At 41.8% G+C, this 72,089-nt stretch overlaps 1 protein-coding gene and 1 pseudogene across 4 annotated transcripts; one reads left to right on the forward strand and one right to left on the reverse strand.

Annotated features, from left to right (window-relative positions):
• Nucleotides 1-9,984: 9,984 nt before the first annotated feature.
• Nucleotides 9,985-33,977, reverse strand: WEE1 (WEE1 G2 checkpoint kinase). Of its 4 annotated transcripts, none has more exons than XM_037050089.1 (11): nt 32,755-33,330; nt 31,174-31,379; nt 30,372-30,435; nt 30,009-30,181; nt 29,407-29,528; nt 23,784-23,930; nt 14,059-14,154; nt 13,878-13,963; nt 12,848-13,018; nt 12,612-12,757; nt 9,985-11,295 (listed from the first exon to the last, which is right to left on the reverse strand). In XM_037050089.1, the coding sequence occupies exons 1-11, from the start codon at nt 33,328-33,330 to the stop codon at nt 11,142-11,144; spliced, it is 1,941 nt and encodes a 646-aa protein (XP_036905984.1). In that variant the 3' UTR covers nt 9,985-11,141. The 4 variants fall into 4 exon arrangements, with proteins under 4 accessions (XP_036905984.1, XP_036905985.1, XP_036905986.1 ...); XM_037050091.1 differs by lacking the exon at nt 32,755-33,330 and adding an exon at nt 32,246-32,531 and having other exon boundaries at nt 11,142-11,295; XM_037050092.1 differs by lacking the exon at nt 32,755-33,330 and adding an exon at nt 32,151-32,239 and having other exon boundaries at nt 11,142-11,295.
• Nucleotides 33,799-46,168, forward strand: LOC118989802 (40S ribosomal protein S4, X isoform-like; annotated as a pseudogene).
• Nucleotides 46,169-72,089: the final 25,921 nt, after the last annotated feature.

Below are 72,089 nucleotides of genomic sequence, written 5' to 3' on the forward strand. Positions count from 1 at the left end.
TCGACTTGTTCAGCGGCTTTATTTCTCTGAATTCTCTCAGCTCTGCCCTGCTCAGTGTAGGCCTTGTCTTTAGGCTGTTCCCCCACGTGGGGCAGAAAGGGCTGCAGTTTTTTTAGAGTGTACATCCTTACGTGGCACCTTCTATACAGATTCTTGGGCTTCGATCTGTTCAAGCCAATGGCTGTCACGTGCCGACCCCAAAGCAACCTCTGTGGCCAGAGAAAAGTCGATATGCAGAGGAGGCCAGAGCTGGATCAGTCCTTTCCTTGAACCAGTCACTGGGCCAGAGTGATGGGGTTTCTCTAACTGGTTTAAGACATCGGTTAAATTGACACACGGAAATGAAGTCAAGTAAACCTAGAGCACACAGCTCGCCCATAGAGAAGAGAAGGGAGCGTGGATAGGGGGATTCAGTCACAGGATCGACCGCAAAGGCACATCCACCCAGGTCCTGCAGAGGCTCCCAAACAATGCCTCCAAATTTCTGTTGGGAACCTGGTGCAAAGCCCCAAACTGCATGCTGGACTGGAGACATAGCTTAGGGCCTGTGTCTGCTCAGCACGGAGGCCACTTCAAACACGGTCTCCTTTGTTCCTGGTCAATGAGGCCCACGGTGCCTGCTTCCTGCTCTGTCCAGTTACCTGGCTCTTCCTACAGTCTTGGGCTGATATTGCTCTTGGTTCTTCCTGCCACTGCTGCCAGCCTTCTGATCCTGTATCACCTGGACCCTTTGGTCGCCTGCAGAAAGGAGCTCCCTCCACTTCTGCCTTAACTGAAATCTGGCTGAGGACATGGCTTCCCTTGCTGATCTCTTACAAGGGAAGAGGCACCAGCTCATCCCATAGCCCAGCTATCATGGGACGAGGAGGAGGGTGGTCAACATCCGTTCACCTCTTCGCCTCTTGTGGGCCATCACTCTTCTCTGAGGCTCCCTTCCTTGGCACTTCTACCTACCCACCTCCCAACATTCACTAGGACTGGGGCTCCTGACTCACAGGCTCCCTGGGGGAAATAGCGCCATCATCCTGGATGATTCAGTGTCTCTGCAGAGAGCATGTTATACATGTTCATCTTTCCGTCTCTGACTCCCTACTCTCCAGTGATCTTTGCTCTTCTTACCACTCAGGCCTCTTGTCCCTTGGGCCACACTCTGAGCCTTTCTTTCATCACCGAGAAGTGCTACACTCTCTGACAAAATCCATTCTCCAGACATGACCAGCTGCTCCTGCAGCTCTCCCTTCCCTACCTCACCTCCTCCTTTGTCTCCTTACCCTTCCGTCTCGTCATCACTTACAGCTGAGCCCTGGTGGGGGACATTCCAGTCTCCTCGGGACTGGTTTCAGTCTCCTGACATCGAGGCTCTCTCTCCACTGCAGCACAGAAGCTGCTCTTTCCATTGTCACCAGAACGTTCTGTGTCGTGAACTACAGGGACACTCGAGTCCTTACCTTGTTAGTCTTCTGCTCTACACTGGCCACTTCTTCATTCTTGAAATTCTCTTTCCCTAGGGCTACCAAGACACAACACTCTCCTTTTTTTCCCCCTTATGTCTTGGATGCTCTTTCTCCATTTTCCTCACTAATTCCTTCCCCCTCCCCTCCACCCAAGTCTATGCCATAAACAGTGCTGTTCCCAGGGTTCTGCCCTGGGTTTATTTTTCTCATTTTACAAATTCTCTTCAGATTATCTCACTCACACTTAAGGTTTCAGTAACAACGCTCATGACAATGGTGCACAAACCTAACCCTTGGACATTGATATATAGCTGTTAACCCACTGGATATCCACCAGCGTGCCCCTCAGGGACTTAAACACAGCATACCCCAAACTGAACTCTATGCTGTAACCTGAACTCCCTTCTCTTCACCAGAACTTTATATGCCCTGTATGAAGTGGCAGAAATCATACGAAAATCAGCAGATACTGCCTCTCCTCTGGATAGGAAAGGAAACTTGAGCAGTTCTTATTATTATGAATTTAAGATGCATTAAATTGTCCCAAATATTCTTTTCATTCATCAAGTTTGTAAATGTAAAAAACATTTGTGATGCTATTTGGCCTTAAAGGCCCGAGTTGCTCCATTGTGAATTCTTCCCCTACAGATGGTTTCAGGAGGAAGTGCTGGGCCTTGGTGAGCTGCTCATCCAGGGCTGGCAGTTGACATGAGTCACAAAGTCTGGAGCTGAGTCTAGGTAAGCATGTGCAGTGCATATGTCTGCATATTCAGAAATGGTAGAATGTTCAGCTGCATGTTCAGTTGCGATCTCTGTGGTTGCCAGCCCACCAGCCTGCCAGCCCAGGAAATTTGAGAGGAGCATTGTCCTAACCAGTCAGGTTGAGGATTGGGCTGGGCTGAGAGGCACGCTTTCTGGAGAAGTCTTTACTGGAAAGTGGACTGAGGTGTTCTCCTGTGAAGGCAGCTTGACTTGCTTCTCACCCAGCCACAGGACTGGGAAGGACCAGTACCAGATCCCGTGGGACCCAGGCAGCCTGTCGGGTCGGCAGGCGCCCGCACCCCAGTCTGGTAGCCTGGCTGGTGGGCGGGTGTGTGCCTGGGCCCACAACCCAGCCCACAGAGGGGTCCTGCCAAAACCAGAAAAACCGGATTGGACACTTTGAAACCAACAAGGAAGGAGTTGTTTGGGGTTTTTTTTTTAAACTTTTTTCAGTAATCGTTTTTTTTTAAATTTTATTGNCCAGGCAGCCTGTCGGGTCGGCAGGCGCCCGCACCCCAGTCTGGTAGCCTGGCTGGTGGGCGGGTGTGTGCCTGGGCCCACAACCCAGCCCACAGAGGGGTCCTGCCAAAACCAGAAAAACCGGATTGGACACTTTGAAACCAACAAGGAAGGAGTTGTTTGGGGTTTTTTTTTTAAACTTTTTTCAGTAATCGCTTTTTTTTTAATTTTATTGTTGCTGTATCTTTCAGTACTCTGTTCCTCTCCTTTCTTTTTTCCTGTTTTAGTCCTTCTTCCTTTCACCCCAAACTTATTGCTTTTCCCTCACTTCTCTTGCCCTTTTTTTGTGTGTTTGCTTCTTTGTATGTTTGTTTGTTGCTTTCTATACCACTGTACTTCACAACACATCTCTCGGGTCTTAGCCCACTTACAAGTTCCTGAATTCTATGACTGTAGTGTTTAACTCTACTTGCTCACACGCTTACTATTCTTTACTCTCCCCTTACCTCAAAATCTGACCACCCGCCACCTCACTGCTTTCTAGATACAACTCACAAGCCTTCCCTCCCCAACATGAGACTTATCTTTGGTCTATCCTTTCTTAAAAGTGGCAAATTGGGTTGAAGATTACAGTTAACACTATGTAGAGCCTAAAGATCTTCTATCTCTTCTCTACCGGCTGTGACTGTAAATATCATAAAGTACTCTCCTGCTGTCATAAACCATTTTGCCTCCCCCTCCAGCTGATCACACACACACAAAGAAAGGAGTAGGTGGAAGCAGAGAACATCAAGATACCTGCAGGAGACTGTACCACTGAATTTCACAGGAATTCTACCACAGAAGTTCACACCATAAACCTAGGGAGTCAGAACAGATCAATTTAAGAAGCTGAAGCTAACAAGAAGAGTCTCATAAGCAATGGGAAGACAAAGAAACAATGCCCAAATGAAAGAAAAGGTGGAAGTCTCAGAAATAATGTTAGATGAAAGAGAGGCAAGTCAGCTATCAGATATTGAATTCAAAGCACTAGTTATCAGGAAATTCAAAGAGCTCACAATGAGCTACCAGAAACTAGAGGGGAGCTACCATGAGCTCTCCGCAAACTATATCAACATGAAAAAGGAAATAGAAACTATCACCAAAGGACAAGAGGAAATGAAGAATACAATTTCGGAACTGAAGAACACAGTAGAAGGAATGAAAAGCAGGATCGATGAGGCAGAAGATCGGATCAGTGAGTTGGAGGACACAGTAGAAAGAATCTCCCAGAAAGAGCAAGAAAGGGAAAAGAGGCTCAAAAAGAATGAAGATGGACTAAGAGAAATGCAAGATAATATGAAACGTAATAATATCCGAATAATAGGAATACCAGAAGGAGAAGAAGAAGAACAAGGGATAGAAAACCTATTTGAAAGAGTAATGATGGAAAATTTTCCTAATTTGATGAGAGAAAAAGTTACACGAATCCAGGAATCACAGAGAGTCCCATTCAAGAGGAACCCAAAGAGGCCCACTTCAAGACACATCATTATTAAAATGGCAAAATTCCAAGACAAAGAGAGAATCTTAAAGGCAGCAAGGGAGAAAAAGGAAGTAACATACAAGGGAGTCCCAATAAGGTTAGCTACTGACTTCTCAATGGAAACACTCCAAACAAGAAGAGAATGGCAAGACATATTCCAAGTAATGAGAACCAGAGGCCTACAACCAAGGCTACTTTACCCAGCAAGGCTCTCAATCAAGATAGAAGGCCAAATAAAGAGCTTCCAAGACAAAAGAAGTCTAAAAGAGTATGACTCCATCAAACCAGCTCTGCAAGAAATACTAAAAGGACTGCTTTAAGGAAAGGAAGGAAAAGAGAGAGATGGAGAGGAACACAGATACAAAAATGGCAATGAATAAGTACTTTTCAATAGTAACCTTAAATGTAAATGGATTAAATGCTCCAATCAAAAGACATAGAATAGCTGAATGGATAAGAAAGCATGACCCAAACATATGCTGCCTACAGGAGACCCACCTCAGGACAAAAGACCATCACAGATTAAAAGTGAAAGGCTGGGAACAAATTTTCCAAGCAAATGGTCAAGAAAAAAAAGCTGGGGTAGCAATTCTAATATCAGACAAAATAGACTTCAAAAAAAGGGCTATAGAGAGAGACCCAGAAGGTCACTTCATAATACTCAAGGGAAGAATCCATCAAGAAGACATTAACATCATAAATATATATGCACCCAACATCTACAAAGCATTTAAGGAAGAGCTAACCCCTATTCTCCACAGACTATTCCAAAAAATCCAAAATGATGGGAAACTCCCAAACTCTTTTTATGGAGCCAGCATCATCCTAATTCCAAAACCAGATAGAGACACAACAAAGAAAAAAAACTTTAGGCCAATATCACTGATGAACATAGATGCTAAAATCCTTAACAAAATATTGGCAAATCGCATCCAACAATACATCAAAAAGATCATATACCATGACCAAGTGGGATTCATCCCAGGGATGCAAGGATGGTTCAATATCCGCAAATCAGTAAATGTAATACACCACATAAACAAAAGACAAAAACCACATGGTCATATCAATAGATGCAGAAAAAGCTTTTGATAAGGTACAACACCCATTTATGACAAAGGTACTCAGCAAAGTGGGAAGAGAGGGAGCATTCCTCAATATAATAAAGGCCATAATTAAGAATTTTGAAACTTATTTTAAGACAGAGGGGAAGGGAGGGAGAAAGAGAGGGAGAGACACATCAATGTGTGGTTGCCTCTTGTGCACCACGCCCCCCCCCCCCCCACTGGGGGCTTGGCCTGCAACCCAGGCATGTGCACTGACTGGGAATCCAACTGGCGACCCTTTGGTTCACAGGCTGATGCTCAATCCACTGAGCCACTCCAGCCAGGGCTTTTTTTTTCCCCCCTGATTACAAAGTAAAGACTCATGTAAAATGTAGAAGGTTCAGAAAAGAAAAGGTAGAAAACGCCCCATAATCCAACCACTCAAATGATAGCCATCGTTAGCCTTCCTTTTTTATTTAATGCTTAAAAAAACCCCAAAACCTTTATGTACAACTTTGCTTACTGACTTTTAACATTTAACATTTTAACACGTGTATTTTTCCAAGCCATACAAGTTCCTGAAACACTGCTTTAAATAGCTATAAAGTGTGCTCTGAAAACTTTTTAACCACCTCATTCGGAAAGAAAGAAGGCAGTGGAGTGAGATGGCATTTTCAGTTCAGGGGACTAAATTCCAGCTTCAGTTGTGAGGCCATCAGACTGGAATTCTCCTCCCCCATCCCCTGCATCCCTTCACACTTCCCAACCTGCCTCACCCACACTCATTCTCCCTCTGCTCCAGGCTCAGAGGGCTTGCTATGAATTTTGGCTAGTGGTTCAGCCAAACACTTGAGGTTTGAATCCTGACACTTTGTAGCTATGTAGTGTGTAAAGTCTGTCTTACCTATCATGTGCAAAGTGGGGATTTTGTCATAGTTCTCAACAAGATTAAATTACACTATGTATGTAAAACATGTAGCACATAACAGGCAGTCAGTAAGTGACACTAAAACACACACAGATTTTCCCTCTTGCAGTACAGCCCTCTCCTCCCTCGCTCTCCTTTTCAGCTGTGTTTCTTGAAAATGATTTATCCTTGCTGTCTGTTTGCTCATCTTCCGTTTATACCCCAACTCAGTGTAATCTGGCTTTTCCTCCCCGACTAAGGTTGCTCACCAAAGGTCTCCCAGTGCCTTCATGGAGCTTTGAGTCAATTCTTAATCTTTCTTTATAGACAGTTAATTTCTCCTCCAAAAACTCTCTTGGTCTCCAAGCGGGCCAGTCTTCCCAATCTTCACTCCTTACTCTCCTTTGCTGCCTAAACTCTGTTCTTTAATTGGTCCCTGTCCTCCACTTTTGAGTGTCTGGAAAAAGTGATTCTTATCAGACTGAAGTCAGAATTCTGCCTCTTCTACTTGCCATGCTGAGTTCCTGAGTTATTTAGCTCACCTGAGTCTCTGTAGTCTTAGCTACGGAAAGGTGACTTCCCTCCTGGTTGAGCATCCTAAACAGAGTCACTGTATGCTGAACCGGGGTTTCTCATTGGTGTGATTGATTAGTAGTAGGCATAAACTGGAATTCCAGACTGGAAACCCATTTCATAGTCTAAGAATATCAAAACTCAAAACAAATAACATACATTTCAAAATATTTATTAACCATATAAAACTAAGCAATATGAATTACGATAGAAATATTCCTTTGAGGTATTTTTCTCCATGGTCTGGATTGGCTGTTTCTTAAGACTCAGTTTATTGAGGTTTGCACAGAACATGCCATCTTTTCCTGGCAAATCTTCCCAGAGTATACACACACAGATAGTTTTCCTTACTCCAAGAGACCTTCGAAATGCACTGAAAATTAGTGTCATCTGCCACAAAGGAAATAAAAGTTCAATGACGTTCAGATGAATGTCTCTCAAAGTTTTTAAGAGCTAAATGTTGGGAGAGGAACAGTTTCAATTATGTCTTACTTTTCCACTTTTATAAAAATCTACTTTACTGAGCTTCTGAGAAATTCCTAACAACACAACCAGGTTTGCAGGAGAAACTTCTAGATCCACTCACTCTGCAATGCCAATCAGTTTCAGTGATGCTTTTTACAGTCATACAAATGCCTTCAAATTACCGATGAGGCAGTTTCCTCCAAATTCCTAGTTCCAGGCTTCACTTACAATTCTCACAATAGCCAAAACACTTCCAAAATTCCTTTTTGATCCATCCTTCTTCTTGATTGCTTTGACCTTTAAAAATTTCAAAAATAAAAATACCTTAAGGATGCACCAACTTATTTGATCGGTTGGCTAAGGTCAGTGAGATGCTCTGTGGAGATAAATGGGAAGAAAAACTAATGTCAGGTTACTGCTGCTTAAGAATTAGAAGACAGCCTGAAGTACTACCCAAACCCAGTTGTTACCAGTTAAAAAATTTTTTTTCTAATCCTCACCTGAGGACCTTTTTTTATAAGAGAGGAAGAGAGAGCAAGCGAGGGAGCAAGAAACATCAATTATTGCCTCCTGTACATGCCCCGACTAGGAATCGAACCCACAACCTAGGTATGTGCCCTGACTAGGGATTGAACCTGCAACCTTTTTGGTGTACAGGATGATGCTCCAAGTAATTGAGCCACCCGTCCAGGGCTGTTTTTTAAATGTCATTATTTCTTGACCTCTGGAATAAAGCAAAGTAAAAAATCAAAGCTTAAGGATTGACATTAGTTCATTCATTAAAGAGGACTACCTTGGATTCTTGGTAAAATAAAGGCAACAGTTTTAATATGCAGTCAATTGTACTATGTGGTTCCTCCTACCCAACTACATAGTATTTAAACATCTTCCTAATGTCGGCTTTCCAAAAAAAGATAGTTTTTTATAAATGTTAAATTATTTGTCTCAAAGAGAACCAGGACTCTGCATTTTAATTAAGTTTTCTAGGCAATTCTTCAATGCCTCAATATTAGCACTTGTAGCTTCTACCAGATTTTACGCTAACAAGTTCTCACTCCATTATAAAAATGAACAAAAGCTGTTTAATGTGCAGTGTTCTCATCTCAGGAATTCTCTATCCCCTTGTTTACATCCACAGGGTGTCCCAGTTCAGGCCCTCCTTACTCTTACCTTGAGTTGGTACAATGGTGGCTTTGAAACCAGTCTGACAAAATCCCCCAAGTTTCTAATGTACTACCTACCAGCAACTTCCCGGGGGAACTGTCGTTTGAGCCGTCACTCTACCTTGCAGAATCCCTCCAACACTACATTCGTCATATTTTAGTTGCCATTTCATTTTTACATGGATCTCCTGTTTCATCCTCCTGAGTCCCTGGGGGGCAAAGTGTATTTCTTTGGTTTGCAGGCCGGCACTCAATTCAGTGAGCCACACCAGCCAGAGTCAAAGCTTATTTTTTACTGGTCTTTGGTCTACAAGTTAGCACACGGAAAGACACTCAACCTAAGTATTCTGTACTGGAGATGAGCCCAACTCTTGTAGCAGCTTTCAGAAGGTTTAAGAACTTCCTCTTTGGCTCTGGCTGGGTTAGCTCCATTGGTCAGAGTATTGTCCAAATAAGCCAAAGTTGTGGGTTCAAGCCCCAATGAGGACACATACAAAATCAACCAATGAATGCAAAAATAAGTGGAACAACAAATCCATGTTTCTCCCTTTCTCTCAAAAACCAAGAAATGTTTTAAAATCATTTTGAAAAGACACAAAAGGAATTCCCTCTTTGAAAACCAGATAGTTTTCTAGTATTATTAAACAATGTGAAAAAAGTACTGCAAATTTTGATGAAAAATACCTGATTTTTTTCTTTGAAGCTAGTACACTAGGAAAAAATGAACCATAATGACTTAAAAAGAATGATTCTATAAACACCAGTTTATAGCTGTCTTTAGTGGCTATTGAAACGTGCAACCAACCTGCTCCAAACTTCAGCTTCTTAGGTTTTCTTTCTGCCATGCCTGAGCTTTTCTACCTGTCTACACTAATTCCTCACACCTCAAATTGTGCTTTTTAGCATGTCATAGGCTAGAAAACTTGTTAGAAATGTTTATGGCAGGAAGAAATGGGCCCTAATCAAGAGGAATTATGTACCTGTGTTAAAAAACAATGATCTTGCAACACCCATTTTATCTGTTCAAAGGTTTCCACTGTTCACTCTCTGGCTCCTATCTATACCAGAAAAAGATGTCACAGATTTAACAATGTCCATCACTTAAATTTGCACTCTCCATTAAAATCTAGCTTAGGTGTTAAAACCCTCCCCATTTGAATGCTCTCTTCTGTGACTCAATTCACATTAGAAAGTTGAGTTGTGTAATACTCACTTAAAAAGCCAAAGCTATTTTAAACTACGCTGTTCTACAGTTCCAGCAGATCAAAAGCATAATATATCCCATATACTAAAATGTTGTGGGTTTGATCTCTGGTCAGGGCACATACCTAGGTTGTGGGTTCGTTCCCCAGTCAGAGCATGTACAGGAGGCAACCAATTGATGTTTCTCTCCCCCCGCCCTTCTAAAAACGAGTGAGGATAAAAAAACATGTTTCTTTAAAACACACACAAAAAATTTAAGACTGATGTGTATATTTTCCTTAAATCCCAAAATGTAACTAATATGACCTGAAGGTCAACATTAAATAATCAATGTCCCATGTTCTATCAGAAATGTGTCCCCTACATTTAGTACTCTACCTCACGAAGACAACAGAAAATAGGCATCACAAAGATGCAGACAAGTAAGGTCAGCTCAGAGTGACTTTTAATATGCCAATGTTAATAAAACACAAGTCAAACAAATGCAAACATGTTTTGAACCAAAATCAATAGGAAAATAAACAACAGACAAATTCTTTCTTTCCCCAACATGTTAGCCAGTACTATTAGTCAAACGGCTAATCACAGATAAAATATATTTTATGAAAAGCTTGGAATAGTCAGAAGTCATTCTGGCATTTCAAACAGCTATGTACAGTATCACCAAGATTAGTTTATATACACAAATATTGAAGAGAAACTGGGCAAAACAGTTAAAAACAGACTAACAATACAATCAAGTACAAAACGTGGGTGGAAAGAGAAAACATGTTTTAAAAGTTAGGGAAGGGTATGACCAGAAAGAATTACAAACCCAGGAATAATTACACTACATTAATACAGCATTCCAAAGGGGGGAAAGGGTGCATTTTTCCAATGCACTAGCTTCAAATTTCAAAGGGAAAAAAGGTCAAAGAGCTGCTTTTTATCAAGAGCAGCTATGTATTTCACATAATTGTTTTCCAAAGAAAGCCTATTAACAACAATGATTGTTTAATGCTACAATTATACAGCAAAGACAAAACTAAAATAGCAGCAAATTCACAAGGCAATACTTCCACAGAATTATTCCATGGTTCATACAGTGCCTAAAAGTGCTCCCAGTTGGATATACAAGTATAATTCACAATTTAAAAAAGACTGACACACAGTTACATTGATGCCTGGGTAGTAACTGATTCTCTTAGCACTCCCCTTTTCCAAGGGAGAATGCTTGTAATAAAGCCCTTGTGCCCTTTTTATAGGTCACTAAAGGGAAGGATACCTTTCACCACAATGCAACAGCAAACTATAAGCAGCACACCACCACAGTAGTTAAAACCCTGGAAAGGCTGATGTGACATCCAACAGTGACTGACACCCTACAGAAGACAAACTGGTAAAACTAGACGAAAGCCTGATAGAGCACTGGTGAAAATACAGCTTTTAACTGTTCACAAATAAAAGTCCTAAAAAGTACTTCAGTAAAACTACTGACACCGATTTTGAGAAAGTAACTTGCAAACTAGTTTCTAGCAGTGATTTCAACCTAGCTTAGCCTCCTCTTGTCACAGTTTTGGGGGAAGGTGGGAAATCGAGTAGAGTTCAGTATATGGTAAGGCTGACAGAGCGGTTCATTTTCTTTCCAATAAGTCGAGATGTTCTATTACTCTGGGTGGTGGACCTTGTAGCCATCCGGTCAGTGAAGAATGCTCTTTCCTCAGCTGCAGCTTTTGCCATCTGGGCTTTCTTGAGCTCTCTACAAACATAAAAACAAGACTTTTTACTTACTATGTTAATCCTAGGAAGGGGATCCTAAGAGGCCAAACACAAACTATATTAACAGCTGTGAGATCTTTGCATGTCATCATTATTCTAAGGAAAAATACAGTATAAAACTTTAGCTTCTGCTTAAACAACTTAAATTTATAAATAACCTTATTTTGTGCTACCAGAATTAAAATATCATATACACTTACATACAAGTAATAAAGATACTAGTAATGAATGACTAGGTTTTAATAAAAACATCAAACAGAACTAATCTATGTTGTGAAAATATCTTTACATAACAGAGATGAAAGGAAAATTCTACTTCCTATTTGTATGATAATGATATCTATCAAAGTAGTGGCAAATAAACGTTTTAAATTTATTTAAAAGATTTTATTTATTTATTTTCAGAGAGAGGGGATGGGAGGGAGAAAGGGAGAGAAACATCAATATGTGGTTGCCTCTTGCACGCCCGCAACCCAAGTATGTGCCCTGACAGGGAATCAAACGAGTGACCCTTTGATTTGCAGGCCAGCACTCAACCCACTGAGCCACACCAGCCAGGGCCAAATTTTTCCATATTTTAAGTCAGATCAGGTTTGGATCAAAATGATAGCAATAAAGTAAATGAATTAGAATTATTATTCCATTCAAGTTCTAAAAATGTCAAAGGTCACTCACATCAAATATGACAATCAGCTACTAACCTAGTTGAACACTAATCTCATTATTTCATAAAAATCAGTACAACAGAGTATTTCAAGGAATGTTAATTTTGGCTGACAGTCTGGATGGGGGAAAACCATTGAGGCTCACTTAGGCTTTTGCTATGATTTAGGGCTTGGGTATTAATACCGCTTGCAAATATAGGCTAGTTTTAAAAAACTTTAAGTCAATAATTTCAAAGTTTAGAAACAACACAAATTTATAGGTCAAATACTAACTTAAGGCAGAAGCCCTCAAACTAACTGTATAACATGCCAAACCACTATATCCTTCACTGGCAGAAAGCATAAATCAACTCACTAAAATTTGTGAAACAGCTCTGGCTGGTATGGCTCAGTGAACTGAGCTCCACGCTGCAAACCGAAAGGTTGCTCCTTCAAGTCCCAGTCAGGTGCATACCTATGCTGCAGGCCAGGTCCCCAGTTGAGGGGCGTGTGAGAGGCAACTGGTGGATGTTTCTTGCCCTCGCTCTTTCCTTTCCCATCTCTCTAAATATACATCTTTTAAAAATAAAATTAAATTAAATTTGTAAATTAATGAAAAGACAAAAACAAAAAAACAAACACCCTCGCTTACTTCTGCAAAAGTGAATTTTTGAACTTTTCAGCATTCAATTCTATTCGTAATTGTTCTGCACTTTTCCTAGAAGCAGATAGTAGTACTGAATGTTTCACCAGTGCCGTTGCTGAAGGTCTTCTCTCTGGATCTGGATGAATCATAACCTTAAAAAGAAGTAAAATTAAGGTAAAAACATGCAATTTAATAAAATATCGAACCATGTCAATAAACTGCTTCATATGTAAAATACTCACTTTTAGTAACTCTGTGAATTCTTGGGAAAGCACCTGTGGCATCCGAGGTAACCTACCCTGTCTGATTTCATGCCACTGGTCTCCATTTCTGGGAAGAGGTTCAGCACCAGCAGCACAGACTACTGTGAGGGCAAGGGCAAAAATATCTGCTTTTGGCAGATGGGAATAGTTCTGTAAAATTAAAAAAAAAAGTTAAGTAAATATAAAAATGGTCAAAATAAAATACAATTATACCTCATAACGATTTAGATGAAAACAGGACTAGATTAAAATGTTCAATGCCACACTTAAGTGTTGGATCTATTTAGAGAAAAAGTAAATTGGGGGAAATTATTCTAATTATAAAGCAATATACACTCTGGGGTAGAGGGTTTTTTTCCCTAAAAGCAAATGCCTCCTTTATCACTAGCCCAATTCAGCTCTTAGAAGAAACTCCTATCCTTCTAGGGGCATTCATATGAAAACACAAAACATACACACATTGCCAAGCTACAAATATACATTAAAATGACAATGATCATACTATTTGTTCTACTTGTTCTATTTTCATTCAAAACTCTTGAGAAATATTTCATTGCACTTTTTGCAACAGTAATTAACTATGAGCTGTAACTTACATAATCATTCCTGTGTTGCTAAATATTTATTTACATTGTTCTTGGTTTATTTGTAAAGGATTATTTGTGTAGGAGACTCTCAGAAACAAAACTTCTGGGTTACAGGGTACTTGATTTTAAAATGTTGACAGATACTAATACTTAGCTCTCCAAAAATGCTACACCATTCTAAAGTTCCACCAGTAGTATACGGGAACTTCCCTTTTACCAAAACTCCACCAGGTTGAATATTATAAATCTTTGTCTTTACTGACTTTTGCTAAATTAAATACCCCAGCTGATGGTTTAGACTTTCTATTCTGCATTACTATTCTACTAATCACTGGCTTAAAATTTTAATACACCTGCATTTGTATTATTCTATCCAATGATAGTGCTGCAAACAAATGGCATGACTAAAGAAGAAAAACTACCTCCTGTAAAACTTCATTTGCAAGAAATCGGCTATCACCCTCTTCAACTTGTGGGCTAGAGATCCTTGTTACATGGCCCAGATCACCTACAAGTAATGAAAAGATAATACAGCCAAGAGTTAAAATACAACAGCCTATCTCTTTATTTTAAGGTAATAATCTGGTTATCTTTCCCTCTTACCTATTTTATAGATAACTTTATTGGATACACAGTCATCTTCATCTCCGTCTTCAGAGGCAGCATTTGGGATTGAGGTTCGAGATATGAAAATATTACCTGTCAAACAGTTATTTATGTAAGTGACACTAACAATTAATAGTATAACCTAAGTTCAAAAACCAGCACACATCTGAATCTAGAAAGCTTTTAAGCACACAGAGTCTTTCTCATATGTTCTACCCCACACCCAATGAAATTAACAGTCACAGGATGGGAACTGGGGCTTTATTTTCTAAGAATATATTTGTTTGCCTAGCACTGGTCCTTGAATACTTAGAAACCACTACATTAGTCCCTTCACATTTACACATTGATCTTCGGCAGTTTTAATTACTTAGAAACATACAAAAGGCAATAATAGCATATTAATTAGTAATGCTGCCAAAGCACTTTTTATTAAAATAAAGATTTTATCTACTTATTTTTAGATAGAAAGAGAAGGAGAACAAAGGGGAGAGAAACACCAATGTGTGGTTGCCTCTTGCATGCCCCCTTTTGGGGACCTGGCCCACAACCCAGGCATGTGCCCTGACTGGGAATTGAACTAGAAACCCTTTGGTTCGAAGCCCATGTTCAATCCACTGAGCTACACCAGGCAAGGCTTTCAAAGCACAACTTTTAATCTAATGCTACAGGCTGGTGTGAAAAGAATGAGTCACATAGCCATTGAGTCTGGCTGACCGACCATACATCATCTTTATCCCAATTTGGCTTTTGGCTCATATCTCAGCTGAACAAACACTTTTCATCTTCAAATTTGAGTAAGCTCATGCTAACCATCTAAACTGAGTTTAAACATAAGTTTCAGTAGCAGATTTCATTTTAATAGTTTTATCAATATAGTACTGAATTTTATAAGTGTTATGATAGTCACTGCAGTCATCTCTCCAGTTTTGATTTATAGGACAACTTATTTTGTGGCGGTATTTATAAACCTTAAATTTTAAAACTTAGTATTTTCAATTTTTATACTTACAACATAAGGGTCTATAATGTTTGACACAATACAAGATACATGTGAATATAGGCAAACCTTACTAATTCACATTTATTGCCATCAGTCCAAGTATATTTTCTCTTTAAAAATAAAAATTTCCAGAATAAAACAAATTGTGTAAAATGACTTAAATTCCCATGAGCCACATACATTTCCATAGGTTAAAAAAAACCCCACCAAACCTCATTAAATTCAACTTAACACCTATCTTAAAACGTTTAACAGGAATCCCCCAACCTTTTAGTTACAAATTCAAATTTATAGAAAAATGTAAGTGGTAAAAAGAGTAAGTTACATGATACAAAAAAACCCAGTCAAATCCAGAAGAAAGGACATCTTGCACAACAAGGTCTACACCATTTTTGTAAATCCTCATCCAAGGAAATGCTTGTTGACTTTAGAGAGAAGGGGGTGGGGTGGAAAGAGAAACATCAATGGGAGATATAAACTTCTATCAGTTGCTCCTGGTTCATGCCCTGAGCAGGGATTGAACCTGCAATCTTTTGTAGTGTATGGGTCAACCCTCTAACCAACTAAGCCACTGGACAAAGCTACACTATTGTTTTTATGAGTCGGATAAGGTAAAACCTAAAAAGAAAAATGTGATGTAATGTATGGTCCTGAAATGGATGCTAGTTGGGACAAATCAACTTAACCTGGGTTAAGACTTTCTTTAGGAGGTTCTTGAGGAAGTCCTGGCAGCCTCAAAGCAGAGAAGCCAACATGTAGAAGGCAGACCTGGAGGTACCTAGGGGTTTTTACTGATCTGTTCAGGCTCAGAGCTGGTGGAAACCAAGAGAATCTTTCTACACAACTTGACCCCTCCCATATGCACCAGGCCCAATCGAGGCAGCCACAAACTGCAGACCACTTCGTAGCTCCATACAGGTAGACCAAGGCCAGTCACTGACAGTGTCTGACATCAGCCCGCACTGGAGTCCCTCCCAAGTGGACCCAGAAACAACATAACCAGTGGGGGCTTCAGGCCACAGCAGAGCACGCATGACCCAACTAGCCACACAAATGGCAAACCCAAAGAAGATTCCAGCAGGCACCAGATCCTGCTGGAGCCAACTCTGCTTGTAGGGTAGGGGGCAGCTTTCACACAGCAGATCATACACTGTGGTCCATGTCAACCCTCATAGTCAGACAGTCTAAGGGATAATCACACTCACAGATGGACCAACAACATTCAAGATTCAACTACAAGAGGAAGGCTCACATAACCCACTCAACCGACATTCCTGGAGCACCTAGATCAGGTGTTCAGGAAGATTGAGCCACTGAACCCCACAGGATACCTCCTAGATAAGACCGTTATAACAAGTTTTAGAGATATAACAGATCTACCTAATACACAGAAACAAACACAAAAAGGCAGACCAAACAGGAAGACAAAATAACATGCCTCAAATAAAAGAAAATTCTTCCAAAGAACTAAATGAAATTGGAGGCAACCAAGATACCAGATGCAGAGTTCAAAACAATGGTTACAAGGATGCTCAAGGAACTTAGGGAAGGAAGGGATGATCTCAGTAAGAACTTAAGAGATAGTAAGCATTAAAATATAGAAACCATAAAAAGAACCAATCAGAAATAAGGAATACATTAGAAGGAATCTCAACAGCAAATTAGATGAAGCAGAGGATAAAACCAGATATTTAGAGGACAAGATAACAACAGAAAACACCCAAGCAACAAAAATTTTTAAAAATATTTTATTATGCTAATACAGTTGTCCCATTTTCCCTTCACTCCTCTCAACCCTGCACACCCTCCTCTCCAACCCACATTCCCCCCCTTTAGTTCATGTCCATATCACACTTACAAATTCTTTGGCTTCTACATTTCCCATACTATTCTTGCTCTCCCCACCTATTTTCTACCTACCATTTATGCTACTTATGCTTTTTTCTTCCTCTCCCCCTCCCACTACCCTGTTGCTAACCCACCATGTGATCTCTATTTGTGGTTCCGTTCCTGTTCTAGTTGTTTGCTTAGCTTGTTTTTGTTTTAGGTGTGGTTGTTAATAACTGAGTTTGCTGTCATTTTACTGTACATGTTTTTTATCTTCTTTTTCTTAGATAAGTCCCTTTAACATTTCATATAAGGGCTTGGTGATGAGGAACTCCTTTAACTTGACCTTATCTGAGAAGCACTTTATCTGCCCTTCCATTCTAAATGAAAGCTTTGCTGGATAGAGCAATCCTGGATGTAGGTCTTTGGATTTCATGACTTGGAATACTCCTTTCTAGCTCCTTCTTGCCTGTAAGGTCTCTTTTGAGAAATCAGCTGACAGCCTGATGGGAACTCCTTTGTAGGTGACTGTCTCCTTATCTCTTGCTGCTTCTAGGATTCTCTCCATTTTAATCTTGGCTAATGTAATTATGATGTGCCTTGATGTGTTCCTCCTTGGGTCCAACTTCTTTGGGACTCTGAGCGTCCTAGACTTCCTGGAAGTCTATTTCCTTTGCCAGATTGGGGAAGTTCTCATTCATTATTTGTTCAAGTAAGTTTTCAATTTCTTGCTCTTCCTCTTCTTCTGGTACCCCTATGATTCGGATGTTGGAGCGTTTAAAGATGTCCTGGAGGTTCCTAAGTCTCTCATCTTTTTAAATTGTTTCTTCATTCTTTTTTGTTTGGTTGTTCCTTCCTTTGGTCCACTCCACTGATTTGAGTCACAGTTTTCTTCCCATCACTATTGGTTCCCTGTACATTCTCCTTTATTTCACTTAGTGTAGCCTTCATTTTTTCATCTAACTTGAGACCAAATTCAACCAATTCAGTGAACATCTTGATCATCAGTGCTTTGAACTGTGCATCTTATAGGTTGGCTATCTCTTCATCGATTAGTTGCATTTGTTCTAAAGCTTTGATCTGTTCTTTTATTTGGGCCATTTTTTTTTCTTGTCACACCTGTTGTGTATAAGGGGTGGAGCTTAGGTGTTCACCAGGGCGGGGAAACCCATGTGGCTGCGTTGTGATGCTGTATGTGGGGCAGGGGTCCGAGAGGGGACAATGGCACTTGCTCCACTCTCTGCCAGATTTCAGTCCCTTCCACAAATGCTTCCCCCAAGCAAATTGGGCCTTTCTGGTGCTAATTTCCGTGTGGATGGGCTTGTGTACGTTCTAGGACCCTGTGGGTCTCTCCAATGAACTCTCCTGTGAGGCTGGGAGTCTCTCCCGGCACCTCAACCCCCACAGGTGTTTTCAATCGGTGTTTTAAGGCTTTATTTCCCTGTGCTGGAGGTCTGGGTTGTGTGGTCTGTCTCGCTCCCCAGTTTCAACTGGTTTATCTGCACACTAATGTGGGACTGCCTGGTCTGCCAGCCACTTTACCTTGCGTACAGCACCGCTCCACAATCCACGGCCTCACTGGGTCTGCCCGCTGCTACCCTGTGCCCAAGGTCTGCCAGCTGCTGCCTTGCTCACCCTGCATGCCTGGGGTCCGCCAGCCACCACTTTTTTTGCTACGACCCTTCTCTGCTCAGCTGCCCAACTCAGCCCCTACTACCAGTCTGGATGAATGTGTCTATTTTAACTCCTTGGTTGTTAGATTTCCATATAGTTCCATTTTCTGTCAGTACTGTTTCTTTGTTTCTAAATTTTTGTTGTCCTTATTTTGGTTGTGTGGGGAGACTAGGTATGTCTACCTACACCTCCATCTTAGCCAAAGTCAAAAATTTTCTTTAAATGAGTAAAGTCTGCCTTGGTCAGGTGGCTCAGTTGGTTAGAGCATTGTCCAGCACACCAAAATGGTTGAGGTGCAATCCCCAGGCAGGACACATGCCTAAGATTGCAGAAATGATCCCTGGCCAGGGTGTGCAGAGGAGGCAGGTAATCAACGTTTTCCTCCTTCTCCTTCCACCTGCCTTCCTCTCTTTTAAAAATTAATAAACATATCCTCAGCTGAGGATTGGAAAAAAAGGAAAGTCTAAGGGACCTCTGAGACAACATCAAGCATAACATCTGCATCATCAAGGTACAATAGAGAAATCAGGGGACTAAGAACCTGTTTGAAGAAAATGATGACTAGCCCTGGCTGGTGTAGCTCAGTGGATTGAGGGTGGGCCTGCAAACCAAAGATTGCAGTTCGATTCCCAGTCAAGGCACATGTCTGGGTTGCAGGCCAGTTCCCAGCAGGGGAAACATGAGAGGCAACCATACATTGATATTTCTCTCCCTCTCTCCTTCCTTCCCCCTCTAAAGATAAATAAATAAAATCTAAAAAAAAAAAAAAGGAAAGGAAATGATGACTGAAAACTTCCCTAACATGAAGAAAAAAGACATACCTGTTTAGAAGCAGAGTCCTAATCAAGATGAACCTAAAGAAGCCCACACCAAGACACATAATTAAAATTGCAAAGGTTAAAAACAAAGAATCTTGAGAGCTTCAAAAGAAACAGTTACCTACACAGGAACTCCAGTAAGGATAATTTCTCAACAAAAATACTTCAGGCCAGAAGGGATTAGCATAAAGTATTCAAAGTTATGAACTACAAGGACCTACAACCAAGACTAATCTGCCCAGCAAGGCTATCATTTAAAATTGAAGACAAAATAAAAAGCTTCCCAAACAAGAAAAAATTAGAAGATGTCATTACCACCAAATTAGAATTTTAAGAAATGATAAAAGGTCTTTGTTCAGAAAAGAGAAACATAGTTATAAAGAATAAAATGGCAATAAATACGTACCTATCCCTAATGACTTTAAACGTAAACAGATTAAATGCTCCAATGAAAAGAATTCAAGTAGCTTAAATGAATAAGAAAACAAGACCTATATATATATGATGTCTACAAGAGACCCACCTCACAACAAAAGACACACAAACCGAGGAAAAAGATATTTCATACAAATAGAAACAAAACAAAGGCTGGGATAACATGCTTATATCAGTAAAAATAGACTTTAAAACAAAGGCTATATATAGTAAGAGACTAAAAGGACGTTACGTAATGATAAAGAAATCAATTTAACAAGATATAAACCTTATAAACATCTGTGCACCCAACATAGGAGCACCATCAGGGGTGTCCAACATTCTGGCCTCTCTGGGCCACAGTAGAAGAAGAGTTGTCTTGAGCCACACATTAAATACATTGCAACACATCATCACAAAAAAATCGCATGTTTTAAGTGGGCTGCATTCAAAGCCATCCTGGGCCATATGCAGCCCACGAGCCACAGGGTGGACACCCCTGATAAATATATAAAGCAAATCTTGAAAGACATAAAGGGAGAGATTGACAGAAATAAGTTATAGTAAGGTGTTTTAACACCCCACTGACATAAATGGATAGATATTCCAGACAAAAAAAAAAAATCAGCAAGGAAACAGTGGCCTTAAATGACACACTAGACTAAGTGGATTTAATTGATATTTTCAGAGGATGTCACCCCAAAGTAGCAGAATATATGTTCTTTTCAAGTGTGTATGGAACCTTCACTATAAATAAACCACATTAGGACGTAACCAGTCAATAAATTCAAGACTGAAATCACATCAGGCATGTTCTACAACCACAACGGTATGAAACTACAAATCAATTACAAGAAAAAAAAAGGAAAAACACAAACACATGGAGGCTAAATATCATGAATGGGTTAACAATGAGATCAAGGAAGAAATCAAAAATTACCTTGGGACAAATGAAAATGAACACACAACATATACCTGGGACACAGTGAAAGCAGTCCTGAAGAAGGAAATTTACAGCAATACAGCCTACTTCAAAAAGCAAGAAAAATCTCAAATAAACAATCTAACCTTACACCTAAACAACCTAAAAAAAGAACGAAATCCAAAGTGAGTAGAAGAAAATAATAAAGATCAGAACAGAAATAAATAGTCTAAAAAAATATTCAAAAGATTGGTGAAACCAAGAGCTGATTCTTTGAAAGGATAAATAAGATCGACAAACCTTTAACCAGATTCATCAAGAATCAGAGAGAACCCTGGCTGGTATGCCTCTGTTGGTTGGAGCTTGTCCCTGTACACTGGAAGGTCATGGGTTTGGTTCCTGGGCGGGGCACATATCTAGGTTGAAGGTTCAGTCCCGTCGGGGCATGTATGGGAGACAACTGACTAACGCTTCTCTCACATCGATGTTTCTCTCTCATCAATAAATATATCCTCCAGTGAAGATTAAAAACAAGGAAAAAAAAGAATCAAAGGGAGGAACAAAATAAATAACATGAGAAATGGGGAGGAGTAACAACTGAAATACAGCTTTAAAAAACATTACTAATAACTATATGTCAACAAATTAAGACAAAATGAAAGAAATAGATAAATTCCTAGAAATACACCATCTTCCAAAATTGAATTAAGAAGAAACCGTGAATCTGCCCTGACCGGTGTAGCTCAGTGGATTGAGCCTGCAAACCGAAAAGTCACAGGTTCAATTCCTAGTCAGGGCACATGCCTGCGTTACAGACCAGGTCCCCAGTTGGGGACATGCAACAGGCAACTTATCAATGTTTCTCTCACACATTGATGTTTCTCTTCCTCTTTCTCCCTCCCTTCTCCTCTCTAAAAATAAATATAATCACTTTTTTAAAAAAGAATAAACAGAAAATCTGAACAGACTGATTACAACTAATAAGATCAAAACAGTAATCAAGACTCCCAGCACACACAAGTCCTGGACCAGAAGGCTTTACAGGTGAATTTTACCAAAGATCCAATGAGGAACTAAACAACTACCCTTCTCAAATTATGCCAAAATATTTCAAGAGGAAGACTCCCAAGCTCATTTTTAAGGCCAGCATTATCCTAATTAAAAAACAGAAAAAGATACTACAAATAAAGAAAATTACAGGCCAATACCTCTGATGAATATCGATGCAGTAATCCTTAAAACACTAGCAAACCAAATCCAGCAAAACATTAAAAAGATCATACACCATGATTAAGTGGGATTTATCCTGGGGATGCAAGGCTGGTCCAATATTTGCAAATAAATAAATGTGCCACAATATGTAAACAAAATGAATGATAAATACCATGCAATCAGATCAACAGATGCAGAAAAAGCATTTGATGAAATCCAGCACCTATTTATGATGCTCACCAAAGTGGGAATAGAGGGAATATACCTCAATGTAATAAAGGACACATATGACAAACCCACAGCCAGCATCACACTCAATGGGCAAAAACTATACAAGCAGCCCTGGCATTATTTAACTGTACTTCCAGAGATTAATAGAAAAGTGGGTATTTAATTTTTCTTTTTAGTCTGGCTTTCTACATTTAAAAAAAGTTTTATGTTCTGGCTGGTGTGGCTCAGTGAATTTGGCACTGGCATAAGAATGGAAAGGTTACCAGTTTGATGCCAGTCAGGACACAGGCCTGGCCTGCAGGCCAGGTCCCCAGATGGGTGTGTGCAAGAGGCAACTGATCAATGTTTCTCTCACATATCAATGTTCCTCTCTCTCTCTGTAAAAATAAATAAATAAATAATTTTAAAAATAATAATTTTACAATGTACTTATCACTGCTTCTATAATAAAACTGTTTCAAATTAAGCTAAGATTATTTAAGTTTATACCTTGATTAGTACGACCGCGCCATAAATGTGAAATCTCACAAGGCTTTGAAAGAATACTGATGCTGGTCTAGGTCACAGAACAATAAAATCTATTGTACCCATTTATATAGAAAAATCTATTATTTAGCTGAAAAGTAGTCTAACAGTAAAGAGAAAAAAATGAAACCACTGTATTTCTATATTCTCCAGTCCCAATTTACTTGCAACTTTTTTTCAAGTAGTAATCATAATACATGTTATTTTGTTGAATCATGTAACAACAATTCCCTCTTTTATAGACTAAAAATACCACACTTGTATTAATACATGTTATTTTGTTGAATCATGTAACAACAATTCCCTCTTTTATAGACTAAAAATACCACACTTGTATAGCACTTATTTTCAAAACATTTTCACACTTCTCATTTTATTCTAATAATCCCAATAGCAGCATCAGCATTAACTTATAATTATGGTTCTATAGTCAGGGGCTTTAAACACAGGTTTTAGTCTCCCCTGATCAGAGTCCTACATCAAGACTATGCAGTTTGCACAAGATATCCTGTATTTTTTCCAGCTCCTAAAAATGAGTTCATTAAATCCAATCTTTTGGGGTAACAAGAGATGAACTGAAATCATGAAACAATACTCGTCAGTTGGCCAAAGGTCTTTTAAACTAACAATGAACCCTGACCAGGTATCTCAGTTGATTAGAGCGTTTCTCAGTGCACCAAGGTTGTGGGTTCAATCCCCAGTCAGGGCACATATAAAAAGCAACCAATGAATGTGTAAATAAGTAGAGCAACAGCTCTGGCTGGGTCACTCGGTTGGTTGGGTATCAGCCTGTAGACCAAAAGGTTACAGGTTTAATTTCCAGTCCCATACAGGAAACGACCAATCAATGTTTCTCTTTCTCTCCCTCTTCCACTTTCTCTAAAATCAATAAACATATATCCTTGGGTGAGAATTTAAAAAAAAAAAGAACATGTTTCTCTCTCCTTCTAAAAATCAATAATAAAAAGAAAAAATAAACTAACAATGAAAAAACATACTAACATGACCAAGATGTGTATGTTTTATACTGTTTTAATGAAGTCATTTATTCTCTATAATCCCAGAGAACACAGGTTAGAAGATTTGTAATACTTACTAGGCTTTATATCCATGTGAACCAAAGACATTGAATGAATATACTTCAAGCCTCGGCCAACTTGCAAAAGGAGATCCTTTAACTCTGCTTCTATAAAGTACCTCATGCTCCTGTAGTTTATGCTTATGGCATCGGCTAAACTTCCACCTAACAAACACACACACAAAAATTATCATTTCCTTTCTTCAGAAACATTCTTATTTTTCTTCTATCTTTATTGAATGACCACAGATTTAACTGAGAAAGTGATATTTTATAGTACCTATTCCCTTCAATGTGCTTGCGAAATAATTATATTTATTGTTTCAATAGGTAATACACTCCCGGGTACAAAATATAAGGTAAGGTTTCTATAATCCATTACCCCAACAACCAACCTAGTTCTTTTCCCAAAGTAAACCAATGTTATCAGTTTCTTGTGCATTCTTTTCAACTTTTGATACAAATGATAACATATTTTCATTATCTTGAAGATAGTTCTTTACCAAGACTACAGAACTATAGTTCTTTACAAAGACTACTACCCCTTTATTGTGTCTCTACTGAATTCCACTGTGTAAGTGACTGGTAATGCATTAACCATCCCTGATTTGATGGAAATTTTAAAATACTTTCTAAGCCTTTGCTACTACATATGGTCTTAAGATGTATGTATAATGGTCATTTTACACATATTTACTGCATTTCCTAGAAACCCACTGCCTGCCCTGGTTGGTGTAGTTCAGTGGATTGAGCACGGGCTGCAAACCAAAGGGTTGCTGGATGGATTCCCAGTCAGGGCACATGCCTGGATTGTAGGCCAGATCCCCAGTGGGGGCCACGTGAGAGGCAACCACACACTGATATTTCTCTTCCTCTTTCTCCTTCCCTTTCCCTCTCTAAAAATAAATAAATAAAAACTTTTTCTTAAAAAGGAAAGAAAAAGAAACCCACTGCTGGGTCAAAGAGTATGTACAATGTTAGTTATATACATGCATAGCGTGTGAGTGCGTGCAATACTATTATATATAGCATAAGTTTCTGTAGCCAATAGGGCCATTTCTCTCTGTATCCTCTACAAAAGAGCTTAGGATTAGTATTCATATCATTAGTGTCAAGACTTGACTATGAAAGTTTACATAAAGAAATAACAGTGCACCCAGTTTCTGATTTCAAAATGGCTCATACTTAAACTCTACTAGTAGCTGCCTATGTGAACCTGGAGTGATTACTCATGCATGTACACACACTGCCCCCATAGAGAAGTCTGTATCCATTTATACTCCCATCATTAATTTATGACAATACTTGTTTTCCCACACCCTTGTTTAACAGTCTATAAATTTTACAGGAAAAAACCAGTACTATGGTAGTTTTAATTTATACTACTCTTAAAATTAATTAGAATAAAACATGTTTTTATAGAATCAGCCAAACCAATCAACTAATGTTATTTTTTTTTTAAAGATTTTATTTATTTACCTTTAAAGGGGAAGGAGAGAGAGAGAAACATCAATGTATGGTTGCCTTTTGTGTGTCCCCTGCTGGGAGTTGGCCTGCAGGGAACTGGCCTGCAACCCAGGCATGTGCCCTGACTGGGAATCGAACCGCGATCCTCTGGTTCGCAGGCCCATGCTCAATCCATTGAGCTATGCCAGCCAGGGCAACTAATGTTATTTTTATACAAAGCATATACTTTAGTATTTTTTTAAAGATTTTATTTATTTATCTTTAGAGGGGAGGGGAAGGAGAGAGGGAAAGAAACATCACTATATGGTTGCCTATCATGGGTCCCCTGATGGGGACTGGCCTGTGACCCAGGCATGTGCCCTGACTGGGTATCGAACAGAGATCGTCTGGTTTGCCTGTCCACACTCAGTCCACTGAGCTACACCAGCCAGGGCATACTTTATTAGTTTTATTTAAAACTTTGTAAATTTATATTTTATCTCAGAGGAAGTGAGTTACACTAAAAAAGAAAAAAGAAAAGGAACCCATCACTTCTTTTTAAAGCTTATTTAAGAATAATACAATCAAAACCAGGATAATAAAATCAGAAAAGTCAATGAACTATGAGTTGGGAAAGGAGGTCCTACAATTTGGACAAGACTGAATAACTAATGGATATTGTGTTTTTAAAGTAAAAATAAACCATACATCTGGTTATCTTAGGCTTAATTGTTCTCCATGCTTAACTTGTACAAATCTTGAACTGCAGAGGAAAAAAGGCTGTAGAAGGGAGGTCAATAAACCTGTAGAACATAAAAGCTTGAAGTCCTAGATCAAGTTTAATAAGAAAGAATATGGCTGGCCCTAGCTCGGTGGATTGAGCCCAGGCCTGCGAACCACACGATCGCAGTTCGATTCCCAGTCAGGGCACATGCCTGGGTTGCAGGCCAGTTCCCAGCAGGGGACTCAAACAAGAGGCAACCACAAATTGATACTTCTCTCCTCTCCTTCCCTTCCCCCTCTAAAGATAAATAAATAAAATCTTAAAAAAAAAAAAAAGAATGTGGCTGCTTTTAGTGGGTCTAGCTACAGCTGAGCCAGCTAGCTCCCACTATCTCATTGCCAAAAGGCAAGACAGGTGAGAAGAGCAAACAATCGTCAGATTTTCAGGTTATCTTCCCTCATCCACCAAAATTTTTCTAAACTTATTATGAGTGGAAATTTCAGTCTACCACCACACTAAAGTTAAAGGCTTAAAATGCAAATGGACTATTTGAGATCATAAGGTAGTCACTGATAAAGGATATCAGTTAAACATGTATAAATGAATGATAACAGAATCCATTCCCTGTGAAAACTGTGGAAGAGGAACTGAAGCTCAGACTTATTATCCGTACATTCAAAGCTTTCCGAGGAAAGGAATATGGAAAGGGGAGACAAAAGATAAGAAAAGCTCACAAACGTATCAAGATGGTCCTATTTTTTTTTCTTCTACACAGAATAACCAACCATACATAAAGACAGCTGTGTTTCACACGGGTCTAGTTATTTTTTAGAGATTTTTCTTCTTTATTTTATACTGCTCCTAAACAATAAACTATTTTGAAAGACTATTTTATAATCTAATTTTACTATAGAATAAGGTCTTTGTAATCTGAGAGGGTAGTAAGACCACTCACTCTTCCCCATCTCCCAGGTCCTAGAGTTTTCTCAAAATCATCTGTATACAACAAACCATGTATTTAGTAGGCTGTTACAAATCTGTGATCCCTGGACTGCCAATGAAATACTTAAGAGAGAACTAGACACATCAGAACGGTGACAGGAAGAAACTAACAGGAGATGGTGCCCTGGCAGGGTAGCTCAGTTGGTTGGAGCAGTATCCCCATGTGCCAAGGTTACAGATTTGATCCCCAGTCAAGGCACATAAAAGAATTACCCAATGAATGCATAACTAAGTGGAATGACAAATCAATGTTTCTCCCCGTCTTATTGTGTCTAAAATCAATCAATCAAATAATTAAAAAATAACATAAAATGAGATGATTCCTACCAAATATGGAAAGTACATTATGGTTGAGTTATACTATATTAAATGCACTAAAAATAGAGGTTAAGAAACAGAATAGTGTACAGGTCATGAGAGATAGCTACACAAATATTTTGATGGCATACATAGAAATATTTCCTAAAACAACAATTCAAAAGAACCTATGCACCCCAATGTGCATAGCAGCGCAATTTAAAATAGCCAAGTGAGCCCTGGCTGGTGTAGCTCAGTGGATTGAGCGCGGGCCTGCGACTAAGACGATCACGGTTTGATTCTCAGTCAGGGCACATGCCTGGGTTGCAGGCCAGTTCCCTGCAGGCCAATTCCCAGCAGGGGACACACGAAAGGCAACCATACATGGATGTTTCTCTCCCTCTCTCCTTCCCTTCCCCTCTAAAGATAAATAAATAAAATCTTTTTAAAAAAGAATAAAAAATAATCATTTCAAAATGCTGTACACAGAGGATTTTAAAAAATAAAAAATAAATAAAAATTAAAATAAAAATAAAATAGCCAAGTGCTGGAAACAGTATAAGTGCCCATCAGTAAATGAGTGGATCAGAAACACAATGGAATACTACACATCAGAAGGAAATAAGGAACTCCTACCCTCAGCAACAGCATGGATAGAGCTGGAGAGCATTATGCTAAGTGAAGTAAGCCAGGTGGTGAAAGACAAATACCATGTGATCTCACCTATAAGTGGAACCTGACCAACAAAACAAACAAATGAACAACACAGAACCAGACACATGGTAATAAAGAACAAACTGACAGTGACCAGAGGGTTGGGGGGAAAAGGGATAATGGGAAAAGGGGAAGGGTCATCAAGGAACACATATAAAGGACACAAGGGGTGGGGGGATTAAAGATGGGAGAGGGGGAGTGGGTGGAGCAGATAGGGCAGAGGAGAGTAATGGGGGCAAAATGAATGGGGACAACTGTAACTGAACAATAATAAAAGAAAAGAGACATTTCAAGAGATTTGTGGAACAAACTAGCAGCAATGCTGTATACTGAGCACTTCCATTCTTTTAAGTATAGAGAATAAAATAATGAGAAATGAGATATGGAAATAGGTCTTTTACTTTTGTTTTGTTCACTCTTTTAAATATGAAAAACCTGAACCCACACTACCTACACCACTTACAAGCTATGAGATGGCTGGTGTTATTTAAGGAAAAAATGAGAACAAAAATAATAATATAAAAATAAATCTTTGCTATCACCCCAAGTGTTACCTAAATTCTGAATTTTAATATTTATAGGAGATATACAAAAAAAAATCCATTACACAGGCTGGGACAAAAGTAGGTTTATAGTTGTTCAAATGGAAAATGTTTAAGTATACATTAAACTGTGTTTCACCAACTTTTGCCCCACCCTGTATGTAAAGATTTAGATATTTAATAACAGATGTCTGTGTAAGAATTGAGACCAAAATACCAGACAATACCAGATCGAGACCAATTGTGGTAAAGATTTAATGAAAAAGGGTCCAAAGCTGAACTTTGAAGGACTTGCTGAAATTGAAAGCTATACCCAGGCCCAAAGTTGAACCTCTATACTTACTTATTTTGTTTGTCGTAGGGGGGAAAAGGAAGCTGGTATAGCTAGAGAACCACTTACTTAATAGAAAAGTCTCAGTGGATGCTTATGGTAAACTAGATTTGATAAGGGGGGGGGAGGCGGACAAAATTACAGAATGCCTTGAGCAAATGGCGAGATTTAGATCAAGAGAGAGTCACCGTTACAAATGACCAACATCAGTTTTAGCAGTTCATACAATAAAATGGAAAGGGAAAGCTAGATGCAGGGAACCTGTCTTATTAACTATGTCCCCCACACACACTATGCTAGGTATAGGGAATAAAAAATATATACGGCAAAGCCAGTGTCTTCTCGAGAAGATCAGTTTAACTCAAGTAACTGGAATACAAATAATTTGCACTGTAGAAGGGACAAGGTTTTCAATCTTTATTTAACAGCAGATAGGCATTACTGCCCTTGAAATTCATGTTATAATTCTGATCTTTCAATTTGTAAAAGATAAAAGAGACATAGACGTAAATAAACATAAATATTCCCTAAGTGCTCATTCATTTGAGCTCACAAGTTTAGAGGGGAACTTGTTATGTTACTCACCATTACAATACTCATTCTGTATGAGCATATGATCGTCTTCTGCCCATGCAGAGAAATACCGAACTACATGGGAATGTTGTCCAAGCACTGCATGGGCATATACTTCTCTCAAAGCATTCTGCCTAGGAGAAATTTGAGATTAATAGAATGATAAATCATTTTTATTCAAGTCTAAGCTGAATTAATTTACCTGAAACTTCATAAAAGAAACCTGACTTCTACATATATCATTACACTGAAAAAAAAACTTGGTTGAGAGAGAGCTAAGACTATGTCAGATTTTTCCAAAGACTTTCACTAAAGAATGGCAGTTAGAAAGAAGGAACCTTACTGGACCTAGAACTCAGGAAAGATAAAACTTCCATCTAACCATGAATTCATGAATGCTACTAGAAATAAGAAATTTATGTTAGGTTCCAAAATTAGACTGCTTATTATTTTACCAAGTCTGATAACTAATGGTACAAAATAAAAAGGATTTGATTATAACTTCTCAAAAGTTACAGAATTAATTAAATTCAATGTTTGATCACCTAAAACTTTAATGTTTGTAATACCATAGGGAACAAAAAAAATCAAGTAACAAAATTTTCAATACATACTCATCAACAGAGCCGGCCAATGGCTTTTTTGATCGCTTAATGGCATAAATGCATCCGTCCAGCCTCTTCACACATTTAAATACTGAACCAAATTCTCCAGAGCCAATTTTCTCTAGCTCATGAAATTCTGTTGTATACCGGGACTTCATATTGCTTTCAGTAATTGTAATTCTCTGTAATAAAAAGTGTATCCATATGCACAATATAAAAAATATAAAAATCATTTTTGCTGTGTTGACAGCACTGTGAAAATTTAAAATTATATAGTATGTTTCAATGCTTAGTTAACATGTATATATAACTTGTTAAGAAATAGGAAATCAAATTTCAGAAACAATAAAAAGAAAACTAAATGCTCTTTACTTTAGCAGGTCTTGTTTCATCTTCGAACTCATAATCACTGGCTTCCATGTCTTCACCACAGGAACTGAAAAATATTACGTGTTTTTTCATGAACATATGTGAAACATACGTCAACTAGTGATCCAAAACTTTACTCATAGGTGCACAGCGAAATGAAATTTTAATGAGTAAAAATAGAAAAGAAAGCATTTAATTTTATAATCACAAGATAAAGCTCAGCTGATTAAAATGTGATCCTTGTTGAGATATGCTCATTAATCAGAAGCCAACACCACCAAGCATATCAAATTTAAAAAGCCTTTCTAGCCCTGGCTTGTATGGTGGCTCAGTGGATTGAACACCAGCCTGTGAGCCAAAGAGTTGCCGGTTCAACTCCCAGTCAGGGCGTGTGCCTGGATTGCTGGCCAGGTCCCCAGTAAAGGGGAGTGCAAGAGGCAACCACATGAGCCTCTTGCACGCCCTTCCCCTCTAAGAATAAATAAAATCTTAAAAAAAAAAAAAAAAAAAGAAGAAGAAGAAAAACAGCCTTTCTAAACCAACTCTCTCTGCCTGCCTCATTTCTGACACCAGTAGATTTACTAGACATTATCTTGACTTTTTTTTTGTTACTTTCTCACGCCACTCCTTTTCCACAGCTGATTTCTTCTCACCTACCTCTGTGGAGAATTAGGTACTAGTAATAGCGAAAAATTTCAGAGCATAAACTTCTATATCATTCAGCTGAAAATTAAGTTTTGATTAAGTATACCAAGCCAATCTTGGATGTTTGGTGAAACAAACTATTGAGTAATAACGAACTTACTCATTCCAATATGTTCTCTTTCTTCTACGACACTGTCCTGAGGAATGAAGTAACAGAGAATCTGGAGTAAAAGGATTAATATTCACTTGAGGTGTCTGTCTAATGTCAAATTCTCTTTTTCCTGATTTTTCTGTATCCATGAACAGAGAACCACTTCGGAGTTTTACAGAGCTGGAATCGATTCCCCGAGCTTTGGAGAGCAAACTCTAGGAAAGGAAAAATAAAGTTTTTAGGATCCAAGTGGGCAGCCTTCTCAACCTAACCGGCAACAAGCCTTGCTCCTGGCTGGATGCGTAGGTCCAAGACAACCCACACGTCTTGAAATACTGCAGTATTTCAAGCAAAATAAAGTAGTTAACTTAGGACTCTGAAGCTGGATAGTAACCACCTTTTCTGAAAGATAGACAAGTACAATAGGTCTAGAGACTTTAGTATGTATATGAATACATACTAAAATTAAGTTCATTCTGGAGGCTAAAAGTTAACAAATGCTTTCTAAAAATAAAAAGCAGTCAGAGAGCCCCATAAAAGCTCCTCTCCCCTCCCCCCAACCCCTAAATGGGGCTTTGAAAGCCGTCTCCGCTACGCTCCTCCCCTCACTTCCAGAGGGATCTTGCCTGGGGCAAGTCTGCTAATAAACACTAAAGGCCTAAAACGCACATCTTCCTGAGGTACTGAAACTTCTTTAAGCACATTTTCCCTTTTATTCCTACAAATGAGATACTTGTCTTAATTTCGAGAATGTGTCAGTCTTAAGACCTGTTGTTACTTTTGAAGTTCTATTAGTGGTAATCGGCATAATTTCTTGCCACTAACAGATGCTGAACTCCTACTTCACGATTATCAACAACACGAATACATAAGGGTCCAAGGAACAATCCCAATGCTGTTTTTTTTAATTGTTCCATACTCCTAATCATCCCACTTAGGTGACCAAACTCGGTCACTGCAAACCCAACAGTATAAACAACGCTTACCCAATATTATGTCCGGAAAGAGGCTTAAATGCTACCCAGAGTGATTTACAAGTCTTTAACAAGTCTTTAAGAGTGTAAATGGCTGGAAGGCTAACTTCTTCTCCCCAGTCGAAGCGCATTCTTCCTGCCTACTTCAAGCTTTCCCCCTTACGGTGAGAAGACACGAAATGATAACACCACAATACAGGACCGATCACAGCATTTAAAAAGCACCATATGGCTGCGGCGCTCGGGAGTGTCAGGTGGTGGGGCCAAGCACCACTCCAGCCTCCTTCCAAACCACGCTATCGGTGCCACACTCCCGGGTGACAAGCTCGGGGCAGCCCCCATTCGGCGGGCTTTCAATCGTGAGCCACCTGGACAGCACCGACCAGCCCCTTTGAAAGATGAAGAAGTTCCAGATGAGGCCCATTGTTCAGTTACATAATCTTAACGGACAACTTCTGGGCAGGGCCAAAAAGAAAGGCTGCCAATTTTTTTGTTGCGGCGCAGGAGAGTGAGCGAGGATGCGGCCGGGCGGTTATGTAACCGAACCCGGCCAGCGCCGCGCTCCAATCTAGGCGCCTTCACGTTTTTAAAAGGACGGGCGGGCGCGGGCTCTTACCTTGGGGGTGTGCGGCGTGTCAAAAAGCCGCAATTTGCGGAAGGTCTTGTGCGGCGGTGTGCCCGGGTGGTCCCGCAGCGGCGAGCAGGGGCCCTCGCCAGTCATGCGGTCCCCGTAACCTTGCGGGGACGCGTCCTCCGGGGCCCCGCAGCGCACCGGCGAGAACGAGCTGCCCAGGAAGTAGGCTGCCGCCGGCGACTTGACCGGCGACGAAGAACCGAAGCCCTCCTCCTCCCACGAGTCGCCCTCAGCCCCGCCGCCGGATGCGTCCACGCTCGGGGAGGCGCCCCGCAGCAACATGTCCTCTTCCAGCTCCCCGGGACTGCCGGAGGCCGGGCCGGGCGACCGACGACCCTCGGGCCCGGGCTCGGTGGGGCTCCGCGCAGGCGGCAGCGGCGAGTCGGGCTCCTGAAAGGCCGAGTCCTCTCCAGTGCTGTGGCCGCTGCCCTCCTCCTCCTCCTCTTCCTCCTCCTCCTCACAGTCGCTGCAGGGCGAGAAGATCAGCTTCTGCCGCAAAGAGCAGGAGACCCCGGCGCGACGGGACGGCGGCGGCTGCTGCCGGCTAAGGAAACTCATCGCGCCCCTGGAGCTGGGACGGAGAAGGGGACAACCGGGACTCGGGGAGTCCGGGACACAGCCGGTCCAGGGGGCGGGTCTGCCACGTGCGACTGGGCGCGTCTACTGGTCTCGGCGGCGGGTCTGCGTGGCGGTGGGCTGCGGCTACGGGGCGCTTGAGGCTGCGGGCGGCGGTGGGCGCAGCGGCAGCTACGACCCGGACTGTCCGGCAGAGGTGGGGCGGCAGAGGCGGCGAGATTGAGGTCTCCGCAACTCCAGCCGCGAGTTCGGGCTCCGCGGCTTCCCGCGACCGTTAGCCACGTGACTGCCCCGTCCACCAATCCCCGCCCAGCCCCGGGTTTGAAAAAAAGGAGGGCGCGACGTACCCCGCGGGGGAGGGATTAACTACGTGATTTTGGCGCGAACCTGGTGGCCCCGCCTCGTACTCGGAGCGGGGCCCTGCCTGAGTGGGTGCTGTGCCTCGGCCCTATGAAAGAGCGGGACCACAGGGAGCTAGGTTCGGCTCCGCCCCGGCAGGGCTGAGCTGGGAGCCGAGGCGGCACCCCTGGGAGGGGGCGGCTGGAGCCTGTTTCGTCTCCACCAGGACTGAGGCGAGCGGAATGCCTGCCTGAATTCCGCCTTCTCGCGGCCCCTCCAGCGCTCCAGGGGTCTGAGAGTGGGGACGAGAGGCTGGGAGTGCCTCTGCTTCCCTGTGGGTCGCGGCATGTGCGGAACCGCTATGGCTCCCGGGAACTGCTCGAGGAGACCAGCCTCGGGTCTAGTGTCCCCGGCATTGTGGGCGTGGCTGTAAGTGGTCACGCTCTTGGGTCGTGGTCTAAGACGGAAATGTAGATTCCGGGGTTAGAGTTTTTGCGAACTGTGTGAACTGATTGGTTAGTCCGGACTCGGAAATCAGTAAGACAGAAGATGTAGCTCTCCTGCTTTGGGGGTCGCTTGTGGAGACTTAGTTTTACCCCAGAGTGGCTGTTAGGGCGGGTGTGGTTGAAGCCAGGTGAGCTCCCCCAGGTCGTGGTCCCCTCTGCAGTCCACTCTAGACTTGTCCACAGAAAACAAACAGTACAGTTTGCCCCAGCACGGAACATGGTGTTTGTTTGCCAGCACGTGGGCAGGTGTTGGCAAAACGGATTGATCCTGCCTGGCTGCAAATTTAAACACAACTTTAGAAGAAAAAAGAAATTCCTCTAGTACTCCATCAGATTATGACTTACTCTGTCCTTTATTGGCTCATATACAGATTTCTAATTTGTCAATTGTAAATAACCCCATGGTGAATATTGTTCTTTCTCTTGTTTTCTTCTCTCCATGGTGTGTGTGTGTGTGTGTGTGTGTGTGTGTGTTATTCCTTGAGGTATAGAAGTGAGAATTACTCCCAAATTGCCCTCTGGGTGGGACGGAAACAATTTATGTTTTCGCATTAGAGTACACTTTTCATGAATTCTGGACATATGTGGGTTAAGTTTGTTAATGTAGTTTTGTTGTTTTCATTAATGATTTTTAGTGTCTTTTTATTGTAGCACTTAATGAATATTAACAAGTTACTGTGTATATTGTTCTAACATTTTTCAAAGGCTAAACTAAAGCTGAATTTTTGTAAAAGATTTTATTTTTAGAGAAGGGGAAGGGAGGGAGAAAGAGAGGGAAAGAAACATCAATGTGTTGTTCCCTCTCACGTGCCCCCTACTGGGGACCTGGCCCACAACCCATGCATGTGTCCTGACTCCTAATGAATCTTCGACCCTTTGGTTCACAGGTCAGCACTCAATCCATTGAGCCACACCAACCAGGTCTAAAGCTGGATTTTTAATAATGGAAACACATCTTAGTACTTATCACATGGGGAATTCCCTGACATCACAGTGAAGGGTGAACCACTGTTTTCTACAGACATTTGCTAACTGATATGTAAATGTCTTTTTGCATGTTAATCTAAATTCAATTTTAAACGCTTGAAAGACAGGAAATCTACTCCTTCGGTGTGTTTCTAGGAGAAGCGTTCTTTGATTCATGGTGGCCAAAGACAAGGAGTGGTGTTTGGCATTCTCCCTCCAATGCCTCTCCCTCAGTCCTCCTGAGGACAAATAGAATTTTTTGATATGGATAGTTGACATTTTCCCAATTTCATGTAAAGTATAAATAAAAAATAACTTTAGAAAACTTTTGCTCTTTATTAATCTGTAATGAGTTGTGTATAAACATAGTGTGCTTGCTTCCTAAGTAAATGGGAATTTAAAGCCCCACAGACACCATCCCCACTTGATTATTGCCCCTAAGCCCCTCCCATATAAGAATTCTTTATCCCCTATTGCTATCACATCCTCTCTCCCCCTTCATAGCACTCTGCTTTCATCTTTTTTATTGTTAAAATTTATTGATTAGAGAAAGAGAGGAAGGGAGAGGGGAGGGAAACATCAATTTGTTTTGTTGTTCCAATTAGGTATTTACTGGTTAATTCTTATATGTGCCCTGAGCAGAATGGAACACACAACCTTGGCAAATCTGGAGAATGCTCTCTAACCAACTGAGCTATCCGACCAGGGCATCCTGCCTTATTTCCTTAACAGGCTTATATCTGTCTCAAAGTGTGTTATTTATTACTGTCCTGTTCTAGAAAGTGAAACCCCTTGAGTGTAGGGACCTTTTCTGTTTGTATATTGCAGTATTCTCATGTGACTTAGATGCTCAATATCTTCTTCATGATAATAAGGCCCTTAAGTCTTTGTTGATTTATTTTTCTCTCTCAATGTAAATTCAAATGGTACAGAAGTCTCCCACCTACTCCTTCAGCCCCTAGCCCAAGTACCCTTCCTGGAGGTAAGGTTGTTGTTTTCAACTTTTAATTTGACCTCTTGTCTGCTTCCCTAAACTGGGAGGTCCTTGAACTAGGCTGGGGCAAAAGGGCCTGGGTTCCCAGTAGGAAGGGAACTTCTTGGTCCACTGCCCTAGAACTTTAAATTCTTAGCACCCAGGCCCTCACACAGAACAGAAGAGGTAAATTCCCAACAAATGTACAGAATGACTGGGGGAAAGAAGGAATTTCTTTAAAAGTTGAAAACAAGACTCAGTATAAGAACCATTTCCTCTATAAAGCTTTTCCTTGACTTACTCTACTTCCAAATAAAAGACAATATTCCATGCACTAGACTTGCTACCACACCTGGCTTAAACCATATAAAACCCTTTGATTACCCTGGGCTGGCTGAGATCAAGTTTTATCTTTAGAGTTTCAGCAACCAGCAGTGTCCCTTGACCCCTGAGAAAGCACTTACTAAATGTCTCTGGAATAATTTAATAAAAATCTTGTGTTTCAAAGCCCTGGCCAGGTAGCTCAGTTGATTAGAGCATCTTCCCCACATGTCGAGGTTGTGGGTTTGATCCTCAGCCAGGGTACATATAAGGAGCAACCAGTGAATGCACAAATAAGTGGAACAATATTGATGTTCTCTCTAATTAATAAATAAAAATTTAAAAGGCAGCCCCAGAACATTTATTAAAAAAATCTTGTGTTCCTTTAAACAAAAGTGCTATGGGTATGAAAATGGGTATGGGTATAAAATGGGTATGAAATGGGTATGAAACCTATGCCCCGCCTCCAGCAGCTGAGAACGAGGCACAGTGTTATGATTTAACTGCAGCAGTGTCCTAACTGAAATTCTTAGTGATTGTTCTGATTTTTTAAATTTGTGGTTTCTGAGTAAAGTACTTACTGTACTGGAGAGACAGGGTTACACCCACTTGCCCTAGGACATAACTAATTAAATTTCCTGTTCTTTCCCTACCCAGTGTTGTCTCTAACTATAATGTTGCTAGGCAACTTTTGCAGAATCCACGAGCTTGTGGTAATGTAATAACTGAGTAAAAATCTTGCTTCTAGATGTTGGCAGAACAAACTTAACCTGTTTATCCCCATTAAAGACAGATGACTTAGCATTTTAATGCCACTATTTGTCAGCCCATTTGCCTTCCTTAGCACAAGCAGCAAGATTCCTGCTCTAAAGATTTGTAATTGAGATTCTTAAGTCACTCTCTCAAATACTTTTTATACAAGCACGTGGATATATGTGCATATTATTAACAGAATGCATTTTTGAATGAAAGATACTTCAGAACTGGGAACTAATTTTTCAGTCTGTAGGAATGTTTCAATTAGCCTGGCTTTACCCAAAGCTGAATTTTTTTCTAATTTATGCTTTTGATTCTGGAGAAATAATAACTTTCTCAACACAAGAGCCTACTCTGATTTCTAATTTAAAAAAAAAAGTCATGTTGGTCATGGTCAGGTAGCTTAGTGGGTTAGAGCATCATTCCAATAGGCCAGGATTGCAAATTCCATCTTCAGCCTCGACATATACAAGAAGCAACCAATGAACACATAAGTAAATGGAACAACAAATCAATCTCTCTCTCTCTCTCAAAACTCAAATAACTGTTTTAAAACTTAAAACTCATGTTGGCCAAATCTGTTTTTTACCTAAAAAAACAAATAAGCTTTAAAACGTTAAGCCATCTTTCTTCATCTTCCTTGTTATCTCTACCTTTTCTCTTCAGCCAGTTCTCTCTGCAGACCTCACTCACCTCCACCCAGCTCTAACTGCCGGTTACAACTGCCAGTTGGCCCCGGGGGATTCAGATCTCAGGCTAGAATGTGGTAACTCCTACCACTGCTCCTGTTTGACTTCCCAGGTACAGATTTGCCTACTCTCACTTGTCTTAATACCCTCTGATGGATGGCTTGGGGTGATGTTTGACTATTTCAGCACATGTTCGTTCATCAGCTCCCCTTGAGAATATAGTATGGTATAGTCAAATCCATTGCCTCCTTAGTTGTTCAGTGCGTTAAATGTGAGGCTAACAATGCATTAAATTGTTCCTTACAGGGGTCAATAAGTGTTACGTGTGCTTTTCATTATAGCACACAATATTGTTGGAAAACAATCCACATTTGTTAATGGTTTTGTAAGCAGTGAGGATAATCAAATTAAAACAGATAATATTGATATAATAAGGACTTGCAAAGCATAGCTCAGGAAAAGTGATCATTTAAGAGATTATGTTTTAATGAAGTAAACATTTCTTTTTATGTCTAAGTAGCCTTTAAGGACTACTACTGGGTTGGCCAAAAAGTTCTTTTGGTTTTTTCCCCATTAAGTAGCCCTTAGATGTCTTGAACTTTATTAAAAATAATTTTGTTAGACTGTATCGTGACAGTTGTCATATCTACATATGTTAAAAAAACTTATCAAACCTGGCTGGTGTAGCTCAGTGGATTGAGTGCGGGCCTGTGAACCAGAGGATCGCAGTTTGATTCCCAGTCAGGGCACATGCCTGGGTTGCAGGCCAGTCCCGAGCAGGGAACACACAATCTTTTTTTTAAAGATTTTATTTATTTATCGTTAGAGGGGAAGGGAAGGAGAGAGGGAGAGAAATGTCAATGTATGGTTGCCTCTCATGAGTCCCCTGCTGGGAACTGGCCTGCAACCCAGGCATGTGCCCCCACAGGGAATCGAACTGCGATCCTCTGCTTCGCAGGCCCGCACTCAATCCACTGAGCTACGCCAGCCAGTGCGAATAAATAAAATCTTTAAAAAAAACTTATCAATATTGGTGAATGTTTGTGTAGCCATTAAAATATTGAAGATGGAAGAAAATATACAACATTTTTTGCATATTATACTTTGTTATCTCAAGAAAGGTAAAAATGCAACTGTAAGACAAAAAGAGATTTGTGCAGTGGATGGAGAGGGTAGTGTGACTGATTGAACATGTCCAAAGTGGTTTGGGAAGTTTCCTGCTGGAGATTTCTCCCCAGATGATGCTCCACAGTCAGGTAGACCAGTTGAAGTTGATAGCAATCAAATGGAAACATTAATTGAAAACAATCAACGATATACCATGTGGGAGATAGCCAACATACTTAAAATATCCAATCAATAAAGTTATTGGTGAAAATGTGTCTTTTATTTTACAGAAAAAACTAAATGGACTTTTTGGCCAACTCAATAATACACTATTGCCATTTATCCTTCTAACATTTATATAAGGTAGATCAAGGGCAGATTTTATTATGTTTTAGGTATGGATTATGTAAATTATGTGAACTATGCAACAAGTTTGATGATCTAAGAGTCTCACTGAGTTTTTGCTTGGGGTCTTCAACTATCAGAAACTATTCTAGGGCACTTAAATGTTGTGTCTTTTCATACACAAAACCTTGACTATAATAAGCCTTATTTGTGAAAGAAGCCTTCAGGCCTGTTCCCATTTATCTCAGCCCTTCCACAGGCCACCTAATCTTGAAAGACTTGATAGTCCACTGCAGTCGGTCAGCCCTGTGGCAATGATACCAATTTCAAGACTTTCCCAAGAGAAAATGCTGCTCACTGACCCCATCCTCCCTAGATAAGAGCGGAGTTCTTAACCAGCACATTTAAAATTATAGTTCTGTGGAGCAGTTAACCAAAACGTGGTGCTTCCTAGTTGCTTTTTTTTTTTAAGATTTTACTTATTTATCTTCAGAGGGGAAGGAGAGAGGGCGAGAAACATCAATGTATGGTTGCCTTTCGTGTGTCCCCTGCTGGGAGTTGGCCTGCAGGGAACCGGCCTGCAACCCAGGCATGTGCCCTGGCTGGGAATTGAACCGTGATCCTCTGGTTCACGGGCCCGCGCTCAATGCCCTAGTTGCTTTTTTAAAACTCCTTTCTACTGGAAGGGAACTGAGTAGCCCCATTTTCTTCAATATTCCTGTTTTACTTTCTTTACAGAGGCACAAAAGGCTGCTTTTATCAATATTCTTAATGAATTTCAACAACTGAAAAGGTCACTTCACAGAAATGCTATAAATAGGAAGAATCCTAAGGGACTGCCCAACAGAAAGCCAAGGCTCAGTATACATTCAGATCACTGATTAATGGCCTCTCTTGGGTCAGTGGCATAGACAGGAAATGACCTGGATGACCACGAGTACTGCCTGTTGTTTGCTGGCCACACTGTGCTTATTTAAACCAGCTTTGTTCAGATTACTGCAGCACAAAAGGGTGATGACCCTTCTCCAGTGAGTCAAGGGGCCCTGTCTCTTTAAAAGAGCAAAAGGAGGTAAAGCAGACTGGGCCCATGCTGGTCTTTTGTGTAGCAACAAGAGTGTTTGGGTATTCCTGTTTTGATGACTCAGTGGTGAGTCAGTTTTAAAGTTCTGTAAAAGGCCTTGTTCAGCTCAGACATGACTGAGAGATGAGCTCACCCTGTGGCTTGCCCAATAGTGTGTGATATGATCCAACAACTGGTGATTTAAATGTATACATGGAAAAAAACCTAGTTCCTGAATGAGGATGAACTGTTTCCTGAATGCAGAAATCAACTTTACTTGGCAGTCATCTACTGAGTGCCTGCTATGTTCAAGCACCACCTTATGCAGGTCGGAATATGAGAAATGTCATAAGTACTATAAAGAGCGGGGTGATTTCGAGGGAGCTAGGGGAGGCATAGTGCCAGTGAACAAGCAGGCACAGAGCCAGATGCTTTACATATTTATCTAATCTTTACAGAACCCTTCAAGAGAGGTATTTTTATGTTCACATTTTACAGATGAAGAAAATGAAACCCAGATAGGCCTGCATCACACAGTCATGGAGCTAGTATTTCTCGGACTCTGTTTCTGAGACTGGATTACTACTGGCTTAAAGACTAGCTCTTTCTACTGTCAAGAATGGAGTAAGGTCAGGGAACTGAGGGAGATGTGATGAAGGCAGGGTCACTGCAGGCCCGTAGTGGGCTAGACCCATTATGCAGTGCGATGCTCAAGTCGTCTAGACAGAAGGGGCATGGCTTGTATGGTGTGAATGAAGGAAGTGGGATCCCCAAAGAGGCAGACTTGCACCTTTACTTTTTTGTTTTACCATAAAACCTACACACATTTTAAATTCTAAAATCAAGAGGAAGGTCACCAAGACTGATACTATCCTGTGTTGCAAAAGGCCTGGGAAATACATTCCTATGTACTGTGGGGATGGGTGTAAATGGGTACTATTTTTTTAAATATTTTATTTATTTCTTTTTAGACAGAGGGGAAGGGTGGGAGAAAGAGAGGGAGAGAAAACATCCATGTGTGGTTGCCTCTCACCTGTCCTCCACTGGGGACCTGGCCTGCAACGCGGCATGTGCCCTGAGTGGGAATCGAACTGGTGACCCTTTAGTTCACAGGTCAGCACTCAATCCACTGAGCTACACCAGCCAGGTGTATTTTTAGAAGATTGTTTTGATGCTTTCTGTTACAACTTAAGTATTGATACTCTTTGACCTAGCAAGTCCACTGAAACATTTGCACAGATTTGCAAAGATGAGTAAAAGAATGCTTATTGCTATATTTATTAATTCAGTAAATATTTTATGAGATTCTCCTGGGTCTGGCACCCCTCTTTACATTAGGAACACAGCAGTGAAACAAAATTTTTACTTTTTTTAAAATAAATGATCTTTATTTTATTTATCTTATTTTATTTATTTATTTATTTATTTTTCCCCCACTGCCTGCCTGCAGCGCCCCCTCAGCCCGCCCTGACTCCCCGGGCTCCCTGCCCCCTGATTCCCAAAGTTCAATAACTTCCCACTTCCGGGGCCTTAGAGCATAGGGTGTGCCTAGCAACCCCCCAAAATGGCCACGAGGGCGTCTGTTTCTTTTTCTTAAAATATACTTTATTGATTATATCATTATAGTTGTTCTATTCCCCCCCTTCATTCCCCTCCACCCACACACTCCCTCCCCCACTATTCTCCCCCCTTAGTTTATAACCACGTGTCTCAAGTTCTTTACATTCTATATTTCCCCCACTATTCTCGCCCTCCCCCCTATCTATTTTCTACCTACCATCTATGCTATCTTCTGTACCTTCTCCCCCCTTCTCCTCCTCCCACCCCCCTGTTTCTAACCCTCCATGTGTTCTTCATTTCTATGGTTCCACTCCTGATCTAGCTGTCCTCTTGGTTTGCTTTTGTTTTAGGTGTGGTTGTTAATAACTGTGTGTTTGCTGTCCTTTCACTGTTAATATTGTTCATCATCACTTTCTTATATAAGTCCCTTTAGCATTTCATATAATAAGGGCTTGGTGATGATGAACTCCTTGAACTTGACCTTATCTGAGAAGCACTTTATCTGTCCTTCCATTCTAAATGAAAGTTTTGCTGGATAAAGCAATCTTGGCTGTAGGTCTTTGGATTTCATGACTTGGAATACTTCTTTCCAGCCCCTTCTTGCCTGTAAGGTCTCTTTTGAGAAATCCGCTGACAGTCTGATGGGTACTCCTTTGTAGGTGACTGTCCCCTTATCCCTTGCTGCTTCTAGGATTCTCTCCTTCATTNTTTTCACCAGAGCAGGGCAACTAAGTCGCTGGGTTGTGATGTTGTATGTGGGGGCGGGGTCAAAGAGGGACAATGGCTTCCCTCTGCCACCTGCTGCCTCGACCCCCACCGGCACTGCAGCCACCACTGTCACTGCAGCCACCACCATCACCAGGCCCACACGCCTCACTCTACTGCACGCGAGTGTGCCACCGCTGTCAGCCCTCCACCACTGGGTTCGCCCCCTGGGGCCTGCGTGATCCGTCTCACTGCGCGCGAATGTGTGACCTTGGTCAGTCTGCCCCGCACCCCGACTAGTTCCGGGCTGCCTGTGCTCCTAGGTCTGTCCTGCCCAACCCAGCTCCGCTGCTGACTCCATGTCTCTTACCATCCTGGTTGAACGGTTCGTAGCTGTCGGACTTCCGTATAATTCCGTTTTCTGGTCTCTGGGTGTGTCTTAGTTCTCCAAAACTTTTGTTGCATTGAAACTTGGTTGTGGGAGAAGGCACAGTGTTTCCACCTATGCCTCCATCTTGGCAGAAGTCTATTTATTTATTTTTACTTATTTTTAGAGAGAGGGGAAGGGAGGGAGAAAGAAAGGGAAGGAAACATCAATGTGTGGTTGACCCTCACTGGGGACCTGGCCTGCAACCAAGGCATGTGCTCCTACCAGGAATTGAACCAGCTACCCTTTAGTTTGCAGCCTGTGCTCAATCCACTGAGCTACACTAGCCAGGGAAAAATTTTTACTTTTTTTAAAAATATTTTATTCATTTATCTTTAGAGGGGAAGGGAAGGAGAGAAGGAGAGAAACATCAATGCATGGTTGCCTCTCGTGAGTCCCCCGCTGGGAACCAGCCCGCAACCCAGGCATGTGCCCTGACTGGGAATCAAACTGCAATCGTGTGGTTCGCAGGTCTGGGCTCAATCCACCAAGCCACACCAGCCGGGGCAAATTTTTACTTTTTAAAAAGTTTTTATTGATTGATTTTAGAAAGAGAGAGAGGAGGTGGGAGAGAGAGAATAATACCAATTTTCTTGTTCCACTTATTTATGCGTTCACTGGTTGATTCTTGTATGTACCGTGACCAGGGATTGAACCCACAACCTTGGCATACAGGGACAATGCTCTAACTAACTAACTGAGCTACCTGGCAAGGGCATTTCAGGGCATTCATTTAAGTTTTTACTTAAATGAAATTTTTGAGGTCTCTGGTGAATACAGAAAATACATGAATAAGCAAATGTACAAAAAGATCAAGTAGTAAGGGTGGGGGGCGGAAATGGGAGGGAGGCGGGGAGCATGGGGCGGGGGGCGGGCAGGGTTGGGAATATAAGACAGAAAGCTGTACTGGAACAAGAATTAAATTTAAAAAATTAAAAAAATAATAAAAAAGATCAAGTAGTGATAAATTATTTAAAAAAATAAAAGGGATTAAGAAATGGTAAAGGGTTGGAGCGAAGTGCTACTTTAAAAAGTGTGATCTAGGAAGACCTTTCTGGAGAGGTGCCATGTGAGAGGAACCAGAATGAAGTGAGGGAATCAGCCAAATGGAGAACTGGAAGAAGGGCATTCTAGGCATTGTTTATCATACCAAAAGTCAGAAGCCACACAGATGTCCACTAACTACTAAGTAACCGCAGTTCACAAACTAATGAGACAGAGCTATATGTACAAAATGAAGATATCTAAGATATAATGAAAAAGTTGCAAAACTCTATTGTGATTCTGTTAAAAAACAATAAGCTCTTTCTGTGCCTAGCACAGCAGCCATGGACCCGTGGTCCCAAGAAGCATCTGAAGCATGTAGTAGCTCCAAAGCATTGGATGCTGGATAAACTGACCGCTGTGCTTGCACCTCAGCCGTCTGCCAGTCCCCACAAGCCGAGATAATGTCTCTCTCTCATCATTTTCCTAAGGAGCAGACTTAAATGTGCCCTAACAAGAGATGAGGTAAAGTGTGGGGGCAACTTTCCTCGCAAGTCCCCCTGTGTGCTACGGATGAGAATAAACATGACTGAGACATGATGTGATCTGCTTGGGGAGGAGAGGTGGCCAGTTTCCCAGAGGAAAAGGGCCTTGAGCAGTGGCCAGTTTCTCAGGAGAAAAATGCCTTGAGTCCCTTCCTCCAAGGGCTTTTATTGGGCTGTAATACACAGGAATACAGGGTGGGAAGGATCAAACAGTAGATAACATTTCAAAGAAGTCTGAGGGCTTAGTCTTAGAGTCTGTCAGGAACAGAGTTTTAGGGTTTCCTGCTTGAACCCTTAACATATGAATGAAAGCATTCTTAGCAGAGCAGATTTCACAGGTTTTTCAGGAATTCTTTGTGGTGCCAGATTTTTCCCCAGGACACGCTCTAACAAGGCAAGGAGCTGTACCCCTCCCCAACAGGTATTCAGGCTTAAGGGGATTAGAGCCAGGAAGTGCTTCTCCCAGAAGACATGGGAACTCGAGCTTTGTCAAAGTCAGGGCGGGGGGAGGGGCGAGAGTCCATTGCTCCTTCTTTGTCACAGCCCCCTGCCCAGTCCTTCCATGATGGCCTCTCACGTGATTGAGTCTGGCTTAGGTTGCCCCCTGCTGTGAGGGGTCTTACCTGCCAAGAACTTCTGACCATGCTTTGGGGGCAGGGAGGAAATTGAGGCAGCATTTGCTACCAGAGACAAGCTTTGTCTCCTGCGGCTCGCATTCCAGAGGTCACTCGCTCACCCTTAGCCACAGGGGTAGAGTTACAATTCCTAGAACCAGGCAGAGCGATCATAACAGTAAAGAAGATCTTCATGCAGCGGTTTCATAAGAGCAATGGTGCGGTCCCAATAGATATAACCTACCCTGATGGTTTTAAGGGTGAGATCAGCATTCACAAGATTGGAGACAATTTCTGTATGATCTGTAACACCAAGGGTCACTTTGCTGTCCATCGGATTACACCTGAGGAGGCCACATGCAAGTTGTGCAAAGTAAGGAAGGTCTTTGTGGGCACAAAAGGAATCCCTCATCTGTAACCCGTGATGCCCACACCATCTGCTACCCTGGTCCCCTCATCAAGGTGAATGACACCATTAGATTGATTTGGAGACTGGCAAAAGTACTGGTTTCATCAAGTATGACCCTGGTAAGCTGTATGTGGTGACTGGAGGTGTTGACCTAGGAAGAACTGGCATGGTAACCAATAGAGAGAGACATGCCCCAGTTCATTTGACGTAGTTCATGTGAAAGACGCCAGTGGCAACAGCTTTCCCCCAGCTCTCCAACATTTTTGATACTGGCACAGGCAACAAACCATGGTTCTCCTTTCCCCGTGGAAAGGCTATTGGCCTCAGCATTGCTGAAAAGAGGGACAAGACACTGGTAGCCAAACAGAGCAGTGGATGAGACAGGCTCTAGGTAGCATGATCAGAAGAGTCTTTGTAATTAAAGACAGCATGGCATTACAAAAATAAAAAGGAGAAAAGTAACCTAAAGGAGATATATTTACCACAAGAAGGTATCTAGAGTAATACACAAAATCGTCCAAAAGAACCCCCTCATTCTGCCCTGACTGGTGTGGCTCAGTGGGGTGAGCTCCAGCCCTCAAGCTGAATGCATGGGTTGCAGGCCAGGGACCCAGTGGGGGACACATGAGGGGATGGTTGATGTTTATCTCCCTCCTTCTCCCCTCTCTAAAAAAATAAATAAAATCTTTAAAAAAGAAAACCCTCACTACTAAGGGTTATCTTAAGGATTGAATGAGAGAACGAGTCAAAGTGCCAAGGTGCTGACTGAAGAGACAGCCAGGAGGAAGACCTTATCATTGTCGCTAAAACAGACTAGGGCAGACAGAAGTGTGACAAGTCCTGAAGACCTAGACCCTTCCCTTTTCTGATGCACTAGGAACTCTCAGGTGGCTGATGCCTGAGCCCTTATTGCCTTTCCTCCCTTCTCCACACTCCTATCTCCCTCCTCTAGTTTTGCTCTGGAGAAAAGAGATGGTGCTTCTGTTTTCTTAGCCTGGATACTTCATCTGGACTGGTCTCACTACCTGTCTCAGACAACAAGCAGCTTGTGCTCTGGCTGCAGCCTGTGGTGAGGTGCTGATAAGGAACAGGACTTCCAGGATTCTTCTAATTTACTATACTTCCCCTTCTTTAAAAAAAAAAATTGTGAGCCCAGCCAGGTAGCTCAGTTGGTTAAAGCATCATCCCAATATGCCAAGGTTGCGTGTTTGATCCCTAGTCAGAGCATATACAAGAATCAGCCAATGAATGCATAAATAAGTTGAGCAACAAAGCAGTGTTTCTTTCTCTCTCCCTCTCTCTCTAAAAAATTAATTTTAAAAAGGTTTTGTAACTTTTTAAAAATTTTGTAAAAAGATTTTATTTATTTATTTTTAGAGGAGGAGAGATGGAGAAAGAGGGAGAGAAACTTCATTGTGCAAGAGATACGTTGACCAGTTGCCTCTTGCACACCTCCAAGTGGGGACCTGGCCTGCAACCCAGGCATGTGCCCTGACTGGGAATCAAACTGGTGACTTTTCAGTTCACAGGCTGGCACCTAATCCATGGAGCCACACCTGATAGGGCTATAATTTTTATTTATTTACTTATTTATTTATTAAAAGATTTTATTTATTTTTAGAGTGAGAGGAAGGGAGGGAGAAAGAGAAGGAGAAAAACATCAGTGTGTAGTTGCCTCTCATGTGCCCCCTAATTGGGACTTCGCTCACAACCAAGGCATATACCCTGACTGGGAATCGATCTGGAGATCCTTTGGTTTGCAGGCTGGCACTCAATCCACTGAGCCATATCAGCCAGGGCTAGGCCTGTAATTTTTAAATTATAGTTGATAATATTATATTGGTTTTGGATATACAGCATATAATTTATGAAGTGATCCTCCCCATATGTCTAGTACCCACCTAGCACCATACACAGTCATTACAATATTATTGACTATATTCCTTATGCTGTACTTTACAGCCCCATGGCTATTTTGTGTCTGCCATTTATACTTCTTAATATCTTCACCTTTTTCACTCAGCTCCCATCTCCCTCCCATCTGGCAGCCATCAGTTTGTTCTCTATCTCTATAAATTTATTTCTGGTTTGTTTGTTCTTTTATTTTGTTCTTTAGATTTCACATATAAGTGAAATCATATGGTGTTTGTCTCTATCTGACTTACTTCACTTACCATAATGCTCTCTAGGTGAATCCATTTTGTCACAAACACAAAGATTTCATTCTTTTTTGTTGCCAAGCAATATTCCATTGCATATATGTACCACTTCTCTATTCATTTGTCTGTCAATGGATACTTAGATTGTTTCAGTATCTTGCCTATTGTAAACAATGCTGCAATGCACATAGGGATGCACACATTTTCTATAGGCTCACTTCTAAGTTGGAAAGAAAAGGCTTCATCCCTGGTTATCAGCTCCAGAATATTAACCAAACCAGGAGTTGAGTTTAGGAGATAGAATGATCACACACATTCCTGCCAGTGTTGATGCAATCACCTGTCTCCTTCAAGGTTTTTGAAGCAGCCAAGCATTAAGTGTTTGGTGCCCACCCCACTGCCTCCCATCACAGCCTCCCATCACTGCCAAGCTCTACTGACTTCCAGGGCCCTTTGTGTCCATATGCTTGTCAACCAATTGTTGGAAATAATGTAAGACCACAGAAGAATGACCAGTATAAAACACACAAAAAGTTCTGTGCTCTTATACTGTTTGTGACAATTTTTCAGTTGATTATTTTGGATTTCTATTTAGGCAATCCTATAAGTGATAATTCTCTCCTTTTAAAATTTATGAATTTTATTTTGCTTTATTGTCTAATTGCATTGACTAGCATTTCTAGAACAACAATAAAAAAAAATAGGAGAGGTGTTCAGTGTCCAGACAGCTCAGAGGGTTAGAACATGGCACTAAAAATAGGAGAGGTGATAAGCGTCATTGTCTTGTTGCTGACTTTAATGGGGACATTAAAGATAATATTGGGTGATAAGATGTGTATACATGTATATGTCATGTACATAGGATTTATATCTGTTATATTAAAGAACTATTCTTTTATTAGAATATAAAAAATGAATATTAAACTGTATCAAATTTTTAGCATTTCTCAGCCCTGGCTAGTATAGCTCAGTGGATTGAGCACAGGCCTGTGAACCACATGATCATGGTTCGATTCCCAGTTAGGACACATGCCTGGGTTGTGGGCCAGTTCCCAGCAGGGGACTCATGAGAGGCAACCATACATTGATGTTTCTCTCCTTCTCTCCTTCCTTTCTTCTCTAAAGATAAATAAATTAAACATCTTTAAAAAAAGAAGTATCTCTTGTATACTGATATTTGTCTCCCTCTTTTTCTCCCTCCTTTCCCCTCTCTCTAAAAAAATAAAATAAAAATTAAAAAAAATTTAGCATTTCTCTTAATTCTGTTCTTCCCTTTTTACTCATATGAAAAATTCAATTAATGGGTTTTCTTAGATTTTATGACTTGATTCTTCCTGAAATAAATGCACTTAATTACGTTGTTTTTAAAACATACTGCAGGTAGGTGTGGCTCAGTGGATTGAGTGCCAGCCTGCAAACCAAAAGGTCACAGGTTCAATTTCCAGTCAGGGCATATGCCTGGGTTGCAGCCAGGGTTCCCCAGTTGGGGATGTGTGAGAGGCAACCAATCAATATGTCTTCCACACATTGCAGTTTCTCTTCCTCTCTTTCTCCCTCCATCCCCCTGTCTTTAAAAAGTAAATAAATATTTCTTTTAAGATGAGCTCTTGGGGGTTCTGGCCAAGATGGAGGAGTAGGTAGAAACCCTTCACTTCCTTGCACAACCAAAAGGAGGAAAACAACCAATCTAAAAACAATAAATAACCAGAAGTGCCAGAAAATCAAACTGCATAGAACTATGACAACTACAGAATTAAAGAAACAGTCAAACAGAGCAACCAAACCAGTAAGACGGCGGATGGAGAGAAACCGCAGGGAGGTGGTGGACCTTGGGGTGAGCCAGCAAGCTGCATGGGAGGGTCTGACTTAAGGGGAAATTGAGACTCAGAGCTGACTGTGGAGTATGGCAGAGGTTTCCTTGGTGGGAGAAACTCCCAGTCTCACACAGAGTTCCTTGAAAAATGCACTAGAGTCCAGCAGGTGAGCTGCATTGTTCCCTCTCTGGCCCCTCCCCCCGGAGCAGCAAGGAGGTTTGCCCTGCCTGGGGTGGGGCAGGGGGCGGGGAATACCTAAGGCTCCAACCCCTTACAACTTATCAGTTGCACCAAAACAAACAAATAGGGCCAAAATGAAAGAACAAAGCAAAACCCCAGAAAGAGAGTTAAGCAAAGAGGAGATAGCCAACCTATCTGATGGAGAATTTAAAGCCCTGGTAATCAAAATGCTCATAGAACTGACTGAGCTTGGTCGCAGAATGAAAGAAATGAAAGATACCTGAAATGAAATAAAGCAAAATATTCAGGGAACCTACAGTGACAGGAAGGAAACCAGGACTCAAATCAACAATTTGGAACAAAAGGAAGAAATAAACATCCAACAGGAACAGAATGAAGCAACAGGAATTTAAAAAAGTGAAGAGAGTCTTACAAACCTTGGGGACAGCATGAAATGTTCCAATATCCAAATTATAGGGGGGCCAAAAGGAGAAGAACAACAGCAAGAAATTGAAAACTTATTTGAACAAATAATGATGGAAAACTTCCTCAATCTAATGAAGGAAATAGACTTTCAGGAAGTCCAGGAAGCCCAGAGAGTCCAAAAGAAGTTGGACCCAAAGAAGAACACACCAAGGCATATCATCATTAAGTTACTCAAGATTGAAGATAAAGAGAGAATCTTAAAAGCAATAAGTGGAAAGGCAAGACTTACCTACAAAGGAGTTCCCATAAGGCTATCAGTTGATTTCTCAAAAGAAACCTTACTGGAAAGAAGGGGCTGGAAAGAAGTATTCAAAATCTTGAAAGGCAAGGATCTACATGCAAGATTGCACTATTCAGCAAAGCTATCATTTAGAATGGAAGAGCATATAAAGTGCTTCCCAGATAAGGTCAAGTTCAAGGAGTTCCTTATCACCAAGCCCTTGTTATATGAAATGTTAAAGGGATTTATCTAAGAAAAGGAAGATCAAAAACACGAACAGTAAAATGACACAAACTCAAAACTATCAACAAATGAACCTATAAAAATAGAAGAAAGAAAAACAATGAAAACAAAAACTAATCGAACAGCTAGAACAGGAACAGAATCAGAGAAATGGACATCACATGGAGGGTCTTCAGTGGGGAGGGGGAGGGGAAGAATAGGAGGGAAAAAGTACAGGGAAGAAGAAGCGTAATTGGTAGGCATTAAATAGATGGGGAAAGCTAAAAAATGGTATGGGAAACAGAGGACTCAAAGAACTTATATGTATGACCCATGAACATGAACTAAGGGGGGGGCAGCTGCTGGAGAGTTGAGGGATGGACGGTGGAGGAGAGATAAAGGGAGAAAAATTGGGAAAACTAATAGCATAATCAATAAAATGTAATTTTTTAAAAAGTAAATAAATATGCCCTGGTTGGCGTAGCTCAGTGGATTGAGCGCGGGCCTGTGAACCACACGATCCTGGTTCGATTCCCAGTTAGGGCACATGCCTGGGTTGCAGGCCAGTTCCCAGCAGGGGACCTATGAGAGGCAACCATATACTGATATTTCTCTCCCTCTCTCCTTCCCCTCCCCTCTAGAGATAAATAAATAAAATCTTAAAAATAAATAAATAAATAAAATATACCACAAGTATACCTGAAACTAATACAAAATAATATTGAATATTAACTGTAATTGAAAATTAAATAAGATAAACTGTGTTTTATGTTCATATGTTTTGTTTAGTCATTTTGCATCTGTGTTTATAAATGGGACTGGTTCGTAGTTTTCTTGCTGTATAATCTTTATAAGATTTTGGCTTCATGAAACACTTGAATGTTTACTTCTTGTTTCATGCTTTGGAATATCTTTACTGGTATGAGAAACACTGATTCCCTAAAAGTTTGAAAGAAAATTTTTTATTAACATATCTAGGGTCAGCGTTTTTTTTTCCTGAGGTATAGCTTTTAACGGTTCATGATGATTGTTCTGATTAGATTTTCTATTTTTTTTGAGTCACTATTGGTAATGTATATTTCCTTGGAGTATTACCCATTTTGTTCAGATTTTAATCTGTATTTGCATAGGAATGGGCAAAGTATTCCCTTGTATTTCTTATCATTTCCTCTGTACCCCTGGGTATAATCCTTTCCCATGCCTAATTTAAATACTTATGTTTTGTTTTTCTTTTTTATTATGTTAGCTAGTGGTTTATCATTTTTATTGCTTGCTTCCTCCTACACACCAAAGAACTACATCTTAGATTTATTCATCTATTATACTGTTTTTCTGATTTTGAAATAATTTATTTTATTTTATCTTTATTAATTTTTTCCTTTCGCTTTCTTTAGATTTTGTTTTGCTGTGACTTTTTCCCCCTTCCAATTTCTTGTGTTGTCTGCTTTGTTAATAGATTTATATTTTCTTATTCAGATTAACAATGTTTAAGGTCATGGATTTTCTTGTAAATACAACTTTGGTTGCATTCTGTAAGCAGTGTTTCATTGAGTTTGTTTTAAAGTAGTCTATAATACAGTTTTTTAAACTTTGTACTGACATATAATACACATATGGGAAAGCAAACATATCAACATGTACAGTTTGGTGAATATTTAAAATTTCAACACCCAAATTAAGAAACAGGACCTTACCAATACTTGAGGACCAGCTAAATAATGTACAGGGATCAGGGAGAAATGAAAATACATTGTTCAAATTTTATTAAGGACTTTAGGATGGTGACAGCAGAGCATTACATCAACTACGGGGTCTCTCTAAGTGCAGGGCCCTGTGCCCATGAAGCTGACCCCGCCAGTGCCCCTCACCCCTCTGGGCTCTCTTCCTGTTCCTAACGCTACCTCCTCACTATCCTGACTACAAGTGGCAGGAATAGTTTTGCCTGTACTCTTTCCATGTCTAGCTGTGTTTGTTCAACATTGTATTATGAGGACCATCTATACTTTTACGAAAAGTTGGAGATCATACATTTTCATTTCTTTATAGTTAAACCCAGTCTGTAACTCATTTTTAGTTTGTCACTGATTGAAGAGTTATTTAGGAGACCTTGAAAAATTTTCCTAGTGGTTGAGCACATTAAGCCCAAAGTGAGTAAGGACTAACTTCCTGGTTTCGGGTTCTTTCCCCTCTGAATGAGTGAGGCCTTACTCATAGAACATATAGTATGAGTAAGACACACCCAGTAAGCTTAATTTACTCCTTATGTTCTTCTGCCACCCAATAAGGAAGAAAAGGAAAGAAAGATAGCCAAAGCGGGTATAAAAGGCATGTCCATTACCCCAGGCTCTCCTAGAGAAGTGAGTGGTGGGCCTTTTCTGTTAATGGGGGCAGATGAGTGCAGCCTTTTTTAAAAATAGAATTTATTTGTTTATTTTTAGAGAGAGATGAAGGGAGGGAGAAAGAAAGGGAGAGAAACATCAATAGGTGGTTGCGTTTCACATGGCCCCTACTAGGGACCTGGCCTGCAACCCAGACATGTACCCAGACTGAGAATTGAATCAGTGGCCCTTTGGTTTGCAGCCTGTACACAATCCACTGAGTTACACCAGCCAGGGCTGAGTGCAGTCTTGACATTGACAATGGCTGGACGCACAGCACGTGCGAGGGACCACTGCCCAGACCACCTGTTGCTGGCAGAGGGGAGGGGAGAGAGAAAGAAAAACATCAATGGGCTGCCTCCCACATGTAACCTAACTGAGGAACAAACCTGCAACCCAGGAAAATACTGAATTTCAGTTAGAAATTAGTAATATCTTCAGTTAGAAGATCACTGGAGAGCTCGTGGGCCTTGGGGAAAGAATTTCTTGCTTAGGCACTATACAGATTCAGAGACTTCTGGCCAAGGTAGAGGTGTAGGTAAACAAGCTTTGCCTCCACACACAATCAGAGCAAAAATTACAACTAAACTACAAGAAAAAATCAAAAAAATTTTCTGATGAAAATTTTCTAATTTTCTAATTTTCTAATTTTCATCAGAAAATTAGCTGTATGGAAGTCTGGCAACCAAGAATTTAAAGAAGCCATATTTATCCAGACAGGTGCCTTTTCTACAGTAGGCCACACAACTAACAAGGGAGTCAAAGCAGCTCTACCTAATACACAGAAACAAACACAGGGTGGTTGCCAAATTGAGGAGATGAAGAAATATGGCCCAAATGAAAGAACAGAACAAAACTCCAGGAAAAGAACTAAACAAAATGGAGAACCAACCTATCAGATGCAGAGTTCAAAACACTGGTGATCGGGATGCTCAAAGAACTCACTGGGTACTGCAATAACATAAAAAGGATGAAGGCAGAAATGAAGGTTGCATTAAATCAGGGGTGTCAAACTCATTTTCACCAAGGGCCACATCATCTTCACGGTTGCCTTCAAAGGGCCAAAATAATTTTAGAACTGTATAAATGTAACTACTTCTTAACTGTTAAGGAGTTAAAATTACATTTGGCCCTTTGAAAGTAACCATGAGGCTGATGTGGTCCCCAGAAAATGAGATTGATACCCCTGCATTAAATGAAATAAAGAAAAATCATCAGGGAACCAGCAGTGGTGGGGATGAAGCTGAGATTCAAATAAACGATTTGGAACATAAGGAAAAAAAAGGTTTAAATAAGAAGAGCAAGAAGAAAACAATTCAAAAAAATGAGAATAGACGAGAAAGAAAACTGTACTTGAACAAAAGTTAAAGAAAAAAAAAGAAAAAAAAAGAGAATAGAATAAGGAGCCTCTGGGACATCTTCAGACATACCAACATCTGAATCATAGGGATGCCAGAAAAAGAGGAAGATCAAGAAATTGAAATTTGAGGACTTCTGGCCAAGATGGAGGTGCACGTGGAAACACTGTGCCTCCTCACACAAACAAATTTTTAAAAATTTTTATGTATTTATCTTTAGAGGGGAAGGGAAGGAGAGAGAAGGAGAGAAATATCAACGTATGGTTGCTTCTCGTGAGTCCCCCGCTGGGAACTGGTCTGCAACCCAGGCATGTGCCCTGACTGGGAATCGAACTGCGATCATGTGGTTTGCAGGCCCGTGCTCAATCCGCTGAGCTACACCAGCCAGGACTCACACAACCAAATTTAAAGACAACAAAGATTTAAAAACAAAAACGCAACCAAACAGACAGAAAAGTAAACTGTACTGAAGTCTGACAACAACAAACCATTCATCCAGACCCGTAAGAGGGGTGGAGTCAGCAGCAGCAGAGAGGGGTCCCAGCAAGAGGAGGCTGTGATTGGTGACCTGGGTGGGTACAGTGGAAATCCAGTAAGGCTCGAAGGTGGCTGGCTGACCGCGGACACACATTTGCACTCAGAGAAACCAGGCAGGTTTAAAAACGGTCAGTGAGACAGACCATGCAACCCAGGGCCCCAGTGATGGGGATTAAAACCTAAAAGCACCGATTGGAAAATTTTTCAGGGGCTGAGGTGCCAGGAGAGGCTCCTAGCCCCACAGGAAAGTTCGTTGGGGAGACCCACAGGGTCCTAGAATGAACACAAGCCCACCCACCCAGGAACCAGCACCAGAAGGGCCCAATTTGCTTGTGGGAAGCTGCAGAGGGGACCAAAATCTGAGAGAGAGCAGAAAAAACGCCAAAGCTCCCTCTCTGACCCTGCCCCCAGTCACAACCCAGCGACTGGGCTGACCTGCCCCAGTGAACACCTAAGGCTGTACCCCTAATACATGACAGACGTGAACAGACCAAAACATTATGGCTCAAGCAGAACAGCTCAAAGCCCCAGAACCAATACTTCTAAGCGATCAAGAGATAGCCAACCTATCAGATGCACAGTTCAAAATACTGGTGATCAGGATGCTCACAGAACTGGTTGATTTTAGTCACAAATTAGATGAAAAAAGTGAAGGCTGCCCTGGCTGGTGTGGCTCAGTGGATTGAGCACAGGCCTGTAAACCAAACAATCGTGGGTCAACTCCGAGTCAGGGCACATGCCTGGGTTGTAGGCCAGTTCCCAATGGGGGATGCATGAGAGGCAACCCTACATTGATGTTTCTGTCCCTCTCTTTTTCCCTTTCCTCTAAAGATGAATGGATAAAATCTTTTTTAAAAAAATGAAGGCTACACTAAGTGAAGTGAAGCAAATTGAACAGGGAACCAATAGTGATGGAAACAAATCTGGAACTAAAATCAATGGAGTGGACCAGAAGGAAGAAAGAAACAACCAAACAGAAAAGAATGAAGAAGCAAGAATTCAAAAAAATGAGGAGGGGCTTAGGAACCTCCAGGACATTTTTAAATGTTCCAACATCCGAATTATAGGGGTAGCAGAAGGGGAAGAGGAACAGCAACAAGTGGAAAACTTATTTGAACAAATAATAATGAAGAACTTCCCCAATCTGGCAAAGGAAATAGACTTGCAGGAAATCCAGGAAGCTCAGAGAGTCCCAAAGAAGTTGGACTGACTCAGGGAGGAACACACCAAGGCACATCATAATTACGTTACTCAAGATGAAAATGAAGGAGAGAACTCTAGAAGCAGCAAGAGATAAGGAGACAGTCACCTACAAAGGACTTCCCATCAGACTGTCAGCGGATTTCTCAAAAGAGACCTTACAGGCAAGAAGGGGCTGGAAAGAAGTATTCCAAGTCATGAAATCCAAAGACCTACATCCAAGATTGCTCTATCCAACAAAGCTTTCATTTAGAATGGAAGGGTAGATAAAGTGCTTCTCAGAGAAGATCAAGTTCAAGGAGTTCATCATCACCAAGCCCTTATTATATGAAATGTTAAAGGGACTTATCTAAGAAAAAAAAGATAAAAAAATATGAACAGGACAGCAAACTCAGTTATTAACAACCACACCTAAAATAAAAGCAAACTAAGAGGACAGCTAGATCAGGAGCAAAACCATAAAAATGGAGGTCACAGTAGGGTTAACAACAGGGGAGTGGGAGAAGGTGAAGAGGGGAGAAGGTACAGAGAATAAATAGCATAGATGGTAGGTAGAAAATAGACAGGGGGAGGGCAAGAATAATATGGGAAATGTAGAAGCTAAAGAACTTGTGACACATGGACATGAACTAAAGGGGGGAAATGGGGGGAGGGGTGTGTAGGGGGGAGGGGAATGAAGGGGGGAAATGGGACAATTGTAATGGCATAATCAGTAAAAAGTATTTAAAAATAAAAATTAAAAAAACTTATTTGAAAACATAACGAAAGAAAACTTTCCTAATTTGGTGAAGGAAATATAAATACAAGTCCAGACCTGAGTCCCATACGAGTGGGACCCAAAGAGGAACACACCAAGACACATCATAGTTAAAATGCCAAAGGTTAAAGGTAGAGAATCTTAAAAGCAGCAAAAGAAAAGCAGAGAGTTATCTACAAAAGTTCTATCCTTTAAGGCTGTCAGCTGATTTCTCAAAAGATACTGGCAGGCTAGAAAGGACTGGCCAGAAGTATTCAAAGTGATGAAAAGCAAGGACCTACAACCTAGATTATTCTATCCAGCAAAGCTCTCATTTAGAATTGAAGAGCAGATCAAGTGCTCCCCAGATAAGGTAAAGCTAATGGAGTTCATCATCACCAAGCCATTGTTATATGAAACGTTAAAGCAACTTATTTAAGAAAATGAAGAAGATTAAGATTATGAACATTAAAATGGCATCAAAAGCACAACTACCAGCAACTGAACTAAAAAACAAATTAAGCAGCCCTGGCTGGTGTAGCTCAGTACATTGAGCATGGGCTGCAAACCAAAGGGTTGCTGGTTCCATTTCCAGTCAGGGCACATGCCTGGGTTGTGGACCAGGTCCCCAGCGCGGGGCATGCGAGAGGCAACCACACATTGATATTTCTCTCCCTCTCTCCTTTCCTTCCTCTCTCTAAAAAAATATAAATAAATAAAATCTTTTTTTAAAGTTTTTTAAAAAGCAGTAAATACAGAGTTCATTTGGAGGGTTACCAGCTGGGAGGGGAAAGCAGGAGAAAAGGTTCAAGGATTAAGAAGTACAGATTGGGCCCTGGTTGGTGTAGCTCAGTGGATTGAGTGCGGGCCTGCGAACCACATGATCGTGGTTCAATTCCCAGTCAGGGCACACGCTTGGGTTGCAGGCCAGTTCCCAGCAGGGGACTCACGAGAGGCAACCGTACATTGATATTTCTCTCCCTCTCTCCTTTCCTTCTCCTCTAAAGATAATTAAATTTAAAAAAATTTAAAAAAAAAGAAGTACAGATTGGTAGGTACAAAATAGGGAGATGTTAAGAACAGTATAGGAAATGGAAAAGCCAAATAACTTATATCCATGGCCATGAACTAAGGGAAGGGGTTGCTGGAGGGAATGGGGGTACCTGGTGGAGAGGGGCAAAGGAGAAGAAATTGGGACAACTGTAATAGCAAAATCAATAAAACATATTTTAAAACCTTTTAAAAAACAGAATGGCTGGATATTGAGGAATGAATAGCCCAAGTAAGTAGTACACCAATCCTTAAAGAATACAAGGTCTGTCCAGAAAAAATTCAGCCATTGTTAATATAATTACAGTTTGTGTGACATTGATGTAAACTGGCTGCCAAGGAGAGGGAGAGTGGACTGGAATGCACATGCGTGAACAATGACAACTTCATTGTACCAGTCACTGGGGGTGGTAGATGCCATTGAGTGAGCATGTGTTCTGAGTGGTTGAATGAATCACATCACAATCAAAATGACTGAGCGAGTAGAGCAATGAATCTGCATCAAATTTTGCATTGAGCCTGAACATTCCTCCATGGAAACTACCAGATGATTCAGAAGGCTGCAGCTGGTGATTAGCAGTTTCATCATGACAACACACCCGCTCATGCATCACATCTGGTGCGGATTTTTTTGCGAAACATCAAGTCACTCGGCCCCACTATAGCCCTGATTTGGCACCCTGTGACTTCAACTTTTCCTAAAGCTAAAATCTCTTCAAAATAGGAGATTTCAAATCGTTGATGAAATTCAGGATAATACGAGAGGGCAGCTGATGGCAATTGGGAGAACTGTGTGAGGTGCCAAAGTGCCTACTTTGAAAGGGACTGAGGTCTTATTGTTCTGTGTACAATGTTTCTTATATCTGTATCTTCTTCAACAAATGTCTCTATTTTTCATATTACATGGCTGGATACCATCTGGACAGACCTTCATATATCACTAAAAGCCAGTCATGCTTCTACATTTGAACCTAACGTTGAAGCCTAAATTCAAACTATTTTATTATAATTAACTTGTACCAGTCACCCTATAGCTCAAATTTGATGACCATAGAAAATCTTTTAGCAAAATGCAGTTTGTTTGAAGTAGAGGGCCTCATTAATGTCACTGGGATTCTTTCTTGAAATCAACAATTTTATTTATTTTAAAATAGATATTACACCTGGCTGGTGTAGCTCAGTGGATTGAGTGCGGGCCTGTGAACCAGAGAATCACAGTTAGATTCCCAGTCAGGGCACATGCCTGGGTTGCAGGCCAGTTCCCAGTAGGTGACTCATGAGAGGCAATGATACATTGATATTTCTCTCCCTCTCTCCTTCCCTTCCCCTCTAAAGATAAATAAATAAATATTAAAAATAATAATAATAAAATATATATTAAAAAAGCTCATAACACAAAATTCAAAAGGTATAAAAATGTATATAGTGAAAAGTAAGTCTCCTTTTTACCTCCAGCCTCCAGCCTATTACTCAGAGACAGCCAACATTATTATTTTCTTGTATGTTTTTCAGAAGTAGTCTATGCAAATATATGTAATCGTTTAAATATTTTTATAGGAAATTATAGCATATTATGCATACTGTTGCACAACGTGCTTTTTCACTTAATATTTTGGGAGATTGTTTCATATGAATGCATACAGGACTGCCCTGTTTTATTTATAGGATGAACCATAATTTTATTTATTTATTTAAAGATTTTATTTATTTATCTTTAGAGGGGAAGGGAAGAAGAGAAGGAGAGAAATATCAATGTATCGTTGCCTCTCATGAGTCACCTACTGGGAACTGGCCTGCAACCCAGGCATGTGCCCTGACTGGGAATCTAACTGTGATTCTCTGGTTCACAGGTCCACGCTCAGTCCACTGAGCTACACCAGCCAGGGCGATGAACTGTTTTTAAAAAAAGGTTTGTCTTCTTTTTTTTTAGCAGCTCTACTGAAAAAAATTTATGTACCATAATCTTCACCTATTGAAAGTATACAATTCAATTATTTTCAATTTATAGAATTATGTTACCATCACCACGATCCAGTTTTAGAATATTTCTATCATCCTAAGAAGTTTCCTTTTTAAAAAAAATTTATCTTTAGAGGGGAAGGGAAGGAGAGAGGGAGAGAAATATCAATGTGTGGTTGCCTCTCATGCATCCCTTGCTGGGAACACGCCTGCAACCCAAACATGCGCCCTTACTTGGAATCGAACGGCGATTCTTTGGTTTGCAGGCCCGTGCTCAATCCACTGAGCTACGCCAGTCAGGGCCTAAAAAGTTTTCTTATACCCATAATTTATCTTTTCATTATGTGATTAAACTTGCTTTTCCTTTTTCAGTAATTCATTTTAACGTTTCCTGGAGCCACGACATTTTGTTTTCCCACCCAGGACTGCATGGGATTTAGAACAGTGGAGATACAGTAGGAGAGCATTTCAAACCTCACGTAGTATTGATTCTGTCTCTTAAAGAGTAGCTATTCTCCTTTTCATTCAAAGCTGCTCTGGATTTGGAGAGTGAGATATAGAAGATCCTGAACATCCTGCCAGTGAGCTGCTTGCTTTCCCTCTTTCTTTCTCTCTTTGCCAAAATTAGTAGAATCTTAAGAATAACAGACAGGTTGGGGGAGATGGGCAGGCATCTGCTCTCTCCTCCAGAACACGGCTAATCATGGTAGACACCAGCTATGTCACCATGGCTGTGAGAAGTGGGAAGTGGAAGGCAAGTGACTTCTCCATATTTACTAACACCCTCTGGGACAGGCACCCTTCGTTTGGCTGATGGTCACCGGGGCTGATCAGAGTGTGTCCTGTCCTACCTGCAGTGGAATAGATGACAGCTGAAGGACACACACTTGTGAGAGACAAGATGGTAGCAGTGTTGTCACATGGTCCAGAATGGGAAAACATTACAGGACGGTTCATTGCTGCGGTTTTGTGTTTCTCTGCATCTTCCCTCAGTTCTGTTCTGTTCTGTCTCTTGCCTCAAATAAAAGCTTGTCCAGAGTCAGTGCTCCAGAATGAGAACCATCAGTAAAGTATACGGTGTAAATAAAAGGTACTTCTTTCTGAACCCATTCTTCCAAAATTAGAGCTTTTTGTTGTTCTTGCTCTTGTTGTTTTTCTCGGGCCACTTTTTTTGTCTTCGTGTTTAAAGTAAGAGGTACGTGCTCTCTCTCTTCAAGGAGGCGGGAGCAGCCTCCCCCGCAGAGGCGGACGTGCGGACCTTTGTGCAGATCCTGACTGGCAAGCCCATCGCCCTCATGGTTGAGCTCAGCGACACCACTGACATCAGCAAAGCTGAAATCCAAGACAAGGAGGATATCCCGTCCGACCTGCAGCGTCTGATTCTTGCAGGCGAATGGCGGGACGACGACTGCATCCTCTCAGACTCCAGTGTTGAGAAAGAGCCCACCCTGCACTTGGTGCCTCGCCTGCAGGGCGGTATCATCGAGCCTGCCATTTGCTAGCCAGAAGTACACCTGCGACCAGGTGACCTGCTGGGAGTGTTGGCCCCATCTGCACCGCAGCGCTGTCAACCGACTGAAGAAGGGCGGCCAAGACAGCAACCTGCGCCCGGAGAAGAAGATTAAATAAGGCCCCTCCGCCACCTCCTCCACTGCAGATTCAGCCTTCTGCCGAACCCGCGGCCCTGGGGCCTCAATAAAGTTTCCCTTTTGTTGACTGGGAAAAAATGAAAAATAAAATAAGAGCTATGTACCTGTTACTGTTAAAATACAGCCTCATTTATATTTCTATTTTTAAAAAATCCTCACCAGAGGATATGTTTATTGATTTTACAGAGAGAGGCAGTGAGAGGGGAGAAAGAGAAACATCCACGTGAGAGAGAAACATGGATGGGTTGCCCCCCTACTTCACAGCCCATCCCCTGCATGCACCCCTACTGGGAGCTGAACCCACAGCCTAGGTATGTGCCCTGACAGGACTGAACCCCACAACCTTTTGGTGCACGGGAGGATGCTCCAACCAGCTGAACCACCCGGCCAGGGCTATATTTCTATTTTCAAGGTCAATAATTCTGCAGTCAAAAATGAAGTAGGTGGGCCCTGATTGGCTCGGCTCAGTTGTTTGAGCATCTCCCTGCAAAGCGAACAGTTACCAGTTCAATTTCCGGTCAGGACACATGCCTGGGTTGTGGGCCAGGTTCCCCAGTTGGGGGCAGGGGAACAAGATTGCAAGAGGCAACCCATCACCCATCTATGTATCTCTCTCATACTGATGTTTCTCTCCCTCCCTTTCCATCTGTCTAAGAAGTAAATAAAATCTTTTAAAATAAATAAAATGTTTTTTAAAACTTAAGTAGATAGATCCTGTTCTCTCCGTCTGTAACAGGAAGCGGGGAGTGCAGATACAGAGCACGATCGAACTAGAGCCCTGGGGGAAGGAGGGCCGGTGTGCCTCCCCCGCCACTGGGGCTGCCAGGAGGTGTCCCCACTCCCGCACTGGCAGGGGCACATGTGTCTGCTGGAGAAAGTCACTTCCTGGCCGCCTTTAGAGTCCTCCTTGTGAGGATGCCCTCCCTCCTGCCCAGAAGGTCCCTTGTGACTCAACTTGCCGAAAGCGGATGACTGTCCAGCCAGAGCACCTACGTACATTGGAAATCTAAACTCAGGGGCCAGAAAGAACAGGAGCCTGTGGAAATGCCAACAGGCCACTTGATACTGATGCCTTTGTGAGAGCCACCAGTATGATGGAGGCCTTTCAGTGCTTCTTCATGGATTAGTTAATCTCTAAGTAGAAGATCCTGGCCACCATTTCCTAGGGCCCTGGACATCTGTGGTGTGATGTCTCTGCAGACTACCTGGCTCTTGAAGGAGGTCAGACTCCAATGCTAATGAGTGGAGAGGGACATGGAGAACCAGAACAGGGGTGGGGTTTCCCTGTCTGTGGGCACTTCCTTCAAAAGCAATCCTTGGGAACAAAGTCAGAGTCCATTTGTTAGACTTGAAGCCACAGACAGGGTAGCACAGGGCATTTATCCCAACAGTTGCTGTCTAAGCACATGGGACAGGAGCTACTGGAACCTGGTTGCCTCCCGTCAAGGTCCACAATGGGTTCCTGATCTGGGCTCTGCCTTTGGGTGAGCAAGTGACCTTCCCTATGAGGATGGAGGAAGGCGGCCCTGCTGACCTCCCCCTGAGACTGCAGAGGGTGATGTAGATGCCAAATACTGCCAGCAACCTGCCCATCCAATAGAACTGGGCTTAGGAGTATTGACTAGTGACTAGGGCCTAGGACTCAGAGCCTGGCAGGGATTTGCCCTGTAAGTGCACGAGTGACAATGATATTTAGTCCACAGCACCTCCCACGCACAAGGGTTGCAACTAGCATTTCAGTACTGAATGTGAGATGCCCAATGGTTATGAAGCCAAAAAATGGTTGTCCTAGTCTTGTGTGGGCGTTTATTTCGTCCTTAGTATCGTCCCAGCACAACCTGAGGATGCCGTCAGGGTCCTTCTATTCGTATGACTCGCCCTGTGTTCTCCCAGCATGAAAAGATTTTCTTCAAGGTTAGAGAAAAGACTGCCCCGCCCAGGCACAGCTGATTAATTTGTTCTAGAAGGAGGTGGTAAAGCAAGCAGTGTGTGGCTGTGGATGGCTCCCCGAACCTACACAGCGCCTCCCGCTGGTGGCTGATGCCAACACTCGCCAGTAGTGCCTTTCAGTCAGTCCCTTTCTTTTTTACTTGGAAATACCCACAAGGTTTCATGAACTTCACAATAGCAAAGATAACCTATGCAGAAAAGAGTGGCCCACTTTTCTGTTGATCCTGATTTTCTGTTTAAAAGAACGTGAAACAATGCCAGGAAGCTAGAAAAGCCCAAAGGCACTGTGGGGGTAGAAACACTTGCCCTGTGAATTTTATCTGGATAAAAGAATCTGGTGAGTATAATAGCTGCTCCCAGCAGAAACTTATTGCCCTCCTCAAAAAGCCCTGTTGCTGGCTTGGAGAAAAATGTTCTTTTTACAAAGATTTTAAAAAAGATTTTATTTATTTATCTTTAGAGGGGAATGGAAGGAGGGAGGGAGAGAAATATCAATGTATGGTTGCCTCTCATGCATCCCCCGCTGGGAACTGGCCTGCAACCCAGGCATGTGCCCTGACTGGGAATCGAACCGTAATCGTCTGGTTCGCGGGCCCAAGGTCAATCCACTGAGCTACACCAGCCAGGGCCACAAAGATTTTTACATCTTTGATTTTTCCATAGAAACTGCAGGATTTGTCTGCAGGCAACTGAGTCTGTAACCCAGATTAGAACTGTTTTCCACATCCCTTTCTTGGGCTCTTATCTGAGCCGGGGCCTTTGGACAGATTAGTGGAGGTGCTCAGAGATTTTGGATGTCTCCTGTGTGCCCTGGGGAGATGAGGTCAGTAGGGAGAAATTTGGAATTGACATTAGAGCAGCAATCCCTCTTCCATTTGCTTGAATGCAGAAAGTGAAAAGAAAAAAGTTTTGCCAGGTAATTTTCATTTTGACTATTCATGCAGTTAGCCTGAATCTTGAGTGAGTCTACCCTCAGCATACCTTTCTGTCTTTCAATTTTAGCCACACTCTGAAAATGGGGAGGACTGTGGATTCTCTGTACCTCTCCAGGGGAATTCAGAGCCAGAGGGAACAGCTAGAGGGGACCAGCTGCTCTGCTAGGCCTCTGGGAGTCATGGGAAAGTTGCATTCCTGGTTACCCTAAGGGAGCCCTTAATCTAAAAGGAGAAGCAGATATGTGTCCCTAAAACACAAGTCACACCTCTTGTGAGACAGAGGAAAGAGAAGGGCTTATAGAATAGCTTTCCTCAGTGGGGCAGGCTACGCAATCCGTGGGGCTCAGTGCAGAAAGAGAACGTGGGGCCTCTTGGTCAAGAAAAAGTGCTGTTGAATGTAGACATAAAGCCAAACACACAAGGACAAAGAGTGCATGATCCCGCTGATTCGAGGTAACTCGAACAGTCAAATGCAAAGGAAGTGAACCGGGAAGGGTGGTTGCAGGACTGGGGGTGGGGGCCGGGTGAGGGGGACCACTGTCTGGGAAGCTGCTGGAGCTGGATAACAGCGATGTTTGCACCACACTGTGAAGGCACTTAACGGCACTGAACTGTAATGCAAAAATGGTTAAAATGGTGCATTTTATGTTGTGTATATTGCATCCCCCTCCCCCTCCGACACACTCTATGGTGTTTTGCTATTTAACATTATTCTAAAAAAAATTATGGGGGGGCGGTGGACAGGGCAGGGGAGAGCAATGGGGGTAAAATGGTTACATTGTTCATGTAACTGAACAATAGAAACATTAATTTATATATATATATATATATCACAATTTTAATATATTTCATTGATTATACCATTACAGTTGTTGTTCTATTCCCTGCTTCATTCTCCTCCACCCTGCACACCCCCTCCCTCACCATTCCCCCCTTTAGTTTATGACCACGTGTCTCAAGTTCATTAGATTCTATATTTCCCATACTATTCCTGCCCTCCTCCCTATCTATTTTCTACCTACTGTCTATGCTACTTATTCTCTGTACCTTCTCCCCGCTTCTCCTCCTCCCACTCCCCTATTACTAACCCTCCATGTGTTCTTCTTTTCTATCGTTCCACTCCTGATCTAGCTGTCCTCTTGGTTTACTTTTGTTTTAGGTGTGGTTGCTAATAACTGTGAGTTTGCTGTCCTTTCACTGTTCATCTTTTTGATCTTCTTTTTCTTATATAAGTTCCTTTAACATTTCATATAATAAGGGCTTGGTGATAATGAACTCCTTGAATTTGATCTTATCTGAGAAGCACTTTACCTGTCCTTCCATTCTAAATGAAAACTTCGCTGGGTAGAGCAATCTTGGATGTAGGTCTTTGGATTTCGTGACTGGGAATACTTCTTTCCAGCCCCTTCTTGCCTGGAAGGTCTGTTTTGAGAAACGGGCTGACAGTCTGATGGGAACTTCTTTGTAAGTAAATCTCTCCTTTTCTCTTGCTGCTTCTAGGATTCTCTCCTTCATTTTAATCTTGGGCAATGTAATTATGATGTGCCTTGGTGTGTTCCTTCTTGGGTCCAACTTCTTTGGGACTCTCTGAGCTTCCTGGATTTCCTGGAAGTCCATTTCCTTTGCCAGACTGGGGAAGTTCTCCTTTATTATTTGTTCAAATACGTTTTCCACTCGTGGCTGTTTCTTTCCCCCTTCTGGTACCCCTATAATTCGGATGTTGGAACGTTTAAAGATGTTCTGGAGGTTCCTAAGCCTCTCCTCATATTTTTGAATTCTTGTTTCTTCATTCTTTTCTGGTTGGATGTTTCTTTCTTCCTTCTGGTCCAGTCCATTGATTTGAGTCCCAGTTTCCTTTCCATCACTATTGGTTTCCTGTGCATTTCCCTTCATTTCAATTAGTTTAGCCTTCATATGTTCTTCTAATTTGTGACTATAATCAACCAGTTCTATGAGCATCCTGATCACCAGTGTTTTAAATTGTGGATCTGAGAGGTTTGCTATTTCTTTTTTGCTTAGAGTTATTGGCTCTGGGGCTTTGAGTTCTTCTTGATCCATATTTTCGACTGTTCGTGCCTGTTAGGTATCAGGATCGGAGCCCTAGGTGTTCACCAGGGTGGGGCAACTCAGTGGATGGGTTGTGACGCTGTATGTGGGGGCAGGGTCAAAGGAAATCAATGGCGGTCCCCTCTGCCTCCTCCCGCACGCCAGGGCCGCAAGGTTCGTCTCACTGCTCACTCCTTTGCTGTTTTATCTGCGCGTGCATGCGAGAATGTGCAACTGCGGTCAGCCTGCCCCACACCTCACTGGGTCCGCGATGCTACCTCGGCTGCCTGGGTCCCCTGGGTCCCCTGGGTCGCCTGGGTCGCCTGGGTCGGGGGATCCTTCCTGCCCGACCCTGCTCCGCTGCTGGCTCCGCCCCTCTTACCTGTCCTGGTTGAATGGTTCATTGTGTCAGACTCCGTACAGTTCAGTTTTCTGTTCTTTGGCTGCATCTTTGTTTACTAAGCCTTTGTTGTATTCAAACTTGGTTGTGGGAGAAGGCACAGTGTTTCCACCTATGCCTCCATCTTGGTGGAAGTCAGAAACATTTAAAAATTAAAATAAAAAATTAATGATAAAACTCAGCTTGACTTTTATCCTTCCTCTATATTATGCAATGCCACTTTTAAATGAAACTATCAGACTATTTAACTTGTATTTGGAATCACTGAAATTATGCAGTTGGAATTCTGTGGCTCATTCCAGGAGTCGACTAGAAGAGACGAACATGAGTCAGGCTCAGGAAAGGTGGAGGGAGAAAGCCAGGATCCTCTGGGCCCAGAGCCTGGAGAAAGAGCTTCAGAGGGCATGGGCCCTCACAGGTGCTTGGGGCAGGTGCTGTCTTGGGCCTGACAAATGCCCTCATCCCTTCCCAGGCCTGCCACCCAAGCCCACAGCAAATGGGCTACTCCCGGGTATCTTTAAAACTCAGAGCTGGGATTGGGACTTCCAGCCAAGATGGAGGCGTAGGCAGACACAGTGTGCCTCCTTGAACACCGAAAGGAAAACAACAAATTTAAAAACAAAAACAACCAGAACTGCCAGAGAATCAAACTGAGTGGAAGTCAGACAACCAAGGAGTTAAAGAAGAAACATTCATGCAGACCGGTAGAAGGGCGGAGACTGGCAGCCGAGCAGTATAGGAGACCATTCTGCATGGCAGGGGCCCAGCTCCCACTTAGAGATGCACAGGACCCATGCCCCCAGATAGATTCTTCCATGGGAAATCAGGCCTGCATTGTACCTGAACTGCTATGAGACTTGCTTTTGCTAAAACTCCCTCACCCTGAACTGAGACAGCAAATGCTTACTGTAACTTCCTAAAATTCATGCTAAACCTTCCAAGGATGAGTGTAACCAGTTCAACCACTTTTCCCTTTGCATTTGCAAATATCCTTCTTCTATGATGTGATTAGCAGCAGCATCTCCTTTGTTTTCTGTAAAAGGTAACCACCTAAAGCGAACCTGTGTATAGTAAATGAGGACCATTATGTAATGTGCCCAGAAAAGAAAGGCCATTTAGGGCAAGGGCCAAGGCTTTTTCTCCTCTTGAGAGAGAAGGCATGCTGTCCCTTTTCCTCCACAGGACTTGGTAGTCCGTGTGAATTCCTCGTGCCTCATCCACAATGTGGCAGACCCCACGAGCCAGGGTCTGCATCAGGGCAGAGAGGACTCCCAGCAAGGCAGGGGTTGGAGGTCCAGGGTGGGCAAGGCAGCAGCTGGCGGGCAAGGCAGGGGCTAGCAAACCTGGTGAGGCGGCAGCTTGCAGATTGGGTAGTCCCATATTCGTGTACAGATAAACTGGGAGGAACAACTGGGGAACGAGAGAGACCATGCAACCCAGAGTTCTAGAGCAGGGAAATAAAGCCTCAAACCTCTGATTGAAAACACCTGTGGGGGTTGTGGTGGCAGGAGAAACTCCCAGCCTCACAGGAGAGTTTGCTGGAGAGACTCAGAGTCCTAGAATGTATACAAAACCACCCACTTGGGAATCAGCACCAGAAGGGCCCAATTTGATTGTGGGTAGTGGGGGGAGTGACTAAAAGCTGGCCAAGGGCCCAGCAAGCCTCATTGTTCCCTCTCTGACCCCTCCCCCACATATAGCACCACCACACAGCAACATGGGTTGCTCCACCCTGATGAACACCTAAGGCTCTGCCCATTATTACGTAACAGGTACACCAAGACCAAAAAAAAAAAAAGGCCCAGATGAAAGAATAAATCAAAGCTCCAGAAAAAAATATAACTAAGCAACAAAGAAATAGACAACCTATCAGATGCACAGTTCAAAGCAATGGTGATTAAGATGCTAACAGACTTGGTTGAATATGGTTGGAAATGAGATGAAAAAATGAGGGCTATGAAAAGTGAAATAAAGGAAAATGTACAGGGAACCAACAGTCATGGGAATGAAACTGGGACTCAAATCAATGGAGTGGACCAGAAGGAAGAAAGAAACATTCTACCAGAACAGAGTGAAGAAACAAAAATTCAAAAAAAAATGAGGAGAGCCCTGGCTGGTGTAGCTCAGTGGATTGAGCGTGGGCCTGCAAACCACACGATCGCGGTTTGATTCCCAGTCAGGGCACATGCCTGGGTTGCAGGCCAGTTCCCAGCAGGGGACTCATGAGAGGCAACCACACATTGATAGTTCCTCCCTCTCTCCTTCCCTTCCCCTCTAAGGATAAATAAATAAAATCTTTTATAAAAATTTTAAAAAATGAGGAGAGGCTTAGGAACCTCCAGGACACCTTTAAATGTTCCAACATCCAAATCATAGGGGTACCAGAAGGAAAAGAGGAAGAGCAAGAAATTGAAAACTTATTTTAACAAATAATGAAGAAGAACTTCCCCAATCTGGCAAAGGAAATAGACTTCCAGGAAGTCCAGGAAGCTCAGAGAGTCCCAAGGAAGTTGGACCCAAGGAGGAACACACCAAGGCACATGATAATTACATTAACCAAGATTAAAGATAAGGAGAGAATCTTAAAAGCAGCAAGAGAAAAGTTACCTACAAAGGAGTGCCCATAAGATTGTCAGCTGATTTCTCAAAAGAAATCTTATAGGCAAGAAGGGTCTGGAAAGAAGTATTCAAAGTCATGAAAGGCAAGGAACTATATCAAAGATTATTCTATCCAGCAAAGCTTCCATTTAGAATGGAAGGACAGATAAAGTGCTTCCCAGGTCAAATTAAAGGAGTCCATCAGCCCTGGCTGGTGTGGCTCAATGGAATGAGTGCCGGCCTACAAACCAAAGGGTTGCTGGTTCAATTTCCAGTCAGGGCACATGCCTGGGTTGTGGGCTAGGTCCCCACAGGGGGCACACATGAGGCAACCACACATTGATGTTTCTATCTTTCTCCTTCCCTTCTCCTCTCTCTAAAAATAAATAAATATAAATATAAACATAAATATAAATATATTAAGATCTTAAAAAAAGGAGTTCATCATCACCAAGCCCTTATTATATGAAACGTTAAAGGGACTTATCTAAGAAAAAGAAGGTAAAAAATATGAACAGTAAAAATGACAACAAACTCACAATTATTAACAACCACACCTAAAAAAAAACAAACTGAGGAAACAACGAGAACAGGGACAGAACCACAGAAATGGAGATCACATGGAGGGATATCAGCGGGGGAGTGAGAGGAGGAGAGAGAGGGAAAAGGTACAGAGAATAAGGTAGAGAATAGACGGGGGGCGGGGGTAAGAATAGTATAGAAAATGTAGAAGCCAAAGAACTTATATGTATGACCCATGGATATGTACTAAATGGGGAGAATTTGGGTGGGAGGGGGTGTGCAGGGTGGAGAGGAGTGAAGGGGGGGAAATGGGTCAACTGTAATGGCATAATCAATAAAATATATTTAAAAGAACAACTTAGAGCTGTGATAGGCAAGAGGCCTGCCCTGGCAAGACTCAGCTAAAGCCATCCACCCACCAGGAATACCATGGTACTGCCAACCTAGGGCAAGGATGGCCACCACTATGGGTGCCATCCTCCACAGGGTGCATGTGCCTGTCACTGATGCTCCTGCACTGGCACCGAGGCCCCTGCCAAAGGCAGAGGGCATAGCAGCAGTCACAGGGTGAGGGCAAGAAGGGAGAGGCCAGGCAGGGAACTGACAAGGGGTGGGCCTGTCTAAGTCCAGGGTCCAAGCTTCCAGGGCCTGCTCCATTTTACATGAGACTTTACTCACAGAACACAAATTTGAAGACAAAATTATTAAGAATTTTTAAAAATGCAGCTATAGTGCTTTAACTTCCAAGTTCAGGATCCTCTGGGGTGCAAGGTCTTGTTCACTTACGCTGGTCACACGTACATGAAGCCAGCCCTATTCCTCAGGCAAACAAAGAGGGGCTCTGGCCAGTGAGGCGCAGTGGATTGAGTACCAGCCTGCAAACCAAAGGGTTGCAGTTTTGATTCCCAGTCAGGGCACATGCTTGGGTTGCAGGCCAGGTCCCTGGAGTGGGGTGTGCAAGAGGCAACCACACAATCATGTTTCCCCCACGTCTTCTCTGTCTAAAGATAAATAAAATCTTTAAAATTTTTTTAAAAGGAGGGTATTTGGTGGGAGTATTCTTTGCAAGATCCCCTCATCCCCAAGGGAAATCTAAGTATAGACAGAAAGAACTTACAGCAGAGGGGGCTGAAGTAGCCCTACTCCACCTCCCCTGTCCTCCCTTTCCCTCCGTGATGACAAGGTTTCAGTTGTCATCACCCCCTTTTCACCGTCCCACCCCCTCTCACTGTTGGGTCTGCTGATACTTGACTGGTCTACAATCATATCTGAGCCAGAAAGTACTGGACCCTAAATGCCTTGAGATGATACATGGAAATCTAATACATTTCAAAGCCAAGTGCATGGTTTCCCAACTTACTTACCTGGTCCCAAGACTGTCCTACAGGAATGCAGCATGGGGGACTGTCCAGTTGGTTTACTCCTGAAGGCCTGGTGGCAGGGAGTAGTGTAGCCCTCTGGCCAGTTGCCACTGTACAGGTTTAAGGAGCCCAAGCCTTTTTTTCCTCCTCCTCCTCTTCTCATCTTTTTTCCTTAACTCTATTTCCTAAATTCTTATGAGTATAGACTGCAGGCAATGTACTTCTTCTTTGTAGTGGCTTGGAGCTGTGTCTGGGACAGAGTGGGGGTGTTCCCCTTGGACCCAAAAATTCGCCTTGGGCACTGTCTGGATTGTATTGCACAGGTGTGCTCCCTCAGGCTCCATTTGTTAAAGTGTACTCTTGTTTCATCAGGTGCCTTTGGGGGACTTTTCAACTTTGGAGGGCTCCTTTCTGCATCCTTCACTGTGAGAAAATCCACACCAGGCTCACTAAATATTAGATTGGTCAAAAAATCCATTTAGTTTTTTCCATAAAGACACATTTTTCATTTTCACCAGTAACTTTATTGATTTGGTATTTTGAGTATGTCAGCTATCTCCCAGGTGGTATAACGCTGATTGTTCTCAATTAAAGCCTCGAATTGATCGCTGTCAACTTCAAATGGTCTACCTGACCAGGGAGCTCTGTTCAGTGAGAAATCTCCAGCACGAAACT

The sequence above is a fragment of the Sturnira hondurensis genome, unplaced genomic scaffold (assembly GCF_014824575.4).
Source record: "Sturnira hondurensis isolate 20B ecotype Veracruz unplaced genomic scaffold, ASM1482457v3 Scaffold0006505, whole genome shotgun sequence".
NCBI lineage: Eukaryota > Metazoa > Chordata > Mammalia > Chiroptera > Phyllostomidae > Sturnira > Sturnira hondurensis.

Excerpts from the sequence above, each read along its gene's own strand:
- WEE1 (XM_037050089.1), bottom strand. The coding sequence starts at position 33,330 with ATGAGTTTCCTTAGCCGGCAGCAGCCGCCGCCGTCCCGTCGCGCCGGG. Across the intron at positions 31,380-32,754 it reads ACACGCCGCACACCCCCAAG|AGTTTGCTCTCCAAAGCTCG; the intron begins GTAAGAGCCCGC and ends TTCCTTTCCTAG. Across the intron at positions 11,296-12,611 it reads AAAAATTCACTTTTGCAGAA|AGAGCTCAAGAAAGCCCAGA; the intron begins GTAAGCGAGGGT and ends TTATGTTTGTAG.